General features: G+C 44.7%; 1 protein-coding gene and 1 pseudogene across 1 annotated transcript; one reads left to right on the top strand and one right to left on the bottom strand.

The window, feature by feature from the left end:
- Nucleotides 1-36530: 36530 nt before the first annotated feature.
- LOC100654570 (phospholipid phosphatase 2-like) lies at nt 36531-41757 on the bottom strand (annotated as a pseudogene).
- Nucleotides 41758-44723: 2966 nt separating this feature from the next.
- SYCE1 (synaptonemal complex central element protein 1) lies at nt 44724-58337 on the top strand. Its single transcript, XM_023542594.2, has 13 exons — nt 44724-44850; nt 53205-53267; nt 53982-54041; nt 54374-54448; nt 55104-55151; nt 55391-55445; nt 56323-56412; nt 56618-56681; nt 57371-57437; nt 57525-57648; nt 57717-57827; nt 57933-58017; nt 58194-58337. Exons 1-13 carry the CDS (start codon nt 44781-44783, stop codon nt 58269-58271), a joined length of 990 nt encoding a protein of 329 aa, XP_023398362.1. The 5' UTR covers nt 44724-44780; the 3' UTR covers nt 58272-58337.
- The last annotated feature ends 13752 nt before the right edge of the window (nt 58338-72089 follow it).

Here is a 72089-nt window from a genome sequence, read left to right as displayed (position 1 = left end):
CAGCCCTCAGTTCCCCGTGTAGGTCAATGAGGGCTCTGTTTAATAGGTAGAGATATCAGACCTGGGAAACTTGTCTTTCCAGTAATTCGCTAAAACATTTACAGTTACATCCCTATCAGAATTGCCTTTGCAGTATAATAGCCACCTTGTTCCCTGTAGGGATGAAAGCCTGAGACTGTGGATCTCAAATGTTTGGCTGGAGCTGGTTCTGTATTTTTAGTCCAATTTCGGAAAGTCAGGGAAGGATTCTTGGTCCCTGGGTTTTTTGTAACTGCTTCTCTCAGGCAAGGAGAATGGGTTAGGAAAACCTCAGAGCGCTTCACTCTCTGGCCCAGGAAATTCCAATGTTAATGAAGCTGCCTGGGAAGGGTAGGGGAGGGATCAGATAGATAGGAGATAACCCTAAACCAAACCCTAACACTAAGCATCCTAACACTATCCCTAACCATAACCAACCTAACCCAAACACTAATCCTAACCACCCTAACCCTAATCCTAACCTTAACCCCAGCCCTAGACCTAGCCCTGACCCTATCCCTAACGTGACCCAAACCACTAAGCTTAACCATACTAAAACACAAACCTTAAGCCTTAGCCTAACTGTAAACCTAACCTTAATAACGCCTAACTCCTAACCCGGAGCCTAACTCTTACCTAAAGCCTTAACCTAACTCTAACCCTAACGCCAACCCTAACCTTACCCGAAACTCAAATCCCAAAGCCTAACCATAACCTGAAACCGTGACCCTAAATATTAAACACTAACCCTAAACCCCAACCCTAAACATAACCTTAATCCTAACCCAACTGGATACCCAACCACAAACACAACCCCACACCCATCCCCAACCCTAACCCCTAACCATACCCTAAACCCTAATCCTAAAGCTAACCTTAAACACTAAACCCTAAACATAAATCCCCAACCCAACCCTGAACCCTAAACCCTAAACACTAAATCCAAACCCCAACCCTAAATCCTAACCCTAACACAACACTAACCCTAACTGTAAAACCTAAACCCTAACCCTAACCCTGAACGCTGAAGCCTAAACCCTAACACTAATCCTAACACTAACCCTAACCCTAAACATTAAACCTCACCCAAACCCTAACACTAACCCTAACTCTACCCTAACCCTAATCCCTAACCCCTAACCCTAATCCCCAATCCTTAATCCCTAACCTAACCCCAAACCATAACCACACTAACCTTAACCCTAAATCTAAGCATAACTTAATCCTAACACTGATGCAAACACCTAACCATAACGCTAACCCTAACAATAACCCTAACCCTAATCCGACACTAACCCTAACTCTAAGCCTAACCCTAACCCCAACCGTAACCCCTAACCCTAACCCTAAACACTAACTCTGAAACCTAACCCTAAAACAAACCCTAACCCTAACGACCCTAACCATAACAACCCTAACACTAACAACCGTAAACCTAACAACCCTAACCATGACCCTGACCCTTACCCTGACCCTGAACCTGTCCATGAACATGACCCTGACCCTAAGCCTAACCCTACCCCTAAGCCTAACCATAAGCCTAAGCCTAACCCTAAACCAAAACTAACCAAACCCCAACCCTGACCCGACTACGTCCCAGACCCCGATCCCAACCCTAACCCTAACTGCAACACCAACCCCAACCCCATCCCTAAACTTAAACCCTAAACCTAACCCTAGCCTTAAACAATAACCCTAAACATAACAATAACTGTAACCCTAACCCTAAACCTAACACTAACTCTAACCCTAATGCTAATCCCTAATCACTAACCCAATCCCTAATGCTTAACACTAACCTTACAACCTAACGCCAAACCGTAACCCTAACCCTGACCAACCTAACCCTCACCCTAACTCTAACACCCCTAACCAAAACCCTAATCATAACCACCCTATCCTTAGCCCTAACCCTAACCCCCAACCATAACCCTAATCCGAACCACCCTATCCCTAACACAAACCTAATGACCCTAGCCCTAACCCTAACCCTAACCCTAACCACACTAACCCTAACCCTAACCTTAAACCTAGCCCTAGTCCTAACCCTAACCCACACCAAAACCCCAAACCCTAACCTTTAAACAAAACCCTAACCCTAATCCTAACCCTCACCCTCACCCTCACCTAACACTAACACCCGAACCCAAACGCTAACCTTAACCGTAATCCTAACCCTCTAAACCCTAACCCTAAAACAAACCCTAACCCTAACAACCCTAACCCTAAAAAACCTAACTAATCATAACCCTGTCCTGGACACTGACCCTGATCCTGAACCAATCCCTGACCCTGACATGAACCCTGACCCAAAGCATAAACCTACCCGTAAGTCTAACCCTAACCATAAGCCTAAGACTAACCCTAACCCAACACTAACCAGGCCCCAACCCTGACCCGACCAGGCCCCGGACCCCGATCCCAAAACAAACCCCAACCCTAACCCTAACCCAACCTAACCTCAACCCCAACACCAACCTCAACCCCACCCCTAAACCTAAACCCTAACCCTGACCCTAGCCCTAAACACTAACCCTATCCCTAAACACTAACCCTAACCCTAACAATAACTGTAACCCCTGACCAGTAACCCTAACCCTAACACTAACCATAACCCCTAGCCCTAGTCCTAGCCCTAACCATAACACTAAGCCTAAGCCTAACCCTAACGCAACCCTAAAACCTAACCCTAACCCTAACGCTAAAACAATACCTTATACATAACGCAAATCATAACCCAAACACTAAATACTAAACCGGAATCCCCAACCCCAACCCTAAACCCTAAACACTAACCCTAACCCCAAACCCTAAACATAACCCTAACCCTAACCAAACCACAAACCCAACACCATCCCCAACCCTAACCCCTAACCATAACCCTAAACCTAACACTAACCCTAACTGTAAACCCTAACCCTAATGTTAACACTGAACACTGAACACTGAAGCCTAAACCCTGACCCTAACCCTAACCACTAAGCCCTAGCCCTAACCCTAAAACTAAGCCTACCACCCTAACCCTAAATGTAAACGTAACCTTAAACTGAACCCTAAACACCCTAAGCCTAACCATCCTAACCACCCTAGCCTTAACCCTAACCCTAACTCCTAACCCTAAACCCGAACTCCTAATCCTAAATGTAACACTAACTCCAAAGCTAGGAATAAACCTTAAACCTTAAACACAAACCGAAATCCTAACCCTAAATCTAACCTTAACCCTAACATTAACCTATTCCTAACCCTAAAACCCAACCCTAAAACCCTAACCCTAACCCTAAAACACTAACCCTGAAAACCTAATCCTAACCATAACCCTAACAACCCTAACCCTAACCACCCTAACCCTGTCCCTAATCCTATCCCTAACTCTAACCACCCTAACCCAAACACTAATCTTAACCACCCTAACCCTAATCCTAACCTTAACCCGAGCCCTAGACCTAGCCCTAACCCTATCTCTAAAGTGACCCAAACCACTAACCCGAAGCCTACTAAAACACAAACCCTAAACCTAAGCCTAACCATAAACCGAACCCTAATAACACCTAACTCCTAATGCCTAACCCTGACCCTATTACACTAAAGCCTAAACCTAACCCTAATGCCAACCCTAAAATTAATCCCTAACCTCGAATCCCAAAGCCAAACCCTAATGCTAACCCTAACCCTAAAACCTAACCCGAAACCGTAACCCAAAATACTAAACACTAAACCTAAACCCCAAACCAAAACCTAACATTAACCATAACCTTAACACTAACCCAACCCTAAACCCAACCCCAACCACAACCCCAAACCCATCACCAACTCTAATCCTAACCATAAACCTAAACCTAACCCTAAACACAACAGTAACCTTAACCCAACCCTAAACCCAACCCCAACCACAACCCCAAACCCATCCCCAACCCCTAACCATAACCCTAACCCTAATCCTAACCCTAACCTTAAACCCTAAACCCTAAATGCAAATCCCCAACCCAACCCTGAACCCTAAACCCTAAACACTAAATCCAAATCCCAACCCTAAATCCTAACCCTAAACTTAACCCTAACGCTAACACTAACCCTAACTGTAAACCCTAAACCCTGAACCCTAACCCTAATCATGAACACTGAAGCCTAAACCCTAACCCAAATCCTCACCCAAACTCTACCCTAAACCTAGTCCCTAAACCTAATCCCCAATCCTTAATCCCTAACCTGACCCCAAACCCTAACCACCCTAACCTTAACCCTAAACCTAACCATACCCCTAAACCTAACCTAATCCTAACAATGATGCAAACACCTAACCCTAACCCTAACCCTAATCCAACACTAGCCCTAACCCTAACCCCAACCATAACCCCTAACTCTAACACTAAACCCAAACTTTAAAACAAACACTAACCCTAACGACCCTAACATAACAACCATAACACTAACAACCGTGACCCTAACAACCCTAACCCTGACCCTAAACCTGAACCTGTCCCTGACAATGACCCTGAGCCTAAACCTAACCCTACCCCTAACCCTACCCCGAAGCCGAACCCTAAGCCTAAACCTAAGCCTAACCGTAAGCCTAAGACTAACCCTAAACCAAAACGAACCAGACCCTGACCTGGACCCGAATGCGTCCCGGACCCCGATCCAAACCTAACCCCGACCCTAACCCTAACCCAACCCTAAACACAACACCAACCCCAACCTCATCCCTAAACCTAAATCCTAACCCTAACCCTAGCCCTAAACGCTAAGCCTAACCCTAACAATAACCGTAACCCTAAACCTAAACCTAACCTTAACTCTAACCCTAATGATAACCATTAACTCTAATCCCTAATGCTTAACACTAACCTCACAACCTAACGCCAAACCCTAACCCTAACCCTGACCAACCTAACCCTCACCTTAACCCTAACATCCCTAACCACAACCCTAACCCTAACCACCCTAACACTATCCCTGACCCTATCCCTAACCCTAACCCAAATCCTAACCACCCTATCCCTAGCCCTAACCCTAACACCCTAACCCTAATCCTAACCACCCTATCCCTATACCTAGCCTTAACCACCTAACCCTAACCCTAATCCTAACCACCCTATCCCTAACCCAAAACCTAATGACCCTAGCCCTAACCCTAACCACACTAACCCTAACCCTAAACTAAAAGCTAGCCCTAGCCCTAACCCTAACCCTGACCCAAGCCCCAAACCCTAACCCGTAACCACAACCCTAACCCTAATCATAACCCTAACCCTAATCCTAACCCTCACCCTCACCCTAACACTAACACCCTAACCCGAACTCGAACACTAACCTTAACCATAAACCTAACCCTCTAAACCCTAACCGTAAGACAAACCCTAACCCTAACACCCCAACCCTAGGAACCCAAACTAACCATAACCCTAACCCTGACCCTGACCCTGAACCTGGCCCTGACCCTGACATGAACCCTGACACAAAGCCTAAACCTACCCGTAAGCCTAACTCTAACCCTAACCGTAAGCCTAAGCCTAACCCAACCCTAACCAGAACTAAATGACCCGAACTTACCCCGGACACCGATTGCAAACCTAACCACAATGCTAACCCTAACCAACCCTAACCTCAACCCCAACACCAACCTCAACCCCACCCCTAAACCTAACGCCTAACCCTAACCCTAGCCCCAAACACTAACCCTACCCCTACCCCTAAACACTAACCCTAACCATAACAATAACCATAACCCCTGACCCATAACCCTAACCCTAACACTAACCATAATCCCTAACCCTACTTCTAGCCCTAACCATAACACTAACCCTAAGCCCAACCCTAAGCCTAACTCTAACCCAACACTAAAACCTAACCCCAACCCTAAACCCTAAACACTGCAACCCTGACCTGCAACCCTAACCCTAACCCTAAACCACCACAACCCCAACCCCATCCCCAACCCTAACCCCTAACCATAACCCTAACCCTAATCCTAACCCTAACCAGAAACTGTAAACCATAAACACAAATCACCAACCCCAACTCTGAACAATAAACCCTAAAAACTAAATCCAAACCCCAACCCTAAACATAACCCTAACGCTAACACTAACCCTAACTGTAAACCCTAAACCCTAACCCTAAACCTGAACACTGAAGCCTAAAACCTAAACCTAACCCAAACCCTAACACTAATCTTAACTCTACCCTAACTCTAATCCCTAATGGCTAATCCTAATCCCCACTCCTTAATCCCTAACCTAGCCCCCAAAACCAAACCCTAACCACCCTAACCCTAACCCTAAACCTAACCGTAGCCCTAACCCTAACATAATCCTAACACTGACACAAACACCTAACCCTAATGCTAACCCTAACCCTAATCCAACACTAACTCTAATCCTAAAGCTAACCCTAACCCCAACCATAACCGCTGACCCTAACCCCTAACTCTAAAACCTAACCCTAACCCTGACCCTGACCCTGACCCTAACCCTGAACCTGAACCTGTTCCTGACACTGACATGAACCCTGACCCAAAGCCTAAAACTACCCGTAAGCCTAACACTAACCCTAACCGTAAGCCTAACCCTAACCCTAACCGTAAGCCTAAGCCTAACCCTAACCCAACCCTAACCAGACCCCAACACCAACCTCAATCCCATAACCCTAACACTAACCATAACCCCTAACCCTAGCCCTAGCCCTAACCATAACACTAACCCTAAGCCTAACCCAACCCTAAAACATAACCCTAACCCTAAACCCTAAAAAAATACCCTATACCTAGCACAAATCATAACACAAACCCTAAACCCTAAATCCAAATCCCCAAACCCAACCGTAACCCGAAAACCTAAACCCTAAACCCAAACCCAACCCTAAACCCTAACCCTAAACTTAGCACTAATGCTAGCCCTCACCCTAACCTTAAACACTGAACCCTAAACGCTAAATCCGAACCCAAACCCTAACCCTAAACACTAAACCCTAACCCTAAACCCTAAGTCAAAAGCTAACCCTAACCCTAATGCTAATCCCTAATCCCTAACCCCTAATCCCTAAATCCAAATCCTAACCACTCTAAACCTAACCCTAACCACCCTAACCAACCCCTAACCATAACCACCCTAACCCTAACCCTAGCCTTAACCCTAGCCCTAACCCTAACCACACTTCCGTAACCCTAACACTAATACTAATCCTAAACCTAACACTAACCCTAAACTTAACCAAGCCCTAGCCCTAGACCTAACACTAACCCTAACTCTGACACTAACCCCTAACCCTAACCCTAACCTCTGAATCCTAACCAGTAACCCTTACCATAAAGCCTAACCCTAACCTGAAACCCTAACCATGACACTACCCCTAACCCTAAACCCTAACCCGAAATCATAACCCTAAACCTTAAATCCTGAACACAAACTCTGAATCCTAAACACTAACCCTAAACCCTTACACTAACCCTAAACATAACCCTAAACCTAGTCCAACCCTAAACCCAACTCCAGCCCCAACCCCATCCCTAACTCTAATCCCTAATACCTAACCGCAAATCCTAACAACCCTAACCTAACCATCCTGACCCAACCTCTAACCCTAACCATAACCACCGTAACCCTAACACTAACCATTCTAAACCCTAAACATAACCCTGAACAGTGAAGCCTAAACCCTAACCCTAATCCTAACTGTAACCCTAACACTAACCCTAACCCTAACTCTAAAATAACCCTAATCCCTCATGGCTAACCCTAATCCCCAATCCTTAATCCCTAACCTAACCCCAAACACCAAACCCTAACCACCTTAACCCTAACCTTAAACCTAACTATAGCCCTAAATCTAACCTAATCCTAAAACTGACACAAACACCTAACCCTAACCCTAACCTGAATCCAACCCTAACCCTAACCCCAAGCCTAACCCTAACCCCAACCATAACCCCTAACCCTAAACCCTAACTCTAAAACCTAACCCTAAAACAAACCCTAACCTAACAACCCTAACACTAACAACTGTAACCCTAACAACTCTAACCCTGACACTGATACTGACCCTGAACCTGTCCCTGACCCTGACACTGACCCTAAGCCTAACCCTACCACTAAGCCTGACCCTAAGCCTAACTGCAAGCCTAAGCTTAACCATAAGCCTAAACCTAAACCAAAACTAACCAGACCCTGACCCTGACCCAACTGCATCCCGGACCCCGATCCCAACCCTGACCCTAACCCAACCCTAACCACAACACCAACCCCAAACCCATCCTTAAACCTAATCCCTAACCCTAACCCTAGCCCTAGACACTAACCCTAACCCTAATCCTAACAATAACCATAACCCCTAACCTGTATGGCCTCACACTAATGCTAACCCCTAACCCTAGCCTTAAACCTAATGCTAACCCCAACCAACCCAAACCCTAACACTAACCCCGAACCCTAACCCTAAAGATAAGCCTAACACAAATCCTAAACGTTAACCCTAGCCCTAACCCTAACCCTAACTCCAGCCCAAACACTAACTGTAACTCTAAATCTAACCCTAACCGCTAAACCCAAATCCCCAAACCCAAACTTAAACCCTAAATGCAAACCCCAACCCTAAACCTTAACACTAAATTTAACTCTAACTCTAACCCTAACCCTAACTTTAAACCTAACCATAACCGTAAATCCTAAAGCTTAAAGACTAAACCCTAACCCTAACCCTGAACATTGAACCCTAAATGCTAACCCTAACCATACACCTAAACCCTAAACCTGACCCTAACACTAACCCTAATCCTAACACTAAACACCCTTCCCTAACCCTACCCCTAACCCCTAACCACTAATCCTAACCCTAAATGCTAACCCTAACAATAACCCTAAAACAATCCTAACCCCAACACCAACCCCAACCCCATCACTAAACCTGCTAACCCTAACCCTAGCCCTAAACACTCACCCTAACCCTAACAATAACTGTAACCCCTAACCCAAACATTGACCCCTAACCCTAGCCCTAAACCTAATGCTAACACTAACAAACCCTAACCCTAACCCTAAAACTTCCCCCAAAACCTAACCCTAAACCAAACCCTAAATCTAACTCTAAAACTAACATTAAGTCCTAACCCTAAGCCCTAAGCCCTAACCCTAAACCCAAACCCTAACCACCTTAACACTGTTAGCCTAAACCCTAACACTAACCCAAACAACTAACCCCTATGCCTAACCCTAAACCCTAACACTGACCCTAAACCTATACCTAACCACTGACTCCAAACCCTGAACCAGAACACTAACCCTTAAACAAAAGCCTAAACCTAACACTAACCCTACCCTCTAGCCTCTAAATCTAACCATAAACACTAACCCATACAACAGACCAAACCCTAGCCCTAGCCTTAGCTCTAGGCTTAGCATTAGCCCTAGCCCTAGACCTAACGCTAAACATACACTAAACCCGAAACCCAAAAGCCAACCAAATCTCTAACCCTAAAACTAATCCTAACCCTAACACCTAAACCTAAACCTTACCCTAAAGCCTAACCCTAACCCAAACCCTAAGCTAACCCTAACCCTAATGGGAACCCCTAAGCCCTACCCCTTAACCCTAACCCATAAGCCCTAGCCATAGTCCTAACCCTAACCCTACCACCCTAACCCTAAGCCTAAACTTAACCCTAACCCTAAAGCTAACCCTAACCATCCTAACCCTAAGCCTAATCCTAACCCTAACTACCCTAACCTTAACCCTAACCCTAACCCTAACCACCCCAAGCCCAAGCCTAACCCTAACTCCTAACGCTAAACCTTAACTATAACCCTAACTCCTAATCCTAAACCTAAGCCTAAACCCCAACACTGAGACCAACCTTAAACCATAAACCCAAACCAAAATCCTGACCCTAAACCTAACCCTAACCTTAACCCTAACACTAACCCTATCCCTAACCTTAACCACCCTAACTCTAACCACCCTAACCCTAATCCTAACCTTAACCCTAGCCCTAGACCTAGCCCTAACCCTATCCCTAAAGTGACCCAAACCACTAACCCTAACCCTAATAAAACACAAACCCTAAGCCTAAGCCTAACCATAAACCTAAACCTAATAACGCTTAACTCCTAAACCCTAACCCTGAGCCTAACTCTTACCCTAAAGCCTAAACCTAACCATAACCCTAACGCCAACCCTAACCTTAATCCCTAACCCGTAATTCCAAACCCTAACCCGAAAACGAAACCATAATCCTAAACAAAACCCTAACCCCCAAACCTAACCCTAACCTGAAACCCAACCCCAACCCCAACCCCAAACCATCCCCAACCCTAACCACTAACCATAACCCTAACCCTAATCCTAACCCTAACCTTAACGCAAATCCCCAACCCAACCCTGAACCCTAAACCCTAAACACTAAATCCAAGCCCCAAACCCAAAGTTAACCCTAACACTAACCCTAACTGTAAACCCTAAACCCTAACCATAACTCTGAACACTGAAGCCTAAACCCTAACCTTATCCAAACCCTAACCCTAAACCCAAACCCTAACCACCCTAACTCTAACCCTAAACCTAACCATAGCCCTAACCCTAACCTAATCCTAACACTGACACAAACACATAACACTAACCCCAACCCTAACGCAAATCCAACACTAACCCTAGCCCTAAGCCTAAACCTAAACCCAACCATAACCCCTAAGACTAACCCTAAACCCTAACTCTAAAACAAACCCTAACCCTAACATCCCTAACCGTAACAACCATAACAATGACAACCGTAACCCTAACAACCCTAACCCTGACCCTGAACCTGTCCCTGACCATGACCCTAAGCCTAACCCTACCCGTGAGCCTAACCATAAGCCTAACAGTAAGCCTAAGCCTAACCCTAAACCAAAACTAACCAGACCCCGACCCTAACCCAATTGCATCCCGGACCCCGATCCCAACCCTAAACCCAACCCAAACCAAACCTTAACCCAACTCTAACCACAACAACAACCGCAACACTATCCCTAAACATAAACCCTAACCCTAACCCTAGCCCTAAACACTAACTCTAAAAATAACCATAACCCTAAATCTGAACCTAACCCAAACCCTAACCTTAAACATAACCCCAACGCTAATCCCTAATTACTAACACTAATCCCTGATGCTTAACACTAACCTCACAACCTAACACCAAACCCTAACCCTAACCCTGAGCAACATAACCCTCACCCTAACCCTAACACCCCTAACCACAACCCTAACCCTAAGCACCCTAACCCTATCCTTAACCCTAACCCTAATCCTAACCACCCCAACCCTAGCACTAACCCTAACACCCTAACCCTAATCCTAACCACCCTATCCCTATCCCAAACCCTAACCCCCAACACTAACTCTAATCCTAACCACCCTAACCCTAGCCCTAACCCTAACACCCTAACACTAACCCTAATCCTAACCACCCTAACCCTAGCCCTAACCCTAACACCCTAACCCTAACACCCTAACCCTAACCTTAACTCTAGCCCTAGCCCTAGCCCTAACCCCAACCTTGACCCAAACCCCAAACCTTAACCCGTAAACATAACCCTAAACCTAATCATAACCCTAACCCTAATCCTAACCTTCACCCTAAAACCCTAACTCGAACCAGAACACTAACCTTAACTGTAACCCTAACCCTAACCCTCTAAAGCCTAACCCTAACCGAAAACAAACCCTAACCCTGACAACCCTAACCAACCATAACCCTAACCCTGGCCCTGACCCTGACCCTGAACATGTCCCTGACCCTGACACCCAAAGCCTAACCCTAACCGTAAGTCTAAGACTACCCCAACCCAACACTAACCAGACCAAAACCCCAACCCGACCTTGTCCCGGACCCAGATCCAAAACCTAACCACAACCCTAACCCTAACCCAACCCGAACCTCGACCCCAACGTCAACCTCAACTTCATCCCTAAACCTAACCCTAAACACTAACACTAACCCTAGCCCTAAACACTAACCCTAACCCTAACAACCATAACCCCTGACCTGTAACCTAACCCAAACATTAACCATAACCCCTAACCCTAGCCCTAGCCCTAACCATAATGCTAACCCTAACCCTAATCCTAACCCAACCCTAAAACATAACCCTAACCCTAAAACAAACCTAGCCCAAACCATATCCCAAACCCTAAACCCAAATCCCCAAACCCAACCCTAAACCCTAAATCCTAAAATGTAAACCCAAACCCCAACCCTAGCCCCAAACTTAACACTAACACTAAACCTAACCGTAACCTTGAACCCTAAATGCTAAATCCGAAAACTAAACCTGACCACTGAACCTGAAACTCTAACCCTAACTGTAAACCTAAACACTAAACCCTAACCCTAACCCTTAACCCTAAACCCTAACCCATAACCCTAAACCCTAACCCAAAACATAACCCTAAGTCTAACCCTAATGCTAAACCCTAACCCCTAACCCCCAATCCCTAACCACCCTAAACTTAACCCTAACCACCCTAACTGACCCCTAACCCTAACCATAACCACCCTTACCCTAACACTAACCACCCTAACCCTAGCCCTAATCCTAACCACCCTTCCGTAACCCTACCCTGAAACCTAACCCTAACCCTAATACTAACCCTAAACCTAACACTAACCCTAACACTAAACTTAACCAAGCCCTAGCCCTAGCCCTAGCCCTAACACTAACCCTAACCCTGACACTAACCCCTAACCCTAACCTCTAAATCCTAACCCCTAATCCTTATCCTAAAGCCTAACCCTAACCTGAAACCCTATCCATAACTCTATCCCTAACCCTAAATCCTAACCAAAAATCGTAACCCTGAACCTTAAATCCTAAACACAAACCCTGAATCCTAAACACTAACCCTAAACATAACCCTAAACCTAGTCCAACCCTAAACCCAACTCCAGCACCAACCCCATTCCTAACTCTAATCCCTAATACCTAACCCTAAATCCTAACCACCCAAAGTCTAACCAACCGCCCTAACGCTACCCTTAACCCTAACCGTAACCACCCTAAAGCTAACACTAACCAGCCCCCTAACCCTAACCCTAACCAGCCTTCCGTAACCTAACCCTAATCCCTACCCTAATACTAACCCTAAACTTAACACTAACCCTAATCCTAAACTTAACCAAGCCCTAACACTAACCCCTAACCCTAACCCTAACCTTAACACCCTCACCCTAACACCTTAACCCGAACCCAAACCATAACCTTAACCCTAACCTAACCCTAAACCCTAACCCTAACCCTAACAAACCTACCCTAACCCTAACAACCCTAACCCTAACAACCCTAACCCTGACCCTGACCCTGAAATGAGCCCTGACCCTAAGCTTAACCCTAACCGTAAGCCTAGTCCTAAGCCTAACCGTAAGCCTAAACCTAACACTATGCCTAAGCCTATCCCTAAACCGAACCCTAATCCAACACTCAACAGACCCGGACACCGACCCCGTCCCTGACCCTGATCACAACCCTAACCCCAACCCTAACCCCAACCCTAACCCCAACACTGACCCCAACCCCAACCCCATCCCTAAACCTAACCCCTAACCCTAGCCCTAAACACTAACCCTAACAATAACCATAACCCCTAACCCTAACCCTAAACCCTAATACTAAACCTAACACTAACCCTAACCCTAACCTTCTAACCCTAACCCTCTAACCCTAACCTCCCTAACCGTCTAACCCTAACCCCCAACCCTAACCCCAGACCCCAAACCCCAAACACAACCCTAACCCTAAACACTAATCCTAACCTTAAACCCTAAACCTGAAACCCTAACCCTAACCCTACCCCTACCCTTAACCCCTACCTCCTAACCCTAACCCCTATGCCAACCCTAATTACTAACCCCCAACCCTAACCCTAACTCCTGTGGGAATCACATGAAGCTGGGCATGAGCGGGAGGCGCAAGTGGGGGACTTTGCTTCCACGGGTGAGGAACGCTGACCTGGCACCTCAGGTCCTTTACAACCCCCTTGGGTACCTACACACACGAGGACACTGAGGTTCAAGGGTTACACTCAGGGACCAGGGAGTTAGACGGCGGTGTCAGATTGGTGGATGGGGCGCAGGAGCATTCTCCTAGTACTTCCACCCCAAAGGCTTGCAAGGGCAGGGGCACTGCACCCCCCTGTGTCTGCCCAACGCACCTTTGTGGGGCCAGGCACATCCAGCCTAGGAGCAGTTCCCCCACTAGGGCCCCCTCGTCTCCTGCCTTTCAGGACACACAGCGTGTAGAGCAGCAGTAAGACCCACCTCTGCTCCACACATGGTTGGAGCCTGCAACAGGCACCAACGACCCTCAGCACATCCAGTGGCGTGTCAGGGCCCCGGGCAGAGTCACCAGCCCATTGCCTTGCCAACTGGCACAGTTGAGGGGGGGGGACGGCAAGAGGGGAGGAGAGCAAGGGGTTGGGGAGCCAGGAAAAGGACTCAGTGTAGGGAGTGAGGAGGTGGGAGGGGTCAGGAGAAGGCCCAGAAGTGTGGAGTTAAGGACCAGGTCGCTGTGTTCCAATGCACTCAAGGGCACTTAATGGCAATCAAAAAACAATGAAATGGAATACAATGCAATGGTAAGTAAAAAGAGTGAATACAAAAATAAAGACGTGGACTTAACTGTATTTCAAATGAATCTCATAATCACACAGGAGAATGAGCAAACAAAAAGAATCAATACAAGTAAAGTAAAATACAATACCTTGGTTGTATATTCTTAGGCTATAGTTTAAAACAGCTGCAAAGAATTTTTGCAGCTGTTTTAAACTATAGCCTAAGAATATACAACCACAGCCCAAGGCAACGACTGGCCCGCTTTCTACCTGTACGTTGTACTTTTCAGGACATTTTATGCAAACGAAGCTGTCTTAGAAGTACAGTGAGAATACTTCTTGGAAAAGAGGATGGCGAGACTTGTTTCCCGTACTTTGGACATGTTATCAGGAGGGACCAGTCCCTGGAGAAGGACATCATGGTTAGTAGAAGGCCAGCAAAAAAAGGAAGGCCCTCACTGAGATGGATTGGCGCTGTGGCTGCAATAATGGGCTCAAATATAGCAATGATTGTGAGGATGGCGCAGGACCGGGCAGTGGTTCTGCCCTACACGGGCTCACCATGAGAGAAACCAGCTCTACCACACCTAACGTTTATATAAATGGAACCATACCACGGGACTGATTGTGTGGCGCACGTGTCAGTAGTGTCCTCCTTTGGTGGCTGAGAAGCATCCGTTGAATACATGCACCTCATTGTTCTATCCACTCGCCAGGTGGGTGGTGTATTTTTGCTACCAGTTCTGGCTGTTCTGAATGATACCTGGAACCCCGCCTGTAACACAACGTCCTACCCCGCCCACCCTGGACTACTCAACACCTCCAACCCTGCTCACCTCAGCCTAGCATGACCTCAGGCCCTGCCCACCCCCCCCCCCGACACACCTCTGACCCCCACGGACCCCAGCATATGCACGACTTCTGACCCCGGTGGACCCACATCTATGTAAGACCTCAGACCATGCTGCCCCCGGGGCCAAGGGACTTTGGAGCCCACTGCTCCCCCCTTGACACACAGCCTCCCTGTGCAGATGCTCACAGAGCTGTGGAATTGATTCTGACTCACGGTAACCCTATAGGACAGACTAGAACTGCCCCACAGGCTTTCCAAGAAGCGGCTGGCGGATTCGAACTACCGACCGTTTGGTTAGCAGCCAAGCTCTTAGCCACTGAGCCACCAGGGCTCCACACTCGGTTATATAATAACCGAAAAAAACAAACAAACAAAAAATCCCATTGCCTTCTAGTAGATTCTGACTCACAGCGACCCAATAGGACAGAGTAGAACCGCCGCATAGGGTTTCTTCATGTAATCTTTAGGGAAGCAGACTGCTACATCTTTCTCCCATGGAGCGGCTCTTGGGTTCCAATCGTTGACCTTTTATTTAGCAGCTGAGCACTTAACCACTGTGCTACCAGGGCTCCTCAGTTACATAAAACACACAAAAATAGTTTCAGAGTTCCCACAGCCATACCTAAGTCAGCTACTAACCAAAAGGTCGGCCGTTTGAATCCACCAGCTGCTCCCTGGGACCATATGGGGCAGTTCTACTCTGTCCTATAGGGTAGCTATGAGTCGGAATCCAACAGGCCGCAACGGATAACAATGGGGTAATCCCAACCACTGAGTTTCTTGGCACCCTTTAAACATTTCCTCATTCACCCTTACCAGGCCCTGGTGGAGAGAGGGTGTGTGTGGCCCAAAGGTCAGGGTCCAAGCTACCCTCTCCAACTCCGGGTCCCCCTGCTTTCTGCTGTTTCCTCCCTCCAGACTGTTCTAACATTCAGTGACTTGAATATTGAGCTCCTGCATTACCTCCTGTCTCCACTGTCCCCATGGAGGCACGGAACTGTGTGCCCCACTTAAGTTTCAACATCCAAATCCATGGCTTAGACTCATGTAATGCTAAATTTCAGCGATTTTGTGGATGGCCGTGAAAAAGGCATGCACACCGCAGGTTCTGTGCACGCGCACCCCCACGCCCGGGGGTAGGAACCACCTGGTGCTTGGCCAGGACGGACCTCCTGCAGGACCCATCGCCCCAGGGAAGGAGCTTCTGGAGGGAGTTTGCAGTGAGGACAAAGCTTCCCCTTCAAGGCCCAGACTGCATAAGAGGGAGCTTGATCTGGCTTCTGCCAGACACCTTTCTCCAATAGCAAGCACAGAACTGTCCAGTTTCTAGACTGTTGCCATGTGTTGTGTTCTTTACTTTCTCGTATAATATTTTTGCAAGTCTTATGCATATGGTTTGCACTGGACTACCACCCTAATGGTTGGCGTTTGGAATCCACCCCCAGACACCAGGGAGGAAAGGCCTGGAGATCTGCTTCCATAAAGATTACAGCCAAGAAAACTCTCTGGAACACAGTTCTACTCTGTAAAACATGGGGTCACTATGTTACCAGAATAAGGTTCTTGCCTCTCACTGGTCAAGAAGGAGCAGGTAAGGCACGTAGTTTTCCACACAAGCAAAGCTTTACTGAAGAGGCTTGCAAGCGTAGACGAGGAGGGCCTGAGGAAGGCCTAAGGAGGGTCTAGAACCACACTTACCCTCATCTCAGAAAACAAAAGACAGCCCAGGTTTTTAAAAGTTCTTGGGCAGGGAAAGATTTATGTTTATTCATAGACACAGGCAGAGATATGTTAACTTTGGTGTGCGGCAGCTTTCCAAGATGGCTCCCGTCCCAGAGGCCTCTGGGATTCATAGCAGGGCTTACTACGGGGCGTTGCGCCTGTGCAGTCTCTCGTTCCCCGGGTTTGACTCCCTGGCTGGGGCTGCAGCCCCTCACTGCCCCTGGTGGAAGGTCACACAGCAGTCACAGGTGGATGTTCTGTGCATGTCCCTGGGCCTGGTTTTCTCCAGCTGTTTCTGAAAGGCAACTTTAAAGCCCTTTGTGGTCTATTTTTAGATACACTGCCCCATTGTTCTGGGGAATGGCTTTGTTTCTGTGCCCTGGCCCATTTCTTCTTATTTTGTTTGCATATTTGGGGGCCCCTCTGTTCTCTGTCTTACTAAGTCTCTAGGTTCCACACTCAACCCCCTACTGCCTTCCTGATAGTATAATCTATTTCTCTTTTACTTGCTTCTCCTCTAATCACAGTAGTCTCTTCGCTATTTCTCAAACAGGCACCTCTGGTCTCAGGGCCTTTGCTCCCTGTCTTAACCATAAGTCAGAATCCACTGGACTGCAACTGGTTTGGGTTTTTTGTTTTGTTTTTACAAAAGTATACATCCACTCGTTGATAGTTCTGGTGGGTTGAACTCAATAGCATGCACTAGTATTTTTTACGGATTCAGTGTTGTTGCTGAGGAGAAACTCCACAGATTCAGAGAAAAGAAAAGCACATACACAATCATAAAATGAGTGTACAGAATATTGGGACTTCCCAGTCAAGTCAGCTGGGTACACAGCCAGTGCCAGAGTGAGCCCTATCCAGAGACTCAAGGAGAAATTGAACATGTGTGTCCTTAGATACATGCTTTTGTTAAAATTTTCAATGATCATTTTTTTTCCTATAATATTAAAGTTGTTCAACAAAAATTGAAAACTTTAAAAGTAGATGTATTGGAGGCGAAGCCAAGATGGCAGAATAGACAGAAGTTTCCGGTGAGCCCTCTTTACAAAAAAGACCCGAAAAAACAAGTCAAACGAGTGTATTTATGACAAGCTAGGCGCCCTGAACATCAAAGGTAAGCTTGTAAAATGAACTGAGGGGCAGGGGGAGGAAAAGACGGTGCAGAAGCAGAGAAGAGCTACCAGAGCTGAATTGCGCGGAGCCCTCGGGCACCATTCCCAGGAGTGGCTGTGGCAGGCTGATACTAGCATCCAGCTGCAATTTCCTCAGGGAGAAGCAGCCAGCCACACAGCCTACTCACACCTCTGGAACCAAAGAAGAACAGTGCTCATGGCAAAAGCTAAGTACTTGTGTATATTTTACCGTGCCCCCCTCCCCTGCCCACAAGCCAGCATCAGTGGCTGTTCACTTCCCTGGGCCTGAGATAGGCCCTGTTGAGCACCTAGAGCCACCCTCCTGGCCTTGGAGAAGGAATAAATTTGCGATTTTAGGGAAAAGATAATTTGCCAGCTCCACTAACCGGGGGAACTCAGGACAAAAGTGGCTCATGTCCAGGCATAAACTGTCCGTGGACTTTGAGTACCTTTCCCCTCTGCACGGAGGGAAATAGGCCCTTGTTGGAAGACTCCAGCCACTTCAGCTGTGTGGTGGAGAGGTGGGTCTTTGATGTTGGACATTGCTTTGCCTATTAAACAGGGTCCTCATCTACCCACATCAGGGGTCTAAGGACTGGTAGCTCCACTCAGGTCACCCAGCCACCCATAACAGGGGTCCAAGGATAACTGGTATCTCCCAGTCCTTACAACCAAAATCATTGAGTGCCCATGGTCCATCTGCAGAACCCACCCACCTGTATGCTCTAGGGAACAGGGACACGCTTTCCTCAGAGACACGTCGGGGGTGATTCTCAGCCACCTGCCTGTTCAGAGTGTGATCCCCTGCTGCAACCAGATACCAATACCTATACCAACCACCCCTGCCCCTCTAAGACTGTAGGACAGAGCCTGTACAACACACCTGATGATCAGCTACCTGGACACCTGAGCTGAATTCATACAAGAAAACTGAATGGACTCCTAGACTGATATACCTGATAACAGTTCTAGCCATCTGGGGACAGGACATCAGAGCTCCAGATGAAAATAATCAAGCTAGGTCACTCAAGCAAACCATTTGGGCGTATGAAACAAAACAAAGCAAGAAGCTACGACACAGTAAGCAAACATAAAATAAACTAATACAATAATATAGATGGCTTGGAGACAACAGTTAATATCAAGTCACATAAAGAAACAGACCATGATCACCTCAACAAGCTCTCAGAACAAAGAATCCAGGGACCTTCTAGATGAAAGTGCCTTCCTGGAATTACCAGAGGCAGAATACAAAAGAATAATATACAGAACCCTTGGAGACATCTGGAAGGAAATGAGGCAATATGCAGAACAAGCCAAGGAACACACAGATAAAGCAGTTGAAGAAATTAAAAAAATTATTCAGGAACATAATGAAAAATTTAATAAGCTGGAAAAATCCACAGATGTAATCAGAAATTCAGAACATTAACAATAAAATTACAGAAGTAGACAACTCAATAGAAAGTCAGAGAAGCAGATTTGAGCAAGTGGAAGGCAGAATTTCTGAACTTGAAGATAAAGTACTTGGCGCCAATATAAAAAAAAAATTTTTGAAGAAAAATCAGATAAAAGCATTAAAAAAAACAAAGAAACCTTAAGAATCACGTGGGACTCTACCAAGAGAAATAACCTATGAGTAACTGGAGTACCAGAACAGGTGGGGATAACAGAAAATACAGACAGAATTGTTGAAGATTCCTTGGCAGAAAACTTCCTGATATCAAGAAAGATGAGAAGATATCTATCCAAGATGCTCATCGAACTCCACATAAGGTAGATATTAAAAGAAAGTCACCAAGACATATTATAATTAAACTTGCCAAAACCGAAGATAAAGACAAAATTTTAAGAGAGCTAGGGATAAACAAAAAGTCACCTACAAAGGAGAGCCACTAAGAATAAGCTCGGACTATGCTGCAGAAACCATGCAGGCAAGAAGGCAATGGGATGACTTATATAAAAAATTGAAGGAAAAAAATTGTCAGCCAAGAATCATATATCCAGCAAAGCTGTCTCTCAAATATGAAGGTGAAATTAGGACATTGCCAGATAAACAGAAGTTTAGGGAACTCATAAAAACCAAACCAAAACTATAAGAAATACTAAAGGGAGTTCTTTGGTTAGAAAATCAATAATATCAGGTATCAAACTAAGACTAGAACATTGGGCAGAGCAACCAGAAGTCAACCCAGACAGGGAAATCAAAAAAATAAATCAAGATTTAAAAAACGCTCAAAATAAGGTAACAGCAATGTTATTATGTAAAAAAGCAACATTAAAACAATAAAGAGGGACTAAGAAATGTAGTCATAGATCTTCCATATGGAGAGGAAGATAAGGCAATACAAAGAAATAAAAGTTAGGTTTAAATTTAGAAAAATAGGGGTAAATAATAAGGTAACCACAAAGGAGACAAACTATCCTACACATCAAAATAAAATACAAGGGAAAAATACAGACTCAGCAGAAACAAAATCAACAACAACAAATACGAGGAAAGGACAATATATAAAGAAAATCTACTCAGCACGTAAAATCAAGTGGGAAAAAGAAGTTGTCAACACACAAAAAAAGACATCAAAATGACAGCACTAAATTCATACCTATCCATAATTACCCTGAATGTAAATGGACTAAATGCACCAATAAAGACACAGAGAGTGGCAGAATGGATTAAAAAACAAGATCTGTCTATATGCTGCCCACAAGAGACACACCTTAGACTTAGAGACACAAACAAACTAAAACTCAAAGGATGGAAAAAAATGTATCAAGCAAACAACAATCAAAAAAGAGCAGGAGTGGCAATACTAATTTCTGACAAAATAGACTTTAAAGTTAAATCCATCAGAAAGGATAAGGAAGGACACTATATAATGATTAAAGAGACAATACACCAAGAAGATATAACCATATTAAATATTTATACACCCAATGACAGGGCTGCAAGATACATAAAACAAACTCTATCAGCATTGAAAAGTGAGATACACAGCTCCACAATAACAGTAGGAGACTTCAACACACCACTTTCGGTGAAGGACAGGACATCCAGAAAGAAACTCAATAAAGACACAGAAGTTCTAAATGCCACAATCAACCAACTTGACCTTGTAGACATATACAGAACACTCCACCCAACAGCAACCAAATATATTTTCTTTTCTAGTGCACATGGAACATTCTCTAGAATAGACCACATATTGGGTCATAAAGCAAGCCTTAGCAGAATCCAAACACTGAAATATTACAAAGCATCTTCTCTGACCATAAGGCCATAAAAGTGGAAATCAATAACAGAAAAAGCAGGGAAAAGAGATCAAACACTTGGAAACTGAATAATACCCTGCTCAAAAAAGACTGGATTGTACACAACATTAAGGATGGAATAAAGAAATTCATAAAATCCAACGAGAATGAAAACACTTCCTATCAGAACCTTTGGGACACAGCAAAAGCAGTGCTCAGAGGTCAATTTATATCAATAAATGCACACATACAAAAAGAAGAAAGGGGGAGGTGGGGCCAAGACGGCGGAATAGACAGACGCTTCTGGGGAGCCCTCCTTACAACAAAGACCTGAAAAAACAAGTCAAACCAGTATATTTGTGACAAGCTGGGAGCCCTGAGCATCAAAGGCAAGTGAAGAAAATGAACTGAAGGGCAGGGGGAGGAAGAAACCGTTCAGAAGCAGAGAGGAGTTACTGGACCTGAATCGTGGGGAGCAGCGGCGGGCTGGTACTAGCTTTCAGCCACAGTTTCCTCAGGGAGAAGCACCCAGCCACACGGCCTACTCACACCTCTGGAACCCAAGGAGAAGGGCAATCTCGGCAAAAGCTAAGTACTTGCGTATATTTTAACGTGCCCCCCACCCGCAAAACGGCTTCAGTGGCTGAATTCCCTGGGCCTGAGATAGGCACTGTTGAGCACCTAGAGCTATCCTCACGGCCTTGGGAAAAGAAGAAAGGGTCAAAAATCAAAGAATTATCCCTACCACTTGAACAAATAGAAAGAGAACAACAAAAGAAACCCACAGGCACCAGAAGAAAACAAATAATAAAAATTAGAGCTGAACTAAATGAAATAGAAAACAGAAAAACAACTGAAAGAATTAACAAGACCAAAAGCTGGTTTTTTGAAAAAAAATCAACAAAATTGATAAACCACCGGCCAAACTGACAAAAGAGAAACAGGAGAGGAAACAAATAAACCAAATAAGAAATGAGATGGGCGATATTACAACAGACCCAACTGAAATTAAAAGAATCATATCAGATTACTATGAAAAATTGTACTCTAACAAATTTGCAAACCTAGAAGAAATGGATGAATTCCTAGAAACACACTACCTACCTAAACTAACACAAACAGAGGTAGAACAACGAAATAGACCCATAACAAAAGAAGAGATTGAAAAAGTAATCAAAAAACTCCCAACAACAACAACAACAAAAAAACCCTGGTCCGGATGGCTTCACTGCAGAGTTCTACCAAACTTTCAGAGAAGAGTTAATACCACTACTACGAAAAGTATTTCAGAGCATAGAAAAGGACAGAATATGACCAAACTTATTCTATGAAGCCACAATATCCCTGACACCAAAACCAGGTAAAGACACCACGAAAAAAGAAAATTATAGTCCTATATCCTTCATGAATGTAAATGCAAAAATCCTCAGAAAAATTCTAGCCAATAGAATTCAACAACATTTCAAAAAATAATTCACCATGACCAAGTGGGATCCATACCAGGTATGCAGGGATGGCTCAACATTAGAAAAACAATTAATGTAATCCACCACATAAATAAAACAAAAGACAAGAACCACATGAATTTATCAATTGATACAGAAAAGGCATTTGACAAAGTTCAACATACATTCATGATAAAAACTCTCAGCAAAATAGGAATAGAAGGAAAATTTCTCAACATAATAAAGGGCATTTATACAAAGCCAACCGCCAACATCACCCTAAATGGAGAGAGCCTGAAAGCCCTCCCACTGAGACAGAGAACCAGACAAGGATGCCCTTTATCACCACTCTTATTCAACATTGGGCTGGAAGTCCTAGCCAGAGCAATTAGGCTAGAAAAAGAAATAAAGGGCATCCAGATTGGCAAGGAAGAGGTAAAAGTATCTCTATTTGTAGATGACATGATCTTATACACAGAAAACCTTAAGGAATCCTCCAGAAAACTACTGAAAGTAATAGAAGAGTTCAGCAGAGTATTCGGATACAAGATTGTTGTTGTTGTTAGGTGCAGTCGAGTCGGTTCCGACTCATAGCGACCCTATGTACAACAGAATGAAACACTGCCCGGTCCTGAGCCATCCTTAAAATTGTTATTATGCGCGAGCTCATTTTTGCAGCCACTGGGTCAATCCACCTCGTCGAGGGTCTTCCTCTTTTCCGCTGACTCCGTACTCTGCCAAGCGTGATATCCTTCTCCAGGGACTGATCGCTCCTGACAACACGTCCAAAGTATGTAAGATGCAGTCTCGCCATCCTTGCTTCTAAGGATCATTCTGGTTGTACTTCTTCTAAGACAGATTTGTTTGTTCTTTCGACAGTATCTTCAATATTCACCAACACCACAATTCGAAGGCATCAATTCTTCTTTGGTCTTCCTTATTCATTGTCCAGCTTTCACATGCATATGATGCGATTGAAAATACCAGGGCTTGGGTCAGGTGCATCTTAGTCTTCGAGGTGACATCTTTGCTCTTCAACACTTGAAAGAGTTCCTTTGCAGTAGATTTACCCAATGCAATGCGTATTTTGATTTCTTGACTACTGCTTCCATGGCTGTGGATTGTGGATCCAAGTAAAATGAAATCCTTGACAATGTCAATCTTTTCTCTGTTTATCATGATGTTGCTCATTGGTCCACTTGTGAGGATTTTTGTTTTCTTTATGTTGAAGTGCAATCCATACTGAAGGCTTGTGGTCTTTGATCTTCATTAGTAAGTGCTTCAAGTCCTCTTCACTTTCAGCAAGCAAGGTTGTGTCATCTGCATAACGCAGTTTGTTAATGAGTCTTCCTCCAATCCTGATGCCCCGTTCTTCACATAGTCCAGCATACACATTGAATAGGTATGGTGAAAGAATACAGTCCTGATGCACACCTCTCCTGACTTTAAACCAATCAGTATCTCCTTGTCTTGTCCGAACAACTGCCTCTTGGTCTATATAAAGTTTCCTCATGAGCACAATTAAGTGTTCCGTAATTCCCATTCTTCGCAATGTTATCCATAATTTGTTATGATCCACAAAGTCGAATGCCTTTGCATAGTCAATAAAACACAGGTAAACATCTTTCTGGTATTCTCTGCTTTCAGCCAGGATCCATCTGACATCAGCAGTGATATCTCTGGTTCCACGTCCTCTTCTGAAACTGACCTGAATTTCTGGCAGTTCCCTGTCTATATACTGCTGCAGCCATTTTTGAATGATCTTTAGCAAAATTTTGCTTGCACGTGATATTAATGATATTGTTCTATAATTTCCACATTCGGTTGGATCACCTTTCTTGGGAATAGGCATAAATATGGATCTCTTCCAGTCAGTTGGCCAGGAAACTGTCTTCCATATTTCTTGGCATAGACAAGTGAGTACCTCTAGCGCTGCATCCATTTGTTGAAAAATCTCAATTGATATTCCATCAGTTCCTGAAGCCTTATTTTCACCAATGCCTTCAGAGCAGCTTGGAATTCTTCCTTCAGTACCATCAATTCCTGATCATATGCCACCTCTTGAAATGAATGAGCATCGAGTAATTCTTTTTGGTATAATGACTCTGTGTATTCCTTCCATCGTCTTTTGATGCTTCCTGCATTGTTAAATATTTTCCCCATAGCATCCGTCAATATTGCAACTCGAGGCTTAAATTTTTTCTTCAGTTATTTCACCTTGAGAAACACCAAGCCTGTTATTCTCTTTTGGTTTTCCACCTCCAGCTCTTTGCACATGTCTTTATAATACTTTACTTTGTCTTCTAGAGCCGCCCTTTGAAATCTTCTGTTCAGTTTTTACTTCATCTATTTTTCCTTTTACTTTAGCTCCTCAACGTTCAAGAGCAAGTTTCAGAGTCTCCTCTTACGTCCATCTTGGCCTTTACTTTCTTTCCTGTCTTATCAACGACCTCTTGCTTTCTTCATGGATGACGTCCTTGATGTCATTCCACAACTCATCTGGTCTTTGGTCACTAGCCTTCAGTGCGTCAAATCTATTCTTCAGATGGTCTCTAAATTCAGGTGGGATATACTCAAGGTCATATTTTGTATGTTTAGAAGATGAACATACAAAAATCAGTTGTATTCCTCTACACCAACAAAAAGAACATCGAAGAGGAAATCACCAAATCAATACCATCTACTGTAGCCCCCAAGAAGATAAAATCCTTAGGAATAAATCTTACCAGAGATGTAAAAGACTTATACAAAGAAAACTACAAAACACTTCTGCAAGAAACCAAAAGAGAACTACATAAGTGGAAAAACATACCTTGCTCGTGGATAGGAAGACTTAACATTATAAAAATGTCTATTCTACCAAAAGCAATCTACAAATTGAATGCAATTCTGATCCAAATTCCAAAGACATTTGTTAATGAGATGGAGAAACAAATCACCAACTTCATATGGAAGGGAAAGAGGCCCCGGAAAAGTAAAGCATTACTGAAAAGGAAGAACGAAGTGGGAGGCCTTACTTGATCTGATTTTAGAACCTACTATACCGCCACGGTAGTCAAAACAGCCTAGTACTGGTACAACAACAGATACACAGACTAATGGAACAGAATTGAGAATCCAGACATAAATCCATCCACATATGAGCAGTTGATATTTGACAAAGACCCCAAAACAGTTAAATGGGGAAAAGACAGTCTTTTCACCAAATGGGGCTGGCATAACTGGATATCCACCTGCAAAAAAAATGAAACAAGACCCATACCTCACTCCATGTACAAAAACAAGCTCAAAATGGATCAAAGACCTAAATATAAAATCTAAAACGATAAAGATTATGGAAGAAAAATTAGGGACAGTGTTAGGAGCCCTAATACATGGCATAAACAGTGTACAAAACATTACTAAAAATGCAGAAAAAAAAACTAGGTAACTGAGAGCTCCTAAATATCAAACACCTATGCTCATCCAATCCAAAGACTTCACCAAAAGAGTGAAAAGATTACCTACAGACTGGGAAAAAGTTTTTAGCTATGTCATTTCTGGTCAGCGTCTGATCTCTAAAATCTACACGATACTGCAAAAACTCAACTACAAAAAGACAAATAACTGAATTAAAAAATGGGCAAAAGATATGAACAGACACTTCACTAAAGAAGACATTCATGTAGCTAACAGACACATGAGGAAATGCTCATGATCATTAGCCATTAGAGAAATGCAGATCAAAACTACAATGAGATTTCATCTCACTCCAACAAGGCTGGCATTAATCCAAAAAACACAAAATAATAAATGTTGGAAAGGCTGTGGAGAGACTGGAACATTTATACACTGCTGGTTGAATGTAAAACGGTACAACCACTTTGGAAATCGATTTGGGGCTTCCTTAAAAAGCTAGAAAAAGAACTACCATACGATCCAGCAATCCCACTCCTTGGAATATATCCTAGAGAAATAAGAGCTTTTAGATGAACAGATATATGCACACCCATGTTTATTGCACCACTACTTACAATAGTAAAAACATGGAAGCAACCAAGGCGCCCATCAACAGATGAATGGATAAATAAATTATGGTATATTCACACAATGGAATACTATGCATCGATAAAGACCATTGATGAACCTATGAAATATTTCATAACATGGAGGAATCTGGAAGGCATTATGGTGAGTGAAATTAGTCATTTGCAAAAGGACAAATATCGTATAAGACCACTGTTATAAGAACTCGAGAAATACTTTAAATAGAGAAGAAAAGATTTTTTGATGGTTATGAGAAGGGGGAAGGAGGGAGGGTGGGAGAGGGGTATTTGCTAATTAGATAGTAGATTAGAACTACTTTAAGTGACAGGAAAGACAAAACACCATACAGGCGAGGTCAGCACAACTGGACTAAAGCTAAAGCAAAGAAGTTTCCTGAATAAACTAAAGGATTTGAAGGCCAGCATGGGGGTTTGGGGACCATGGTTTCAGGGACATCTAAGTCAATTGACGTAATAAAATCTGTTAAGAAAACATTCTGCATCCCACTTTGGGGAATGGCGTCTGGGGTCTTAAATGCTAGCAAGCGGCCATTTAAGATGCATCAATTGGTCTCAACCCACCTGGACCAAAGGAGAATGAAGAACACCAAGGACACAAGGTATTTATGAACCCGACAGACAGAAAGGGCCACATGAACCAGAGATTACATCAGCCTGAGACCAGAAGAACTAGATGGTGCCCGGCTACAACCAATGGCTGCCCTGACAGGGAGCACAACAGAGAACCCCTGAGGGAGCAGGAGAGCAATGGGATGCAGACCCCAAATTCTCATAAAAAGACCAGACTTAATGGTCTGACTGAGACTGGAAGGACCCCGGTGGTCATGGCCCCCAGACCTTCTGTTGGCCCAGGACAGGGACCATGCACAAAGCCAACTCTTCAGACAGGGGTTAGACTGGACAAGGGGCTGGAAAGGGATGCTGGTGAGGAGTGAGCTTCTTCGACCAGGTGGACACTTGAGACTATGTTGGCATCTCCTGCCTGGAGGGTAGATGAGAGGGTACAGTGTTTAGAAGCTGGTGAAATGGACACAAAAAGGAGAGAGTGGAGGGAGGGAACGGGCTGTTTCATTAGGGAGAGAGCAACTGGGAGTATGTAGCAAGGTGTATATAAGTTTTTGTGTGAGAGACTGACTTGATCTGTAAACTTTCATTTAAAGCACAATAAAAAATAAAAAAGTAGATGTATTAAAAGTGACATTATTTTAAATTTATAAAGAAAAAAATTAAAATTATGTTCATCAAAAATCCTTGTTTTATTCCAGAATCATCACTTACTATAATTTTACTTCCCTGGCTTTCTGGCTGTTGTTAGTTGCCATTGAGTCAATTTCTACTCATCCCAGCCCCATGTATGCAGAGCAGACCGATTCATGGAGTTTTCCAGATCTCCAGGCCTGTCTTCCCAAGAGCCTGAGTCATTTTAAACCACTAACCTTTCACCTAGTAGTCGAGAACTGTCTGCACTACCCAGGGTTTCGTAGGAAGCTAATTGATCAATAATATTTTACCAGTACGCTTCTTAGCTTATTTCATTTGCAATAACAGTATTACTATATTTGATATTTTCTCATGACACAGTAATGATCTTAAATAATTTTTAAATCACTTCAGCTTACTGAAATGTGTTTTACATGAAACCACTGTGACTGGTGCTGCTAAAATAAATAAATAATAAGCAAATACATAAATAAATATTACTTCCAAACATTTTATGAGATTCTACTGAGAAGAATAATGGCGATTTTTAAAATAACGTCTATAACTGCCTAAAACCATTAAAGATGAAATATCTACTGGTCTTAAATTGTCAGAATATTTAAAAGCCAAGAGTCAAGAAAGTGGCTGCTTTTGTAAATCAGATGCATTAATTGAAAATAATTTTTCTCCTGCTAAAAGTTCCGAAAGTACTTAGTTTACTTTTGTATATCTTCATTTCAAAGGAGAACTTAGGATGTTTCTAACATCCTCTTTTGGCATGTTATATGCCTTTACCTATGATGACGGATACTTTCATCCAGCAATTCAAATATTTTACATTTCTTTACTTTTCTGTTTCTTTTTAAATTAAGAAAGTGTACTCATATGTCTTGTTAAAGTTTCATATTTATCTAACATACTTTCAAAATACTTTGTCATTCATTGTAAGAAAGGGGATAGGCCTTCTAGTAAGTGTGCAGCTTTATTTATTTTCAGGATTTTTCCCTTGGGAGATTCATTACTTATTCTCACTTGGTTTAAAATGTCATTACACAATGATAGATTACATAAAAACTGGTAACCTATTTGCAACAAGTGTTGTTAATTTGTGAGCGCCTTGATTCCATTCAATCCAATTCACAGATGGGAACAAAAGGGAAAATCTCTGCATATTGTAATCCCCAAGCACTTCTACGCCTGGAAATTCCCTGACCCTGGCACTGGTCATGTCTCTGACGATGAACCTGACCCTGGCCATGGTCCAGACCCTGACTTTGGCCCTAAATGTGGCCCAGGTCGTGCTCTCTGGTGCTCTGGGAGGCTTGGTAATGTTCTGTTTCCTGTGGGTGCTGGCTACCAGGTGTGTTCCCTTTGGATGATTCATCAAGCTGTACACTTATACCATTTCTACACTTTTGTGTATATATGCTGTGCTTCAGTACACAAATCCTATCGGTTGATTATAACTTTTTAGGGTTAGTCCCAAGGCCAGATAACATAGTGGTTATCTGGAATTACAGGGTCTAGATTCAAATCCTGTCTCTAATCACCTTCTGTTTCAGAAACCTTGGCTAACTAACCAAGTCTCTGAGCTTCAGTTTCTTCATCTTAAAAAAAAAAAAAAAAATTTTTTTTTTTTTTTTATATAAGATAGGGTTAATTATGTTCCCTCTCTCATAGTTACTGAGGGAATGAAGTCCTTGCTGGCACACAGCAAGAACTCAGTACGTCATAGCTCCCGTGGCTGTTTTTGTTGTTCTCATTCTATGGTCTAGGGAGATAGCAGACACTGGCCTGTGGCAGAGGGAGGAGAAGGATAAGGATCAAGTCAAGAGAAATTTTCAAGGTGAGGGGTGAGGGGAAAAGGTCAGAAACGATGCTGAGGTACCAGACAAAAGGTCCAAAGGCCTGACTTTCCTGCCTCCACTCCCTGTCTCAGCCTCCTGCCCATCTGTAAACATGGGAGGTGGACTGACCAGGTGATCTCTAGCTGCTTGGTCCTTCCAGCTATGACACTGTAGTGTCAGGGGGAAGGGGGACAATGGAAATGCCACTCAAAAGCCAAACACGTTTCCCAGTTTGATCCAAACTCAACACTAAGGCCTAAAAATGTGGGAGTAGGGGAGAAAATTCTCCATGGAGAGATTATGAATCATTTGTATACTTTTCATTGCACTTTTTTCAGTTTTCTAATTCTCCACAATAATGTGGCAACACTCAGAATAAAATACCATAATGCTATATCCATTCCTGTATATCTATATAATTACAAAACAGAAACTAAAACCAAAAACCCGTTGCCATTGAGTAGATTCCAACTCATATCAGCCCTATAGGACAGAGTAGAACTGCCCCATAGGGCTTCCAAGGAGCAGTGGTGGATTCGAACTGCCGACCTTTTGGTTAGCAGCCGAGCTCTTAATCACTGCACTACCAGGGCTCCATAAAAGAGAAAAGAAACCCTAAGATTACAGTGTGTCAGCAACAACACAGAAAGCATCTTGGAAGAGAAAACACTATTTCTTACCTACAAGGACCAACCCAGCAAGGTACCCTGGGAGGGTCTGGGGGTGTTTCTCTCACAGAGGATATTGGTGACTGCAAATAATTGTTGGACATTTGCTTTTTGATTGTAATTTGAATGCCTCTGTAATTCTTTATATGCACCTCTATGGAGACTGGGCCATGGGGGACCCTGCTTGTATTAGGGATACATAGAGAATGAACTTAGCGCAGTATCTCCACAATCGAGAATGAATCCATTGCTGACCTACCTCACCCACAGATGAAATCTCATCTTCCTTCTCCTCCTCCTCCTCTTCTTGAACCATCACATTCTCCTGGGTGGGGATGGTTTTAAGGAGCTTTCTCTTCAAATCTGCATCTCCTCCTGTGCATTTCCTCTAGATCTTGGAAATGACTTCCGCCTACGAGGGAACAAATACAGGACAGTGGTACCTTTACACAGAGGGCCACTTTAAGGGTCTCTCTTTTCTCTTAAGTAGAAGGACCCACTCCTCTTCTTGTATTATTTTTTAATGGGATAAAACCTCTTCCTGATACATTTTTGGCAGTGTTCTGAGGCAAAGAACAAGAAAATATGAACAGTAATATCCAAACAAAGGACTAGACATAACAAGCATGAATTACGTGATCCTAGGAGCCTCCTCGTTCACCCTATAAATTCCCTAGAGTCACAGGCTCTAGGTGAAGTCCTGGATGTGCTGTGTGATGGATCACAGAATGGGCATTGGAGTCTGCAGGTCTCCTTATGTACGAGCTGGGCGATCTGGGGCAGTTCCAGCAAGCTCTATGGGGTCAGTATTCTCCTCTGTGAAATGGGGATAAAATAGTGCCTCTACCTTTATTCTGAGGACCAGAATGATCTCAAAGGGCAGATAATGAGCTCCCTTCTCACACTCGTATAGCTCCAGCCCGCACCTCAACCCAGAAAGTATCATAGGAAGCTTTGATTAGGCATCAGAACAGGGGTCCCTGCTGAGTGGAGGAAGTCCCTGAGAAGCCCTCTACAGGGGAAACCTGTGGCCAGTTGGGGCCAAGCACAAGCATTTTCAGCTCTCTGTCCATGCCACATTCTGGCTGGGTCTGTGGGAAAAAATAAACACTTGGAGAGTCGAGCTGCTCCATGGGAGCAGAGACAAGACCCAGGGCCCTGGACGGCAATGGCTACTTGGGCTGGCAGCCCTGGGCTCACCGTAGCCTCCTAGACATTCCTGAGTCCAACTGTCTGGAGGCATCAGAAGCCCCACGGCATCCCAGAGACCAATAACGAGGACCAGACATTCTCCCCGACACCTGGGAAGCCTCCTAACCCTCCTACTTCTTTACTTATGCCTTCTACTTCCCCTACCTACATACCTCAGTAACTTCTGGGTGCTTCGCACCTCCTCTTTGGCCACACCTGAGCATTCACTGAATGCCCTCCCGTCTACTTCTGCTCACACCTGTGCCTTCTTGTGGTCTGTCCTTCCTTCTCACTCCCTACACCGTCCTCACTTACCATGACTGGGCTGCCTTCTGGCCCCTCCCATCTCATCATTTCCCACATCTGATGGTGGTGTTCTGGCCCCTCTCATCTTCTCGGTTCTTCTACAAGGTCTGACCATTTATTCCTCCCACCTCCTCAGTCACAAGTGCTGCCTCCTGACCCTTCCTGTCTCCTTTTTACCCAGATCTGGAAGTTTTCCAGGCCTCCCCCATGTCCTCATCTCCCATAATTTACCTGTCTCTTGATCTCTCCAAACTCTCACTCCCCACACCTGGGCTGTCTCCTCACCTCCCCTCCTCCTCTTTGCCCACCCCTGGTATTTACCGTGAAGTCAGGCACTCAAGCAGATACTTGTACGAGGATGCTCACAACGACACTACTCACATTAGCCAAAAGGTGGAAACGGCCCAAATGTCCATTAGCGAATAAATGGATTAAAAAAAATGTGGTAAATCCATACAATGGAGTAACATTCAGCAGTAACAAGGAATTAGATACTGAGACATGGCATGCCTTGGATGAACCTTGAAAACATTGAGAACAAAAGGCCAAGTATTGCATGATTCCATTTAGATGCAAAGTCTAGAATAGGTAAATCCATAGAAACAGAAAGCAAATTTGTGAATGCCAGGAGCTACAGGGAGAGGGTACCTAAGAGCGACTGCTTCGTGGCTACAGGGTTCATGTTTGAGGTGATGAAAATGCTCTGGAACTAGATATCGGTTGAACAGCATTGTGAAAGCATATAAAGCCACTGAATTACACACTTAAAAATGATCAAAATGTGAAACTTCACTTGTCAAACATAAAATTTAAAATGAGTAAATATGAGCACAATTAAGTAAGTGCTCTGGAATTCCCATTCTTCAAAATGTTATCCATAATTCGTTATGATCCACACAGTTGAATGCCTTTGCATAGTCAATAAAGCACAGGTAAACATCTTCCCGGTATTCTCTGCTTTCAGCCAGGATCCACCTGACTTTAACAATGATAACCCTCGTTCCACGTCCTCTTCTGAAACCATCTTGAATTTCTGGTAGTTCCCTGTCGATGTACTGCTACAACTGCTTTTAAACTACCTTCAGCAAACTTTTGTGTGTGTTATTGATGATGCTGTCCGATAATTTCTGCATTCTCTTGGATCAGCTTTCTTTGGAACGGGCACATATATCGACCTCTTCTAGTCAGTTGGTCAGGTAGCTGTCTTCCAAATTTCTTGGCACAGACAAGTGGCCAGTTCCAGCATTGCATTTGTTTGTTGAAACATCTCAATTAGTATTCTGTCAATTCCTGGAGGCTTGTTTTTCAACAATGCCTTCAGTGCAGCTTGGATTTCTTCCTTAAATACCATCAGATCTTGATCATATGCTACCTCAACCAATTCTTTTTGGTACAGTGAATCTATGTATTCCTTCCATCTCCTTTTGATGCTTCCTGTGTCATTCAATATTTTGCCCATAGATACAGGGAACACAACATAGAATCCCTGATGAAGCAGAACAGTAGGATGCAGTCCTCAAATTCTCATAAAAAGACCAGACTTAATGGTCTGACTGAGACTAGAAGGACCCCGGAGGTCATGGTCCCCAGACCTTCTGTTAGCCCAAGACTGGAACCATTCCCAAAGCCAACTTTTCAGACAGGGATTGGACTGGACTATAAGACCGAAAATGATACTGGGAGGAGTGAGCTTCTTGGCTCAAGGAGACACATGAGACTATGTGGGGAGATCCTGTCTGGAGGGGAGATAAGAAGGCAGAGGGGGTCAGAAGCTGGCTGAATGGACACAGGGAATACAGGATGGAGAGGAGGAGTGTGCTCTCTCATTAGGAGGAGAGCAACTAGGAGTACATAGCAAGGTGTATATAAATTCTTGTACGAGAGACTAACTTGATTTCTAAACTTTCACTTAAAGCACAATATATATATACATATATATTTTTTTCCCATGTTGTTGTTTGTTAGGTGCCATCGAGTTGGTTCCAACTCATAGTGACCCTATGCGCAACAGAACGAAACACTGCCTGGTCCTGCACCGTCCTTACAATCATTGTTATGCTTGAGCTCATTGTTGTAGCCACCGGGTCAATCCACCTCACTGAGGGTCTTCCTCTTTTCCGCTGACCCTGTACTCTGCCAAGCATGATGTCCTTCTCCAGGAACTGATCCCTCCTGACAACATGTCCAAAGTATGTAAGATGCAGTCTCGCCATCCTTGCTTCTAAGGAGCATTCTATGTACTTCTTCCAAGACAGATTTGTTCGTTCTTCTGGCAGTCCATGGTATATTCAATATTCTTCACCAACACCACAATTCAAAGGCATCAATTCTTCTTTGGTCTTCCTTATTCATTGTCCAGCTTTCACATGCATATGATGCAATTGAAAATACCATGGCTTGGGTCAGGTGCATCTTATAGTCTTCGAGGTGACATCTTTGCTCTTCAACACTTTAAAGAGGTTCTTTGCAGCAGGTTTACCCAATGCAATGCATCTTTTGATTTCTTGACTGCTGCTTCCATGGCTGTTGATTGTGGATCCAAGTAAAATGAAATCCTTGACAACTTCAATCTTTTCTCCATTTATCATGTTGCTCATTGGTCCAGTTGTGAGGATTTTTGTTTCCTTTATGTTGAGGTGCAATCCAAACTGAAGGCTGTGGTCTTTGATATTCATTAGTAAGTGCTTCAAGTGCTCTTCACTATTAGCAAGCAAGGTTGTGTCATCTACGTAACGCAGGCTGTTAATGAGTCTTCCTCCAATCCTGATGCCCCGTTCTTCTTCACATAGTGCAGCTTCTCAGATTATTTGCTCAGCATACAGATTGAATAGGGATGGTGAAAGAATACAACCCTGACACACACCTTTCCTACTTTAAACCAATCAGTATCTGTCTGAACAACTGCCTCTTGATCTATGTAACAGTTCCTCATGAGCACAATTAAGCATTCTGGAATTCCCATTCTTCGCAATGTTATCCATAATTTGTTATGATCCACACAGTCGAATGCCTTTGCATAGTCAATAAAACACAGGTAAACATCCTTCTGCTATTCTCTGCTTTCAGCCAGGATCCATCTGACATCAGCAATGATATCCCTGGTTCCATGTCCTCTTCTGAAACTGACTTGAATTTCTGGCAGTTCCCTGTCTATATACTGCTGCAGCCATTTTTGAATGATCTTCAGCAAAATTTTGCTTGCATGTGATATTAATGATATTATTCTATAATTTCCACATGTGGCTGGATCACTTTTCTTGAGAATAGGCATAAATATGGATCTCTTCCAGTCAGTTGGCCAGGAAACTGTATTCCATTTTTCTTGGCAAGGACAAGTGAGCACCTCCAGCGCTGCATCCATTTGTTGAAACATCTCAATTGACAGTCCATCAATTCCTGGAGCCTTGTTTTCGCCAATGCCTTCAGAGCAGTTTGGACTTCTTCCTTCAGTACCATTGGTTCCTGATCATATGCTACCTCCTGAAATGGTTAAACATTGACTATTTCTTTTTGGTGTAATGACTCTGTATTCCTTCCATCTTCTTTTGATGCTTCCTGCGTCATTTAATATTTTCTCCATAGAATCCTTCAATATTGCAACTCGAGGCTTGAATTTCTTCTTCAGTTCTTTCAGCTTGAGAAATGGCAAGCGTGTTCTTCCCTTTCATTTTTCTAACTCCAGTCTTTGCACATTTCATCATTAATACTTTGTCTTCTCAAGCCACCCTTTGAAATCTTCTGTTCAGCTCTTTTACTTCATCATTTCTTCCATTTGCTTTAGCTACTCTACATTCAAAACCAAGTTTCAGAGTTTCTTCGGACATATTACTTTAAATATACTTAAATATTAAATATCATTTAAAGTACAATAAAATAAAATAAATGATATAAAATTAAATAACAAAAGTATAATTAAAACATTTAAAATGAAGTAAAATATAAAATTTAATTTAAAAATAAAAATTTAATTTAATACACAAAACGTTACAAAAAAAGTATCCATTCTTGATCCTCTTGATCCTCTTCCCCAGCCCCTACAAAAGAAAAGGGGGTTCCTCAGGGTGAAATGAGGAAAGTGTCTGCCCAAATGCTCTAGGCACTCCTGAGTCCCAGCCCTATGCCCACAAGTGGGGAGGGACCCACTCGCTGCTCCTGCAGTCCAGGGCCATCCTCGCCGAACTAGGGCTCATGGGGCCCTCCCAGGTGAGGCCTGCCAGGACCCCAATGCAGTCAGGCCAGGGGAGGGTCCTGCCAAGACCCCCAACATGGCCAGCCCACGGGAGGGTTCTACCTGGGCACCAGACTCAGGGGGACACCCGGTATCCAAAGTGGTTGTGGTCAGCCTCGCCCAGGGTCAGTGTCAGCAACAGGCTAGGGTTCTGCACCAGCTCCTTCTCCTCCAGGCAGTGTTGCGGGGCTGATCTTTGAAGAAGTCAGAGATGTAAGGGACCTGGGAGGGGGCAGAAGGGTGACAGCCGGGTGGGTGGAAGCAGGAGGAGGCAGGGGCCCCAAAGGGATGCGGAATGGGATATTGGGAAAGGAGTTGGTAAGGGGTACCTTAGGGGAGGGGTACTGTGGGGGCAATGAGATGAACGAAGGGGTAGGAGTGGGAACCCATAGGGGAGAGGGGTACGGAGTACTAGAGTCTGGAGCAGGGAGGAGGCAGGGATGAGGGAGTCCGGTGAAGGAGAAATAGGGTTCCAAGTGGGGTCTCTAGGGAAGGCACATGCAGGGTCTTGGCTCACACTGAGGCTGATCACCAGTGCCCCTGCAGGAGTCCAACAAGGATACTGCTTTAGTGGCGTTTCTGGTCAGACACGTGGGTATAGCCAATGTAGAGGGCAAAGGCCACAAGGAAGAGCTGCACTGTGGGCTGAAGCAGCCATACCCACTTCCACACAGAGCTGGGGGCAAGAGGGCGGAAGAGAGGCTGTCAGGCTGGGAGCCCACCGGACACACCTTGAGCCCACTGCATAGATAGGAGCACTGAGGCTAGAGGGAAGCAGTTAAACCCAGGGCTCCAGTTCTTATGGACAAAATGGTTAGTCCCACCCGCCACCTCCACTCACCCCATTTACAGATGGGGAACCTAAGGCCCAGGGAAAGCAACTTAGCCATGTTTGCCCAACAAACAAGCCACAGAGAAACAGACTCACCACCAAGAACACCATGAAGTACATGCCAAACGAGGAGTGTCCCTAGTAGAAAGATAATCTACGGACAGAGAGAGTAGCAGGGTCAAGGAGGGGCACCCAGAGTACACTAAGACCCCGGGCAAGAGAGAATCTTATGTGGGAACACAGTTGGCATCAGACACCATCAGATCCCAGTGGAAATATGTTTTTACAGTATCCCTTTCTGTTCCCTGACAAGAAACAGAAAGTCTTAGATTGAGGCTTGCTAGTCTTTAATGCCTTACCAACAAACACACTGCAGGCCCCGAACTCAGAACCCAGACAGACAACTGTACCTTGCAGGCAGTTAATATTGCAGCTTCATGCCCCCTGTGTTTCTATTCAGCAATATCTTCCATCCAGGTAAAATGATGCAAGTTTCACCCTTTCTTTTTCAATAAATCAAAGAGTAAAAAACAAACAAAAAAAGGATGTTAAGGGATGCCAGAGAAAGTAAGCAGAGTCAGGAACTCAAAGCACTTCCTCAATAAAAGCAACAAAAAGTCTGGCAAAACTGTCAGAATCAATATTGGCAGGGCTCCCCACACCCACCTGACCTTGGTGATGTTGGCTGGGGCCCCCACAACCACCTGACCTCCATGACATTCACCAGGCTCCCCTCACACCTACCTAGCATGGGTGATGTTGGCTGTCCCCCCTCCCCCTGTACACACCTAGCCTTGGTGACGTTGGCCAGGCTCCCCCTGCACGCCTTCTCCAGCTGCATATAGACTGAGAAGTTGACATGGCTCCAGTAAGGGTCACAGATGGCCAGGAAGATGGGCTGCAAGTGGCCGATCATGTACTTGGCCAGGTCTGTCAGAGACTGGCTCACCGAGGCCCCAAATAGGAAGATCCCCAGTACCTTGAACATGGTGGCCATGTAGTTGTTGAGGTTAGATCAGGAGTACAGGTGGTCAGTGTATACCAGGTATGCCTCCCCAGCCTAGGTCTGCAAAGGGGGCAGTGAAGGGCCTGGCCAGGAGCTGCCAGGGCTCAGGTCTCCTCGATGAAAGGAGTTTGGGGTTCCTGACCTCCCTGAGACTGCTAAAGAGTAGGCAACTCCCAGGTAGGCCCTATTCTAACAAGTACCCTCCAGAGCAAGGCCAAGCCTCCTCCTTCAGATCCAGGGAGGGCTGTGCCTCCTCCAATTTAGGGCCACATCTCTCGCAGGGCAGGGCAGGGCGGGGCGGGGCGGGGCGGGGCGGGGTGGGGCGGGGCGGGGCGGGGCAGGGCAGGGCAGGGCAGGGCCTCCTCCCCCTCAGGACCCTAGGACAGGGCTGTACCTCCCCTTCAGACTTTCAGGGCAGGATCATCCCTCCCACACCACCTAATCCCCTCCTGCCTTAAAAGAACAGCAGTGGTTGTGATAGTAACCCCAGCCACAAACCCCTGGGTAATGGTATCTGAGTGGTATGGATACCAGATGGTGTCATCTCCACTGTAAAATCCTCGCTTGTAAGAGGCATTCACCAGCATCAGGATGGCAATGGGCAAAGAGGTTAGGGGAGGGAAGCTGGGTAGCCCCCCAGTTCTCCCCCAGCTGAAGGCCCATCAGACCTGCCAGAGAAGTTGTGGAATGACATCAAGGATATCATACATGAAGAAAGCAAGAGGTCATTAAAAAGACAGGAAAGAAAAAAAGACCTAAATGGACGTCAGAAGAGACTCTGAAACTTGCTGTTGAACGTCAAGTAGCTAAAGCGAAAGGAAGAAATGATGAAGTAAAAGAGCTGAACAGAAGATTTCAAAGAAGGATCAAGAAGACAAAGTAAAGTATTACAATGAAATGTGTAAATACCTGGAGTTAGAAAGCCAAAGAGGAAGAACAAGCTCAGCATTTCTCAAGTTGAAAAAAATGAAGAAAAAATTCAAGCCTCAAGTTGCAATACTGAAGGATTCTACAGGGAAACTATTAAACTATTAAGCATCAGAAGAAGATGGAAGGAATACACAGAGTCACTACACCTAAAAGAACTGTTTGATGTTCAACCATTTCAGGATGTAGCATATGATCAAAAACCATGGGAATCACCTAGGACCAAGTGGGGCTGGAGAGGGAGATGTAAGCTGCTGAGTCCTCCTGGTGCTCTCACTTGCAGGGGTGAGAGCGCTGCACCTCCCCAATCCCACTCTACACACCTACATGGGGCTAGGTACATCCAACCTGGATGCAGGTACCCTCACCTAGGTCCCCATTGCATACATTCCAGAAAGCACAACACTTGGGTCAACGTGAACACTCACCTTGATCCATGCCGCACCGTGCCCAAAACCTGGTATGTAAATCTGGTGTGTGCCTTGGTATGCAAAGAATTCTTCAGGCTACCTAATTTTGTAGTAGAGAAGAAACAGCTACAAACATCCATTAATAATCAGAACATAGAATGTATGAAGTATGAGTCCAGGAAAATTGGAAATCATCAAAACTGAAATGGAATGCATAAACATGGATATCCTGGGCATTAGTGAGCTGAAATGGACTAGTATTGGCCATTATGAATTGAACAATCATATGGTCTATTATGCCAGCAACGACAACTTGAAGAGGAATGGTGTTGCATTCATTGTCAAAAAGACGTATTTCAAGATCTATCCCAAAGCACAACACTGTCAGTGATAGGATAATATCCATACACCTACAAGGAAGACCAGTTAATACAACTATTATTCAAATTTAGGCACCAACCACTAAGGCCAAAGGTAAAGAAATTGAAGATTTTTACCAACTTCTGCAGTCTGAAATTGATCAAACATGCAATCAGGATGCACTGATAAATACTGGTGATTTGGAATGAGAAATCTGGAAAGAAGGATCGGTAGTTGGAAAATATGGCCTTGGTGATAAAAAACAGTGCCGGAGATCGCATAATAGAATTTTGCAAAACTAATGACTTCTTCACTGCAAATACCTTTTTTCACCAACATAAATGGTGACGCTTCACGTGGACCTCACCAGATGGAATACACAGGAGTCAAGTCGACTACATCTGTGGAAAGAAACAATGGAAAAGCTCAACATCATCAGGCAGAACAAGGCAGGGGCCAACTGCGGAACAGACCACCAATTGCTCATATGCAAGTTAAAGTTGAAACTGAAGAAAATTAGAACAAGTCCACGAGAGCGAAAGTACCACCTTGCATATATCCCACCTGAATTTAGAGACCATGTCATTAATAGACTTGATGCATTGAGCCCTAATGACCTAAAAGCAGACACAGGAAGCATCAAAAGAAAATGGGAGGAATACAGAGAGTCACTATGCCAAAAAGAATTGGTCAGTGTTCAACCATTTCAGGATATAGCATATGATCAAGAACCGGTACTGAGATGCACTGAAGGCACTGGAGAAAAACAAGGCTCCAGGAATTGACAGAATGCCATTTGAGATGCTTCAACAAACTGATGCCATGCTGGAAGCGCTAACTCATCTATGCCAAGAAATGTGGAAGATATCTACATTTGTACCCATTTCAAACAAAGGAAATCCAATAGAATGTAGAAATTATCCAACAATATCATCAATATCACACAAGTAAAATTTTGCTAAATATCATTCGAAAGCAGCTGCAGCAGTATATCGACAGGATCTGCCAGAAATTCAAGCCAGATTCAGAAGAGGATGTGGAACAAGGGTTATCACTGCTGATGTCAGATGTATCCTGGCTGAAAGCAGAGAATACCAGAAAGATGTTTACCTGTTTTATTGATTATGCTAAGGCATTCCACTGTGTGGATCATGATAAATTATGGATAACATTGGGAAGAAGGGGAATTCCAGAACATTTAATTGTGCTCATGAGGAATCTATGCTTAGATGAAGAGGCAATTGTTTGAACAGAACAAGGGAATACTGCGTGGTTTAAAGTCAGGAAAGGTGTGCATCAGGGTTGTATCTTTTCACCATACTTTTCAATCTATATCCTGAGCAAACAATCCCAGAAGCAGGGCTATATGAAGAACGGGGCATCAGGACTGGAAGAAAAGTCATTAGCAATTTGCGTTACGCAGATAACACAACAGTGCTTGCTGAAAGTGAAGAGAATTTGAAACACTTATTGGTGAAGATCAAAGACCACAGCCTTCAGTATAGATTTGTAAAAATGGTGTGGGGGCAGTGTCTGACCTTCTCCAACCCAAGGGGGAAGGAGAATCAAGATCAACAGCACAAGGCTGACTCCCATGAGGCAGAGGCCAGACAAGCTTCCTCTCTTTGCCATCTGTACTAATTCTGACATCAACTGTCCCTCACATAGCACTCTTTACTTCTCTGCTGGGCTCGATATTTCACTGCAATGACCACAGAGAACTCAAAGACCATATTTAGGGTTTATTATAAGGGAAGTAACTGTTATACTTCTGGCTCACGAACACTCAGGATACAGTTCTTTCATCAGGACAGCCTCTTCCCAACCCTGCTCACAGGCACACCTCTCCCTAGCCCTAGGCCTCTCCCCAAAGATAGTCAGCTTTCTCTGTGGGCCAGGAAGCCCAATCCACCTTCTCCTGCTGCCAGGCCTCTCCTGCAACCACTTCTCACCCTCTTTAGGGTTATAGCTTGCTCTCTCACTCCTTTGGTCTCCTGCTTCCAGGAGCTTCTCAGCACTGGGATCCTGGGTCCAAAGGACACGTGCTCCACTCCTGGCTGTTCTTCGTTGGTGGTGGTAGGATCCTCCTTTCTGCTCTGGAATTGGCTCTCTTTTAAGTCAAAAATGACCAAGTCCCTTGGAGGGCCACAATTATCTTATCACACAGTCCCACCCAATCACCTGAGTGGGAGTTACAAGACCATGGCTAGAAAGACCACACAGAAAAGTAATTAATCATACGGCAGGATTACACCTCAACATAAAGGAAAAAAAAAAAATCCTTGCAACTGGACCAATAAGCAACATTATGTTAAATGGAGAAAAGACTGAAGTTGTCAAGAATTTCATTTTACCCAGATTCACAATCAACGCCAGTGGAAGCAGCAGTCAGGAAATCAAACGACACATTTGGGCAAATCTGCTGGAAAAGATCTCTTTAAAGTGTTAAAAAGCAAAGATGTCACTTTAAGGACTAAGGTGTGCCTGACCCAAGCAGTGTTGTTTTTAATCATCTCATATGCATGCGAAAGCTGGAAGATAAGTCAGAAGACCAAAGAAGAATTGACGCCTTTAAGTTATGGCAGATACCACGGACTGCCAAAAGAACAAATAAATGTCTTGGTAAAAGTATAGCCAAAACGGTCATTAAAAGGAAAGATGATGGGACTTCGTCTTACCTACTTTGGACATGTTATCAGGAGGCACCAGTTCACTGAGGAGAACATCATGCTTGTTTAAGTAGAGGGTCAGCAAAAAAGAAGACCCGCAATGAGATGGACTGACACAGTCGAAGTAACAATGGGATCAAACATAGCAACGATTGTGAGGACGGCGCAGGATCCCGTAGTGTTTCATTCTATTGTATGTAGGGTTGACAATATCTAACAACAGATGGTTTTGGAGCCCTGGTGATGCAGTGGTTAAGAACTGTGGCTAACCAAAAGGTTGGTAGTTTGAATCCACCAGCCGCTCCTTGAAAATCTTGAGACAGTTCTATTCTGTCCTATAGGATTGCTATGAGTCAGAATCCACTCCATGGCAACGAGATTGGGTTTATTTGGCTAGCTATTGTTTTATGTTTGACTGTTCAATTGATTGATGGATCCATTCTCAGTCACAGGGAACGATCCCAATCAAGCGCTTGATGGAGGTGGGCGCAAGGGAGAGCTTCTTGATGTGAGGGACCGGCGGGCATGAGGCCCTCTCCCCGGGGCCCTCTAGGTGGTGGTCGGGTTCTGTGGCTCTGCGTGGGCGGGGCAGACTTGCACCTGCAACGTGGCCACCTCATGATCCACTGCAGGCTGCCTTCCTCTTGGTCCCTGCAGGGTGCTGCAGGCCAACCCCCAGTCCTGGTCCTCTTGCCTCAGCTTCCACGTCAGCTTGCTCAACCAGAGGGCAGCAACAGCGGGTCACGCCAGCCTGGCCAGCAGGGCTAAGGGGTGCAGGGATGCCGGCCGGGGTCCTCTGGATGCACTCTCGCCAGGCCTGCCCTCGGGGCCAGGTTGACGTACGGGCCTGTGGAGCAGAAGGAGCAGCCCTGATGTCAGGAACATACTCAAATACTGCCTCCAGGACAGTGGCTAGAATTGTATCCCCCGCCCCGGCCCCCAGGGAACTCGGGACCCATCTTCTCTTCCCAGAGATAAAGCTCTGGCACAGCAGACAGTCCGCATCTGCTCCCCTGCCCCTGACCCTATAGCCGGCGGGGGGTGTGGGGGAGAAGGGGGCCTGCCGGTCGTGATGCGCTGAAGTAGAACGTGCCCATCGACTCCACCGATTGGGCGTCGGCAAGGGGTCCAGAGGCCCCAGGAAGAGGTGGAGACTTGGGCCTGCTGAGGGAACCAGACCAGGACCTGCGGGAGCACCCAGGACGCCGTGGCACAAAACGCAGGCTCCTCAGGGCAGGATCCAGAACGAATGCGCAGGCGTCCGAGCGTGGTTCCGAGGCCCCGCCCGCATTGGTGGGGGCGGGGCCCGCAGGCCGCTGAACACCGCCGTTGGTAGCCGGTTCTGAGTATCTCCCCGTGTGTCTCCGTGTTCTTTTTCATGGAATGTTTCTCTGTACGTCCCTTTTTGTCTCTGGAGGTCTCTACTAAGAAATGGCTGCGACCCCAAGTTCCTGCCTTGGAGCCATCGGTGAAATGAGGACATCTGGCATCAGGTGTTCCCTGTTGTTGTTAGGTGCCGTGGAGTCAGTTCCGACTCACAGCAACCTTATGTACTACAGAAGGAAACACTGCCCGGTGCTGCAGCATTCTCACTGTCACTGCTATGCTTGAGCCCATTGTTCACTAAGGAGTATTAGCAGAGCAGGAACGCCAGCTCTTGGCGCCATGGCACAACACATGCGCACTTACTCCAGCCTCTGTGGGCGGGGCTAGAGGCCCACGCCTGCGCAGCACCAAAGATGCTAAAGGAGCGCGCCCCGCCCGTGTCGTTACACATGCGCAGGACACTGGCTCCTCAACTGACGAATAGCAAGGCCGCAGGCTGCCCCGCCTTTCTCTAAACTGGATTTGCGGACCTGCAAGTTTTACGCATGCGTACTAGCTGCCCGGCAGGGCGCCCGACTTCTTGAGGGCTCAGGCCGGGAACCGTTACACGCCTGTTTCTCTCTTCTTTCCCTCCTCGCGAAGTAACTGCAGGGCGGAAGTGCATTGCGCAGGCGTGTTGCAGGGGGTCGCGCCCCTGGCAAGGTTTGGTCCAATCATCGGCCCAAGCGCCGAAGACGCCAGCACCTCCGAGCTGAGAGGAAATGGCGGGAAGGTCGGGGCTTTCGAATGCGGAGCTCGCAGGAGCCATGGACCGGTCTGAAAAAGGCGGAGGTAGTGGCGGGAGGCCGACGAGGGCCTTCTTGGTAACTGGGTTGGAAAAGACTCGGGGTGCGGGGTCCGAGCGCGCTCCAGCTGGGCGGGTGCGCGGACGCTGGGCCGTTCCATCTTTGGGATGAAAGTGACTGAAAACCATTCTAAGTTTTTTTATTGTAAAAAAACGTTGATCGTTCTTCAAAGAGGAGGGAATAGTTTATTTGACTCATTTAACTTGCATTGTATTTTGCTCCTTTGAGTTTTTGCTGAGGCAATTTAAGTAGTTTTCGTGAGAATTTCCGTATGAGTATCTACAAACAAAAAAAATAAAAGGGCTTTTCCCTTGAAGTGCACACCTAAGGGAATCCTCATCTTAACGGCCAGTCCACAGCCAGAGTTCCCTGTTGCCCCAGATGTCCCTACTGTGCCTGGTTTGCTTGGAGACCAGACTGTCTTTCCTTCGGGCAACCAGGGAAAGGAGGGACACGCAGCTTGTTCACATTGTACTAAAATTGAGGAATTGCAGCCCAGCAAGGAGATGAAAAACAGAAAAATCTCCCCAGTGTGTTCTTTGGGAATTTTGAACCGTAGAATGCTGTAGTCAACGCGCTTGTTGATCACTGTCTCGATACTTACCTGCGCCAGTGCCTGCTTGACACATGCGGGTGCTTGGTAGTGTTTTTACAAAATAAATGTTTGAATAATGAAATAAGTTTAGCACAGATAGCTCTCTTAGAGTAGGACTTGACACCCAGTGACAGGCCTAAGGACAAAGAGAAAAATAAACTGGACAGATCTATGTATATCCCATTTTTTAAAGCACCTGCTGTGGTCTCCACTCACCATGCCGTAGAAGTCTCTTAGTGTCACGGTATCAAGTTACTCAAATAAGCTAATATATTTAAATAAAGGTTTTTTCAACTTCAACAGCAAAGGAAGAAATTTAAATTTTCAGTCCATCGGATTATTTCAGAAAGGGAAGCAGGGTGATGTCTGATGTCAGTGACCCTGTGGGGACACATGCCTCCCCATACTGAGCTGGTAGGAATACCAGTGGGTAAAGGTTTTGCAGTAACACATCTGGCAGGATTTTTAACATTTAAATTGATTTTTCCTTTTTCAGTCACCTTCCTAGCGGATCACACAAAACACACAGATTCTGCCCCACTGGTGGTAGCAGAAAATGGGAAAGGAATGGATAAATCAAAGTATACTCATGCACACTGTGAAATACCTGGTGGTGGATTTCTAAAATAAGAAATTTAATTAAAATTAAGTTAAATATTAATTAAAGTTAATTTTTACATTATTGGATATATTTATACTCACAGATGATTGTCAGAGGACATATTTTTATGAAAGAAAAGTAATTGGAAAAATTATGTTTATAAGAGTGCTGTGTGTTGCACAGAAAAATGTTTGGAGGCTGCGTTCTTAATTTATGATTCTGGGGAGTGGATTTTGATTTAGAGGGTGGTGCGGAGGTGAAGGGTCATTTTGAATCATATGGTTTGATTTTTTTATTAAGAAAATGTAGGTAGTACTTGTAGTTTAAAGTCAGGAAAGGTGTGCATCAGGGTCGTATCCTTTCATCATACCTATTCAATCTGTATGCTGAGCAGATAATCTGAGAAGCTGGATTATATGAAGAAGAACGGGGCATCCGGATTGGAGGAAGATCCATTAACAATCTACGTTATGCAGATGACAACCTTGCTTGCTGAAAGTGAAGAGGACTTGAAGCACTTACTGCTGAAGATCAAAGACTACAGCCTTCAGTATGGATTACACCTCAACATAAAACCAAAAACCAAAAAAACCAAACCTGTTGCTGTCGAGTCAATTCTGACTCATAGCGACCCTGTAGGACAGAGTAGGACTGCCCCATAGAGTTTCCAAGGAGCACCTGGTGGATTTGAATTGTCAACCTTTTGATTAGCAGACATAGCACTTAACCACTATGCCACCAGGGTTTCCCCTCAACATAAAACAAAAATTCTCACAACTGGGCCAATAAGCGGCATCATGATAAATTGAGAAAAGATTGGAGTTGTCAAGAATTTTATTTTTCTTGGATCCACAGTCGACACCCATGGAAGCAGCAGTGAAGAAATCAAAAGACACATTGCATTTGGCAAATCTGCTAAGAAAGACCTTTTTAAAGTCTTAAAAACAAAGATGTCTTCTTGAAGTCTAAGGTATTCCTGACCCAAACCATGGTGTTTTCAGTTGCCTTATAGGCATATGAAAGCTGGACAACTAATAAAAAAGACTGAAGAAGAATTGACACCTTTCAATTATGGTGTTAATGAAGAATGTTGAACATACCATGGTATGCCAAGAGAATAAACAAATCTGTCTTGGAAGAAGTACAGCCAGAATGCTCCTTAGAAACAGGAATGGCAAGACTACATCTCGCATACTTTGGACATGTTATCAGGAGGGATCAGTCCCTAGAGAAGGATTTTAAGCTTGGTAAAGGGTCAGCGAAAAAGAGAAAGACCCTCGATGAGATGGATTGACACAGTGGTTGCAACAATAGGCTTAAACGTGACAATGATTGTGGGGATGGTGCAGGAACAGCCAGTGTTTTGTTCTCTTGTACATAGGGTCACTGTGAGTCAGAACCAACTTGACAGCACCTAACACCAACAATAACTTGTGGAATATTAAAATGTAAAGGAGAAGGGGGGAATTTTTGAATGCCATTTGAGGAGCAGATGTTAATATTTATCACTGTTAATACCTTCGTTTCAATTGTTGTACCATTGGTTACCACATAGAGAGTACTTCAAAACATCACACTGGAATATTAAGGGGTAGTGGGGCATTACACCTGTAACTTATTCTCAAGGCTCAAAAATGTTAGCAAAAATGTTAACTCGGAATATAAGTGAAGGGCGTATAGGAGCTGTGTGTCCTATTTCTGCAACTTTTACGTAAATTTGAAGTTATTTTAAAATAAAAAGTTAAAAGGAGGTGGTTCATACTACACAGGCTGTTTTTTACCCTGAATTTTTATTCTTAACAAGATACTGGTTGGTCCATTTAGCAGATAGTTACAGATCTCCTACTCTGTTCTTTACCTTGTGACTACTAGAAATGCAATGGAGAATAAAAACAGTGGTGAGATCACTTTCTAGTCTATTCGTAATAATACATGGATAAATGGTTGCCCAAACCAACTGTAAAAGTCACTTTGAAAACCACCAGGGATTTGAATATGTTCTGGGTGCTAAATGATTTTATGGCATTATTGTTCATTTTGATGTGATTTGGGGATTAGGGTTCGTAAGAAATTGTCCTTAATTTTTAAAGATGCATCCTGAAGTATTTGGGGATCAAGTGTCAAGAAGCCTTGGGCTTATTTGAAAAGACTTCAGCAAAGGGAAAAAATAACCCGACACAAATATGGCATATCTAGGTGATGATTGAGCTGAGTTTATTACAGTATAGTTTCTACTTGTATCTGTGTAAAATTTTTTATTATACGAGTTCTGATCATTAAAGTTGTCAACTCAGCTGGGCCATGATTCTCAGTGGTTTGGTAGTTATGATGTAGTTTGGCAGTCATATAATGAAGTAATAACTTCCAGGGTGAGATCTGATAATAATGTGATCATCTGATATAATGGTATCTGCTGTGAGTAGCCAGTAGTTGAAAGGGAGCTTCCTTGGGGGTGTGGCCTGCATCCAATATAGGTGGACTTTCTGGCAAGGGTTGAGGCCTTTTGCTGGCTCTGGATCCTGCATTTTGCTCCTGTTTGCCTGACCTCCAGCTCCTGGGACTTGAGCTAGCAGCTTACTTGCTGATCTTGGAGTTTGTCAGCCTCCACAGCCTGTGAGCCAGAGGCCTGTTGTCTGACCTGCTGATTTGGGTTCATCAGCCCCTACAGCTGTGCAAGTCAGGAGAAGCCTCCAGCCTGACCCACGGACTTGGGACTTACCAGCCTCTACAACTGCATGAGCTATTTCCTTGATATAAATCTCTTTCTATAGCTATTTATCTGTATACAGGTATATATGATATGTATACATGCTTCACTGGTGTTCCTTCTCTAGAGAACTCAACCTGAGACATTTGGTACCAGGAGTTGGTTGTCTTAAGATATTCCTTCTAAAGTGAAGGATAAGTTATTGCATCTGGTGCCTCCAGCAGCTAAATAGGAGGCACAACACCTAGTGGGCCTCTTTGGATTTTGGAGGCAACATACCCCTCATTTGGGTATGCTACTCTGGCCTATTATCAAGTGGCTGGAAAAGCTGCTAATTTTGAGTGGGGCCCAGACCAAGAAAAGGCTCTACAATAGATTCAAGTTGCCACACAAGTGGATGTGCCACTTAGGCCATATGATCCGGCTGATCCAGTGGTGCTTGAAGTGTCAGTGGAAGATAGAGATGCTGTTTGGAGTCTTTGGCATGCCCCTATTGGTGAATCGCAGCACAGACCATTTGGATTTTCAAGCAAAGCCCTGCCATCCTCTGCAGATAACTACTCTCCTTTTGAGAAACAGTTTTTGGCTTGTCACTGGGCCTTAGTAGAAACTGAACACTTAACCATGGGCCACCAAGTCACCATGTGGCCTGAGCTGCCCATCATAAACTGAGTGTTGTCTGACCCACAGAGTCGTAAAGTTGGATGTGCACAGCAGCACGCCATCATTTAATGGAAGTGGTATATACGAAATCGAGCTCGAGCAGACCTGAAGGTACAAGTAAGTTGCATGAGAAAGTGGCCCAGGTGCCCGTGGTCTCCACTCCTGTCACATTACCTTCTATCTCAGTCTTCACCTATGGCCTAATGGGGAGTTCCTTATGATCGGTTGACTGAGGAAGAGAAAACTAGGGCCTGGTTTACAGATGGTTCTGCAAGATATGCAGGCACCACTCGAAAATGGATGGTGGCAGCACTATAGCCCTTTTCTGGAACCTCCCTGAAGGACAGTGGTAAAGAGAAATCCTCCCAATGGACAGAACTTAGAGCAGTGTACCTGGTTGTTCACTTCGCTTGGAAGTAGAACTGGCCGGATGTGCAACTGTATACTCATTCATGGGCTATGGCCAATGGTTTGGCTGGATGGTCAGGGACTTGGAAGGAACGTGATTGGAAAATTGGAGACAGGCAGGTATGGGGAAGAAGAATATGGATAGGCCTCTCTAAATGGGCCAAAGAAGTGAAGATATTTGTGTCTCGTGTGATTGCTCACTAAAGGGTGACCTCAGCAGATAAGGATTTTCACAGTCAAGTGGATAGGATGACGCATTCTGTGGAAATCAGTCATCCTCTTTCCCTAGCCACTCCCATCATTGTCCAATGGGCTCATGAACAAAGTGGACATGGTGGCAAAGATGGAGGTTATACATGGGATCAGCACCATGGACTTACACTCCCCAAGGCCGACTTGGCTACAGCTCCTGCTGAGTGCCAAATCTGCCAGCAGCAGAGACCAACACTGTTTCAGATATGGCACCATTCCTCAAGGTGATCAGCCAGCAACCTTGTGGCAGGTTGATTAGAATGGACGGCATTCATCATGGAAAGGGCAGGATTTTGTTCTTCCTGGAATAGACACTCCAGATAATGATTTGCCTTCCCTGAATACAGTGCATCTGCCAAAACTACCATCTGTGGCCTTACACAATGCGTTGTACACCTCATGATGTCCCACACAACATTACCTTGGATCAAGGGACTCACTTCACAGCAAGTGAAGTGCAGCAATGTGCCCACGCTCATGGAATTCACTGGTTTCACCATGTTCCCCATCATCCTGAAGCAGATGGCTTGATAGAATGATGGAATGGCCTTCTAAAGACACACTTATGGTGCCAGCTAGGTGTCGGTTCCTTGCAGGGTTGGGGTGATGTTGTCCAGGAGGCTGTATATGCTCTTAACCAGCATCCAGTATATGGTGCTGTTTCTCCCATAGCCAGGATTCATGGATCCAGGAATCAAGGGATAGAAATGGGAGTGGCATCACTCACTATTACCCTTAGTGACCCACTCATAAAATTTTTGCCTCCTGTCCCCATGACCCTATGTTCTGCAGGTCTAGAGGTCTTAGTTCCAAAGGGAGGAATGCTCCCACCTGGAGACAACTGATTCCATTGTACTGAATGTTAAGAATGCCACCTGGCCACTTTGGGCTCCTTATGCCTCTGGACCAACCAGTAAAGAAAGGAGTTACCATACTGGCTGGTGTGAATGATCCCGATTACCAAGAAGAAATCGGATTGATAGTATATAATAGAGGTAAAGAAGAGTATGTCTGGAATACAGCAAATCACTTACGGTGTCTCTTAGTACTATCAAGCCCTGTGATTAAAGTCAGTGAAAACTGCAGCAGCTCAATTCTGACATGGCTACTAATGGCTTCAGGAATGAAGGTCTCAGTAACGCCACGAGGCAAAGGACTGAAACCAGCTGAGGTGCTTGCTGAGGGCAAAGGGAATACAGAATGGGTGGTGGAGGAAGGTAGGTCTAAATACCTGTTACGACCACGTGTGACCAGTTGCAGAAATGAGGACTATAATTGGTATGAGTATTTCTTCCTTGTATGCATGCATCAAATGTTTTTGTTTTCTTCATTAGTAAAATATAAGATATAAACATGGGTAGTGTATTTTTGGTTGTACATGTTAGGTGCATGTCTTTATTCAGAGATTATGTGTGGTTTAAGGAGATGTATACAGGTGCCAGGTTGACAAGGGGTGGACTGTGATCGTTAAGGTTGTCTGGCAACTTGGCTGGGCCATGATTCTCAGTAGTTTGGCAGTCGTATTATGACCTAATAACCTCCATGATGAGATCTGATATAATGTGATCACCTGCATGATGGGATCTACTGTGAGTAGCCAGTCAGTTGAAAGGGAGTTTCCTTGGTGGTGTGGCCTGCACCCAATATAGGTGGACTTTTTGGCAAAGCTTGAGGACTTTTGCTGGCTCTGGATCCTGCAGCTGGCTCCTGTTCATCTGACCTCCAGTTCTTAGGACTTGAGCTACCAGCTTACTTGCTGATCTTGGGATTCATCAGCCTCTGCAATCTGTGAGCCAGCATCCTGCCAGCTTACCTCCCAATTTTGTTGGCCTCCACAGCCTTTGAGCCAGAGGCCTGTTGTCTGACCTGCCAGTCTTGGGTTCGCCAGCCCCTGCAGCTACGTGAGTCAGGAGAAGCCTCCAATCTGACCCACAGACCCACAGACTTGGGACTTTCCAGCCTCTACAACTGCATTAGCCATTTCCTTGATATAAATCTCTCTCTCTCTCTAATATATATGTATAACATGTATATACATACATGCATAGAAGCTAGTTTTGTTTCTCTAGAGAACCCAGCCTAAGACACAAAAAGAAAAAAGTCAAATACGCCTTCCTTTGTCATTATTTGAGTAGATTTACTTTTTAAAGAAATACACATTTCACATATATTTCTAACAGATCAGTAATCTTTAAAACAAAAACAAAATAACCCATTGCTGTCAAGTTGATTCCGACTCATAGCAACCTTACAGAACAGAGTAGAACTTCCCCATAGGTTTTCCAAGGAGCAGCTGGTGGATTTGAACTGCCGACCTTTTGCTTAGCAGCAGAGCTCTTAACTTCTCTATCACAAGGGCTCCCTTTAAAAAAAAGTACAATACTATTATCACATCTAATTAATGGCAACAGTTCCTTTATTTTATCAAATATCTAATCATTTTTCAAATTCCACTGATAATCTCATAAATATTTTTTATGATGCATTTGCGTTAATCATGATCCAGATATGGTCCATTCATGTGATAGGCTGATATGTGTTTCAGGTCCCTTTTAATCTGTAAGGGTATTCCTTTCTCTTTTTTTCCCTTGAAATTTGTTAAATAAATTGGGTTGTTTGCCACTTGGAATTTCCCATGGCTACACAGTGCTAATTGTACCCTCACATGTCATTTAACATGTTTCTCTGTCTCTGTATTTCCTCTGAATTGGTATTTAGGTAACAGAGGTTTAAATACAGGTTTCATTTTTTTGTCAAGAATTTTTAAAGGGTAATAATGTGTTTTTTTTTTTATGTCTCCTATTATTCCCTTGCATTATTTCATTGGCAAGGTTTGACAAAAGATTGAACAGTGGTGAGGGAGTGCCTTTCTTCTGCCATTGAGTTTTATTAAGGGGGATATCTGTGGTATTACTTTATCCTTTATGGAAAAGCTAACCAGTAAAGGGCCCCAATTCATTTCTTGTGACCTCTCCACCTCAGGACAAGGAGGGAGACAGCACTCTTGGCTGGAGACCTGCCGTCGGTTTGCCTCACCCCCAGCCAGGGCTGTCCAACCCATCCTCAGTCCTTTCACACTTTCTGGTACTGAAAGTTTTGGTTTTGTTTCCACAGGGCAGGCCAAGTCCTCAAAGAAAATTGATGACTTGATGGAAATGGTGAAAAAGCTCCAGAAAGGTCATGCATCTCCTCCGTGTCTGATGTCCACCCTGGGGTTTGGGGCCAGGCAGACGTCGGTTCAATTCCCAGCCCCACAATTCACAACCTAGGAAGTTATCCCATTCACTTTCTAATAAAATTTAATTCTTTAAACTAACAATGTGGCCTTAATGGTTCAAAATTATAAAGGAATAGAAGGCAAAAAGTTTCCAGCAGTCCCTTGCTGGCTACCCATTTGGCTCCCACTATACTTAGAATTAAATCCAGAAGCTTTTCTCTTCACAGCCCGCCCCCACCCTTTCCCTCCACCTCACCTATTCTCTGTTGCTCACCAGACTCTTTCCAACAACACTCCCACTTACTAGTCTTCCCACTGCTCACACCTGCAGAGCCTGCTCTCCTCACTTGATTTGGGACCCCTCAGGAGGCCTTCCCATAACCGACGAAGCACCTCCCACTCCTTCACTTTTTAACTCTTTGCCCCACTTTATTTCTCTTGACGACAATTAACCACTGCCTGACTCAGTGTTCCTATATATTTGTCCCCTGTTTTCCCCACCCAGAACGTAAATCCCTTGAGAGCCCAACACAGTACCTGTTAACAGTAGGGGTTCAGTAAATTCATGGTAAATAAAAACAACAAAGACAGGGTTGGTGCCCACCTCACCTCTGCTTGTTCTGGACAGCCAGTCGTGTCATCTCTGGCTCAAATGCTATTTTTTTTCTCTGCAGCAGGAAGCCTGGAGCCTCAGGTTGAGGTCCTGATCAACCGGATTAATGAGGTTCAACAAGGTGAGCTCAAAGACCTCAACTTTAACTGCCAACCAATAGCTACATGATTTGCAGCGCCCAGTGGAAAATGAAAATGTGGACCCCTTGTTAAAAAAATTACTAAGATTTTCGGATTTGACAGCAGAGCATTAAACCCAGCACTGGGACCTATGAGACTGCCTGGTCACACTGTTGTGACAGCTGCCCTGCTGCCAGCTAAGCCCAGCAAGAAGGGCCTGGGCCCTGGAAGGCCCTCTCCTCCCCTGCAGCGTCTGGGCCCCTCTAGGTTTGCAAGGGAGAGCGGGGCTGGCAGCTGCACTCACATAGCATCTGTCCTTCTGTCTTTGGCTTAGCCAAAAAGAAGGCCAGTGAGGAGCTAGGAGAGGCCCGGGCCCTCTGGGAAGCCTTGCAGAAGGAATTGGACTCAAGTAAGTATGCCAGGGGACATCCAGGGCTCCCCACAATGTCTCCTGATCCCTGAACTCAATCTTCCAGATACCCAGAGTCCTTACCATGGCCCACAAGACCTAGAGGAGTCCCCTGCCCCCGCTTCAGCCTTACTTCCAACAAGCTCCCACTTTGCTGGTTGAAGTGTTCCTGAGACCTCCTCCAAACAGCTCCTGCCTCAGGCCCTTTGCCAGGCTGTTTTCTCCCTGTGTCTGGAACACTCTTCCCCAGAGACTCCAGACAGCTTCCTGTTACCTCACATTACCATTCAGGTCTAATGTCCTTTCTCAGAGAGGCCTTACCTGGTCATCCCATCTGAAGATGACACCCTGCTCCCACCTAAGTCACGTGCCCCCACACTGCTGGGTAGTTTCCTCACAGTCCTTATCCCCATCTCATGTAATGTGTTTATTTCTTTCTCTTCCCTCCATGTAATAGCACGTACTTTCCACAGGATCCTTCCACCACCATCTGTAAATGTCAGGGCCCTTTGGTGCTTACAGGGAAGGTGGGCACAAGGGGGAGGGGGCTTGCTTCCTGGTGTCCACATTCAGGGTTATGGGCAGGGCTGTGACAAACTTGTGTGGCTGTGGGCACACCTGGTCCCTGATGCCTGAGTGTGTCACTGTTTTCCAGTGAATGGAGAGAAGGTGCACTTGGAGGAGATCTTGAACAAAAAGCAAGGTATTTGCAGCTGCTCAGTCTCTGTGCTTTTGCCTTTACTGCCCCCCAGAAGCCCACTTCATGCCACAGCAGTGGGAATCTTCTGAACCTGCAGTTGAGGTTACATCCCTCCTATGACCTCCATCAGATTTGTAGTAAACAATAACATCCAGTCCATTGCCCGAAAGACCTGACATGATCTGCTCAAACCCAGTGCCCTTGACAAGCTTTCATGGGCCTCCTGATTCCTCCCCCTGCAGATACACTGAGGATTCTGCGGCTGCACTGCCAAGAGAAAGACAATGAGGCACAGAGGTAAGAGGCACTGCCCAAGTCTTCCCCTGCACCCCCTCCACATTCTGGCAGAGCAGAGAAAGCAAGGGCAGTAAATCCCAGACACCCAGTCCTCACAATCTTCCATGAAATGGAGAGGCCAGACAAGCGCCTTCCCTGCTCAGTTCTCACATCAGATGGTCGTGTAAAGGGCAACTCTCACTCAGGACTATAATCATTCATTTGCCATTAAATTCCTTCAGCTGGATTTTATTCTGTGTCTTTGATTCTTCATTGTCCAGTTCTTCAGCTGCCTATTCACTCATCTGCCCATTTAGGCATCCAACCATTGACTTGTCACCCACCCACCCAACCGTCTGTCTCCATGTATCCACCATCCTTCCATCCATCCAACTTTATGTTCATCTTTCCATCTCCTGAATGCTTATTTATTTCATTTTTGTGACCAGAGGCCCCAAACCCTGACACCCTGAGGTTGGAACTATTGGGGAAAATCTGATAATTAATGTGTGTGTTTGTGCATGTGGACTCAGCCATGCCCACAGTGATCTCCCTAATCCTCACAATGATACTTCTAGGAGACAGGTACTCATATCACACCCCCCAACCACCACCACCACTTCCTAGCACCATGTTTCAGAGAAGGGAGCTGGGAGGAGAAGCACTGGGACTCAGATACAATGAGATGCAGAGCCAGGGCTCAAAGCCAGACCTGCAGTGCTTGTTATACCAAACCACTAGATCCACACATAGGCTGATGGCAGATAGGACCAGTGGGTGATGGTCTCCACAGAGCGCTCAACAGCAGAAAGCAGAAGCGTTCCATGTCAGGCGCCGCCCAGTCTTGTCCTAGGAGTCATTCAGGGAGCTTGGCTGAGGGCTCTCTGTCCCTTCCCAGGAAGCACACCACGTTGCAGGACTGCAGAGATCGGATTTCTGCCCTGAACTCCCAGATCGAGGAAGAGAAGAACAAACAGAGGCAGCTGAGGTAACCTAGGGGCTGGGATAGGGGTTATGTCAGGGATGGGAAGCTGGAAAGGAGCGGTGAGTTGAGCCTTGAAAGATCAAGCTGGGAAGGTGGGAGCATGGGCAAGGACCTCCAGGGTCTGTGCAGGGAGATTCCAGCCCCGCCAGGCATATGTATAGGGGGGTCTCGGCCCATGGCCTCTCATTCCTGTATGGCTGGCCCCCAGGTTGGATTTTGAGGACCAGCTGGAGGATCTGATGGGCCAGCACAAGGATCTCTGGGAGTTTCACGTGAGTCCCTGCCTCAGCCCTCTCAAAGCCACTCCTACCTTACACATCTTCCTTGGTGGTACCTGGTCAGACCTGCTGCCCAGGCCCAAGCCGGGGGTCATCCTCCATGCCTCCTTCCTCTGGCCTGCCACACCCAGTTCCTGAGTAGGTACTGGTGGCTGCAAAGTCAGAATCACTGTGAATCTGGTCTGTCCTGCCTCCAGTGTCGTCCTCAGAGCCAAGGTTGGGCATTCATTCATGGGCATCCATGGGTATGCCCAGCACCATCACAGGCACAGAGAAGATAGTGTTTGCCACTCTGGGCCTTGGCAGGGGGCAGAGGGGCAGGTACTGGATGCCAGACAAGAAAACAGAGGACATAGTGTTGGGAATAAGGAGCCTGCAGTGCTGTGTTGGTGTAAATCCTCCCACTGGGCCAGTTCCCACACTTGCAACAGTCCTGACCATCACAACACACCAGATATGGGTCCCTTGGGTGAGAGTTCATGGCAGAGAGAAGGGCCAGTGCAAAGGCTGTGAGGCAGGCACGCCCGAAGCTGCAGGAACCGAGATGGGGAGAGTGGTGGGAAGGGGGGCACCTGAGTGGATAAATACTGGAATAAATGAATGACTGGACCTAGGTAGGGCTTCCCTGAGGTGTGGGAAGGGGATGCTGGGAGGTGTAGACCTGCTTCATTTCTGCCCCTCAGAGACCAGAGCGGCTGGCACGGGAGATAGGCACCCTGGACAGCAGCAAGGAACAGCTGCTCAAGGAAGGTGAGGCTAGGGTTGGGGGGTGGGGTAGGCAGCCCTCACTTGCCTGACTGCCCTTTCCTGTCCATTGCCTGCCCCTTCCCACCACAGAGAAGCTGGTCCAGGTGAAGCTGGAAGACGTGAAGCATCGGCTGCGCTCCCTGTGTGGGGTTGAGGGTCCCTCGACCATCAGTGAGGGACTCTTCCTGCGCAGCAAGGAAGCTGTGGCTGCTGTGTAAGAATAGGGGGAGGTGGGTGGAGGAGAGAGAGGCAGCTGGTACTGACACCCCGCTCCGCCCCCAGGCAGCTTTTCGAGGAGGAGAACGGCAAGGCTGAGGAGCTCCTGGAGGCTGCTTCCCAGCGCCAGCAGCAGCTGCAGGAGAAGTGCCAGCAGCTGCAGGAGAAGCGCCAGAGGTGGGGATGGAGACCCCAGCCTTGGGGTGGGTGTGTCTGTGCATCTCCTTGTCCTCAGGGCTTCACGCCCTCTTGTCCTTCCGTCCTACCCCACTTCCTGTCCAGGCTGAAAGAGGAGCTGGAGAAGCATGGGGTGCAGGTTCCTGCCCAAACCTACAACACCCGAGAGGAAGGGGCCCTCCCTGGAGAGGTGGGGAGCCCAGGGAATAGGGAGGTGGGGAGGGGGCTGGAAAGCAGAAAGGCAGCTGCTGGGAAGAGGGGCCACAGCCAGGGCAAAGGTGGTGGTGAGCAAAGGGGTGGGCTAGAGGGGGTGGGTGCAGGTGCCTGTTGATTCCCACTCCCACCATGACCCCTTTCCCCTCCCAGGTACAGTGCCTGCCTCAGGCCAGCCTCAAGCCCCTCAGGGCCCACGAGGAGAAAGACTCAGAGCCATCCACTGAGTAGGGCCCAGCACCAGTCTAGTTCAGAGGACACCCCCCTATGGATCCTTGCACCCCCCTCCTCCCTGTTCCTTATTCCATGGGGCCACAGGAAATAAAGGTGCTGTTTTCATACTACCCACCTCAGCTGAGTCAGTGCTGGGGAAGGATGGGGGTGGGGCCCAAGGACCCCCTCAGCCACTGAGCCTAGGTGAAGCCTTGTCTGGGCCCTGCTCATTGGCCTCAGCTGGAGGTGCACAGCAGGTACTCAGTAAGTGCTTGAGAGCAAACTATAAAGCATACATAGTCTCAAAGCTGCCTTACCCCAAACTTCTCTCCAGCCCTCTACTGACAAAGTTAAAAAAAGTTAACATCATGTCAGCTGGCAAAGGGAAAATACTAAAGGGCCCAGACACATTTTCAGAGCTGGCAAGACATTTGAATTTGGAGCTGAGAGGCAGTAAATCGGTAACCGGTACCCCTGATAACAGATAAATTTCAAAAATCTACAGTAAACATATTTATAGGTGACATGTAGAAAAGTCAGTTCAATAAAAATTTATAGATTTTGTGCTATCCTACCACATTCCAAATAGTTTTTTACAAAGGGAATTGACAAGCTCTTTCTAAAATCTATTTGGAAATGTAAAGGTGCAAGAATAGCCATGAGGATCACCAAGTAGATCTATTTGGTGAGAGGATTTTCTCTACCAAATATCAGTACATACATAAAGATACAGTAAGCAAGACATTGGCCGATAAGATGGATAAACAGACCAGGGGACTAAAGAAACAGCCCTGAGCAAGACCCTTGCCTTTTTAGACATTTAATATATGACAGAGATTACACTTCAAAGAAGGCAAACTTACCAAAGAAAGCTGCTGAGACAACTGTGTATATGGAACACATTGATCTTATACCATTTTCCCACACCGTGCACTCACATTATAGCCACCCTGCTATAGTGAACTGCCCCATAGGGTTTCCAAGGAGTGCCTGGTAGATTCAAACTGCCCACCTTTTGATTAGTAGCTAAACTCTTAACCACTACATTATGTCCAGGAGCAGTAAATAGCCAAATACAAAAGCAAATTATAAAACAATCAGAAGTTATTATGGGGAAAAGGAATTATCTCTTCAAAGTTACATAATGGACCACAAAGCTGCTATGCACGTGGAGGTTAGGGTGGCAGCTGAGGAATTTAAGACTACAGGCCCAGCGAGTTTCGAGCAGTCAGCAAAGATTCCAGCACGCAGTAGACAGCACCCCCTCCCCAAGTGGCAGCCACTGGCAGTCCACTGTGGTGGCTGGAACCTACTTGGCTGCCTAGGTGACCAGCTACAGGAACTGCTCGGCATCAGGAGATGCCAGCCTTGCTTCTGCCACAGGGCAAGAATGTGCAAGCTCTCCACCTTTTCACTTCAGAGATGCGGATCCACTGCCTGGGGCCCCTGGGAATGAGACCACAAAGTGACCTCCCTCCTCAGTAAACCTGGGTTCTGGCTGCACACATCCTGCATCCAGGCCCTCCCCTTCCCACCTTTAGGGCCTAGATCCCTGCCAACCCATGGAGTGCTCAGCAAACAGGGAAGGGGGTCACTACATATGGCACCTGGATCACTACTGGCCTTCATGGGACTTCTATGGGGAGGGGGCTCCCATGGTTGAATGGACCGTAGTTTTTCTCCTGGGACAAGAGCCTGTGCTCTGACTAGCTCCCCACCTGTCTCCCCAGATGGCAATCCAGCTTCTCGGGTGCTTTGGGGCTTTACTGGTGGTTGGCATTTTCCTGGCTTGGTGTAAAGCATCAATAAAAACCAATACTCAGGGCGTTCTGCTAAGAATGCTGCTAAGCTGATGGCTGCTTCTGTGCCCATTTATTGCTGTCTATCTGGAGTCGCTAGTTTCTCACCTTGATGTAAACTTCACTCACTTGCTAAACCCAGTGGGGAAAGGGGGCTGCTGTCTCCCTTGAGGATGTGGATCTGAACTCCTTGAAGTGGACTGGACTTTATATGCGCTGAGGTTGCGGTATTAGGGGCACAAACATTTAGAATTGTAACATCACCCTAGTTGAGTGACTTTGTTATCATTAGAAATTTTACTCTGCCTCCAAAAATGCTTTCTGCCTTAGTATCAGCTCTGCCTGGAGTAAGCATAGCTATTTAGGCTTGTGTTTCCATAACATATCCATACCCGTTTCATTCACCAAATCTTCATCTTCTGTTGAAGGTCTGACTTGTAATCGGCACGTGGGGGTGTGGCCAGGGTGGTAGAGCCAGGGGTGACTGCAGGCCTGTTGCCAGCTCGGGCAGGAGCAGCTGCAACCTGAGCCCTGTCACTAGGTTTGCGGCCTGGTCTCCTGGGATGGCCCAGGGCACTTAGAAGTGTTCTACCCTGGATGGGTACCTTGCAGAAATCTAAATTTAATAAAAATCCAATCGGAATTCTAGAAGGGCTTTTGGATGGGGAAAGGAAATGGACTCTGAATAAAATATCATTACTAAGAGTCAATGTAAAGGGGAGACTTACTCTGCAATATATTAAAAACACTGTAAAGCCACTGTGGTTTAAACATTATCATGTTTATGCACCAAAACCCCAAACCCACTGCTGTTGAGTCTATTCTGACTCATGGTGACCCTATGAGTATCTGCAAATAGTTTAAAAGGGGGGAAAAAAAAGTTCACCACCCAGGTAAATACCAGTCAGGACTCGCATTACAAACGGTGACCCTATTCAACTGAGTTTAAGCAAAAAACAGCCATTGACACAATGGCAATCGCAGGGGAAGGCAGGTGGTGTGGAACTCAGGTGTCAGGACTTTTAGACCATCAGGACACACTGCTCCCTTCCTCTCTCCACCCCTGGAAACACAGATTTCTCAGGGTCACAAACACACAAAAACAGGCCTGAGATCACCACCGGTTAGGCAAGTCACAGGATACCACAGCTCAAGGCTGCGATATGCAACCAGATGACGTGTGAATAAATATCAGTGTCCAGCAGAATAACCACCTTTTCCTGTCTCTTTTTGAGAATACTTTTCCAAGACATGCCACAAAATCATTCTCCTAATGCTTCACTTCCCCATGCATCTGTCAGTTTGCTGTATGTGGGAGGTTTCGCATTGCTGTGATGCTGGAAGCTATGCCACCAGTACTCAAATACTGGCAGGGCCACCCATGGTGGAGAGATTTCAGCTGGGCTCCAGACAAAGACCAGGAAGAAGGACGGGGCAGTCTACTTCTGAAAAAAAAAAAAAAAAAAGCCAATGAAAACCTTATGACTAGCAGCAGAATGTTGTCTGATATACTGCAGGAGGATGAGCCCCTCAGGTTGGAAGGCACTCAGAAGATGAGTGCAGTTCATTGACAGGGAAATCCCGGAAATTCAGGCCGGATTCAGAAGAGGACATGGAACAAGAGATCATTGCTGATGTCAGATGGATCCTGGCTGAGCATAGAGAGTATCAAAAAGATATTAACGTGTGTTTTATTGACTATGTAAAGGCATTCAACTGTGTGGATCATAACAAATTATGGATAACACGGCAAAGAATGGAAATCCCAGAACACTTAATTGTGCTCATGATGAACTTGAACATAGATGAATGACTTGTATATAGTCATTTGAACAGAACAAGAGGATACTGTGTGGTTTAGTCAGGAAAGGTGTGTGTCAAGGTTGTATCCTTTCACCATACTTATTCAATCTGTATGCTGAGCAAATAATCCATGAAACTGGATGATATGAAGAAAAATGCATCAGTATTGGAGGAAGACTCATTAACAACTTGTGATATGCAGATGACACAACCTTGCTTGCTGAAAGTGAAGAGGACTTGAAGCACTTACTGATGAAGATCAAAGACTACAGTCTTTAGTATGAATTGCACCTCAACATAAAGAAAACAAAAATCTTCACAACTGGATCAATAAGCAACATCGTGATAAACTGAGAAAATACGCTGTCAAGAATTTCATTTTACTTGGATCCACAACATTCATGCAACCAACAGTCAAGAAATCAAACAACATATTGCATTGGGCAAATCTGCTGCAAAAGACCTCTTTAAAGTGTTAAGAACTTTATGACACGTTAAGGACTAAGGTGTGCCTGACCCAAACCAAGGTGTTTTCAGTCGCCTCATAGGCATGTGTCCCCAGGAACGTGCAATCCTCATGATGACAGATATTCTTGCCAACCAGGAAGCCCCAAACCTACTTCCATGTTCAGCACCTTTTACTTAACTGTATAGTCTTCATCGGGGCCTCGTTGCACAGTCATGCTCAGTAGAATCACTGAATACACATGCTTGACTAAATCAGGTCCTCCTCCCTTCCCAAGGTTAGCTGACTAGGTATGGTCTTTGTGGCTCCCATTCACTTGCACAAAATTTCAAGCATTGGCTGGCTGTTTTAGATAACTAAGACACCTCGATTGCTAGGGAAATTCCAAGGGTTACCTTCAGGATCCAAATACCAAGGCCAAATAGAGTTGTCTGACAGGAGGTATGCAAAACAAAAACCACACCAAGCCTCTTAAGCAGCCAAGTGCTTTAACCACTGCACCATCTGGGTTCCTTGAGGAAAGGAACAAAGGAGAACTTTTCCTTCCAGAGACTATTTTTCATTGAGTAGAGTGGAATAGCACTATTGTTCACAGGCGCTTACGTTAACTCAGGTTTAAGCTGTTAGTAATTAAGAGTCTCATTTTTGCATTTTTATGTGAACATTCAGCCCCACTGCCTGGCTGTGTTAGCTGCAAACTTTACTTAAAAGTTTGGTAATAATAGTCATAAAAGTGTACATATACTAGGAAAGAGTAGGAGAAAATATATGTAGAACAGCACTTTAAACTTAATAAATTTAACAAGCCATCAAGAGATAATAGTGGCATGCAATGTGGGAAATCTTAATGTAAATCACAATCTAATCTCTATTAAAAGTACATGGTATGCTGTGCTCAGTAAAGTTACTCTGAGCTCCATTTAACAAAATTGCTGTTAACAAAGGATACTTATATGCATGAACCCTACAAACCTCATACATTTGCTGTCCTGAGTTGAATTTTTTGTGCTTAAAAATAATAGCAATAATATTCACAGGGAAGATGTTAATCTCTAATTTCCCCCAGAAGAAAACCACTGGTCTATAGTCAACTATTTTGTCATATTTCCAATGAAAAAATTAACATTTCGATTTGAAAATTTTCATCTGCTTTACCTAAATTGACAGTTTTCCCTTCATTACAAATGTTCTGAGATATATAATAAAGTCCGAAGTCTTGTTGAAAACTTTGCTGCATTAAAAACATCTATACAGTTTCAATTCATTCTCAGTTACCTAATGCTCAATGGCATGTCCCTATCTGGTAAATTTTCCTGGATGTGTTGCTTTGTTTCTCCCCACAAGTTTTTTGACTTTTACATTAATTGACTTGGGAATGAAAGATGGTACAACAGGTTTCTTTCCTGTGTGAATTTTCTGATATACAAGGAGTAGTAACTTCTCACAGAAGTATATTAGCTACAGTAGGCTGGTTCTGTTGCAGTGCGAACAGATCAAAAGATCAAAATATGGAATGTCTCAACAGGGTACTTATTTCTCATTCAAGTGAAGTACAAATGGGGTCTTTGAGATAGAGGTAACAAGACTCTGCCATTCCTCATCAATTCCTCTGTCTTAAGTGACGGTTGCTATCTTCAGCCTACACCTCCCAAGGTCACCTTGGAGGTTGTCTCCAGTCTCACAGGGGATGAGAGATAAGGAAGAACTGCATGGAATATTTTTGTGAGGTAGCCCTAGAAGTGATGTACATCACTTGTGCTCATATTTCATAGCAAGAACTGTTACATGGTCCCACCCACGGTAAAGGGAGACTGAGAAATGTAGGCTGTGTGTCCAAAAGGAAAAGAAAGTGAGTCTTAGTGAACACACAGCCTCTCTCTGCCACAAAGGATTTCTCCTCCACGTGAGTTCTCTGATGTTTGTTGAGGTGCGACTTCTGGCAAAAGGTTTTCCCACATTCCTTACCTTCATTGGACTTCTCCCCTGTGTGAGTTCTCTGATGTTTGCTGAGGGTTAACTTCTCACAGAACGTTTTCCCACACTCTATACACTCAAAGGGCTTCTCCCCTGTGTGAGTTCTCTGATGTACAGTGAGTTTTGACTTCTGGTAGAAGGTTTTTCCACATTCATTACACTCATAGGGTTTTTTCCCCAGTATGAGTTCTCAGATGGACAGTGAGTTTTGGCTTCACACAGAAGGATTTCCCACACTCATTACATTTATAAGGTTTTTCTCTTATCTGTGTTCTCCGATGTACAGTTAGGGAAGGCCTGTGACTGAAGGATTTCCCACATTCCTCACATTTGTAGAGTTTCTCTCCCGTGTGCGTTCTCTGATGTGCAGTGAGGACCGACTTCTCGTGGAAGGTTTTACCACACTCAACACATCCATGAGGTTTCTCCCCATTATGAGTTCTCTGATGTACAGTGAATGTTGACTTCTTGCAGAATGTTTTTCCACACATACTACACTCACAGGGTTTCTCCCCAGTGCGGATTTTCTGATTCACTGTTAAGTCTGACTTATGGCAGAAGGATTTTTCACATTCATTATATGCATCTGTGTGTTCATTATTTCCTCTTTGTGTTCTCTGATGTGTTATAAGGGTTGTTTTGCTAATGATGGTTCTTTCACATTCGCTACATTTATAGGGTTTCTCCCCAGTGTGTGTTTTCTGATGTTTAGTGAGGTTAGACTTTTTACAGAAAGTTTTCCCACAGATATTACATTCAAAAGTTTTCTCTCTTAAGTGACTCTGAAGCTGAGTAAGGTATAATTTCTTAATGAAATCATCCTCACTTGAATTACATTTGTGGTGTTTCTCCTCCAAGCGAGGTCTATGAGGATGAAAGAGTGCTGGCTGCTCACAAAAGGTTTTCTCACATTCATCACATTTACATTGATTCTCACCTAGGTGAGTTTTCTCTTGGACATCACAGGCTTTTGCATATTCATCGTTATGTACAGGATTTCTCTTCTGCATGAGCCCTCCTGTGTGTAAAGAATGCTGCCTCCTTATCAAAGGCCTTCCCTCGTCTACTATGTTCAAAAGGCTGCTGCAGAGTTTGAGTCTTCTGTTGATGAATAAGGCACTAGCTATACCTGAAGCATTTCCCAATTAAATCATGGTTGTAAGGTTTCTCTCTAGCACACAGTGCATCAGGGTCAACAAGGAGGAGTAAGGCCTTACAAACATTAAACCCCTCCAGCCTTATTCCTGAATAGCTTCCATTACTTATAACCAATTGATAAATATGGTTTGAACTCTTTCCACAAGTTACTTTTCTTAAAGAAAAAGGGTTTGTGCTCAAATTAAATGTTTTTCCTAATTCAACTCTCTCCTTAGTTGATGCTTTCTTGTTGATGGTCACAACTTGCCACATATCTTTGCCTTGACTTTCCCAGGTCCTCTCAATCAGGCCATCCATTTCCTGAACACCTAAAATAAGAAAAAAAAATTCTATGAGCCATCTCTAAGCATTCTGTGGAAGGGATTTAGGTGCTGGTGCTTGGTATGTGAGGTTGGCTTCTTCGTGTCAGTTCCAGTGTCCCAGTGTGAAAATCATCCTCAGTGTATTTTTTGGTTGTTGTGTTTTAAATTCCTTAGGTTCAGACTAAGCAGAAACAGAAAAAGGATAAACTGTAAATGTGTGCACACACATTTCTGGACACATTACAGCTAAGGCCTTCAAAACTGCTTAGATGTGGGAAAGTAAGCTCATGAAACAGATGAAGATATCTCATTTATGAAAAACTGTTTCAGGGACAGGAAGCACACAAAGAACAGGTGAGTCAAACGAGAATGATAAATGGCACATAGTGTGAAAGGACATTAGTACACAGGGGTGTTGGGGGAAGTGTAAGGGGAAACAGTGGGATTCAGATGAGCAGAACAGAATCTACATCCACCTCACATCTGTACAGCTGCAGCAGAATCTTCACTAGTCAACTTGTTTCCAGGGCCTTTTCTATTTTATTCTGCAATGCCAATTAAATTTGTGAAAGGAATAATTTTCTTTTTCTAAAAGGAAAATCTTACAACCCAATGCTCTAAATCTAGCTATGAATCAAAAGCATACAAACATCTCACAACAAGTGGACTACCATCAGGGGACAATCGGCCTGTCATGAATGGAAGTGTGTCGTCCCAAAATACATGTTGGAATTCTAACCTCTGCGCCTGCAGATTCAATCTCATTTGGGAATAGGGGTTTCTTTGTTACGTTAATGAGCCATATCAGGGTAGGCTGTGTCCTAAACCTAATCACTGATGAGTTATAAGCAGCAGCATAGACAGAGACAAGTAAGCACAGATGGGAGAAAGATAGATGCTACACCATGTGAAGCTCACGAAGGACCCAAGTATCGCTGGCTACAAGAAACCAACATTGACTAAGAAGGACCTCCCTCTACAGCCATACTCTGAATTCAAACTTCTACCTTTCTAAAGTGTAAGAAAACCAAATTTCTGTTCTTGAAAGCCGCCCACTAGTGTCATTTCTGCTACAGCCACACCAGGGAACTATACATTGTCCCTGCTGTGTGGTCAGACCTGTGCTCTCTCCTGGGTTGGCACTTTTCCTGACTGTCCCAGAGTTCATCAAAAGCCTGTGTTCACTACCATACCCACCTCCCCTGCCCAGTGCCCCCTGCTGACCTGGGAATCTTTCTAATATCCACAGCTCTTCTCCTTGCTCCAATTTGAAGATCACCTCAGGTTTGGTAATGCAATGCCCTGTTAATGGGAGATAATGCAGGACTTTTCCAAAACTGCTTAAATTTCAAGACCTATTTGAGGAATAACAAGAGAGCCAACTCGACCCTTTCATTAGAGAGGGGAATCACAGGCATTCTTTCTTGCCTGGACTCTCAAACCTAAATAGCATTAACCTTTATAAATTGTATGTGTATTTACCAATGAAGAAAAAACTCCTTGTCCTGGAAGTTACTGGTGGGAAGTTTGCTCACCTAGTGACACCAGGCTGGTATAGTTCTCCAGCACCACATCCTTGTACAGGGTCCTCTGCACAGTGTCCAGGTGCCACCACTCCTCCCAGATGAAGCCCACTGCCACATCCTCAAATGACACTGAACCCTGTTGTCATGAACTGAATAGTGTTCCCAAAAAATGTGTCAACCTGGCTATGCCATGATTCCCAGTATTGTGTTACTGTCCTCCATTTTGTGACCTGATGTGATTACTCTTGATTTTATGTGTTGTAGATTCTGATCTGTGTTAATGAGGCAGGATTAGATTATGTTAATGAGGATTAGGTTGTTTGTTATGTTCATGAGGCAGGATTAAGGTGGGACAAAAAAAAAAAAAACACCCTTATTCAAGTCACCACCCTTACCCATATCACCATCCTTGTTTGAATCACACCATTTATCTTACAGAAGAAAAGGAGAGAAAAGCGAGCAGAGAGGGGCCTCGATATCACCAGGAAAGAAGAGGTGGGAGCAGAGAGTGTCATTTGGGCCCAGGGTCCCTGTGCTGAGAACCTCCTAGACTCAAGGGAAGATTGATGCCTACATACATGGAGATCTCCAAGGAAATCTGGGTCCACAGATGTAGAAAGGATTCAAAGACTTTCCTCCAGAGCCAACTGAGAGAGGAAGCCTTCCCTTAGAGCTGGAACACTGAATCTGGATTTCTAGTCTCCTAAACTGTGAGATAGTAAGTTTCTGTTTGTTAAAGCCACCCGCTTGTGATATTTGTTATAGCAGTACCAGATAACTAAGACATCTTTAATAGCAGATCATCCTCAAGTCATCAGTCCTGGATCACAAGAAGATGTCTGGGAGCCCATACTACATCTGTGTGTGAGTACATTCTGTGTGTTTGTGCTATGTGTGTGTATATAAGTAAATCTATCTTATATAAGGTCTTATATAAGATACTATATACTTTGTTTTGTACTTCTTTATATCGTGGGAGAAAGAGAAGCCACAGTAGAAACATGCTGGCTTTGTATTAATTTATTAATTCCTAAAATATTGAGTTTTCCTTATGTATCTGGAACTGTCCTCATTGTTAGGGACAACAGGATGAATGAAGTTCTGCTCCTACAAGCTCATAACCTGGTATGGAGAAATCAGCACAACCTGCAACAGCATGTTAGAGGAGCTGAGTTAGAAACTGGATTACAAAGGCAGAGAAACACTGGTTCTATTACGTATTGTCAGGGTATGCTTCACTGAAGAGCCAAAGGTGCTTAGATCTCCAACATGAACACCACTGGAGGCAACAGCATAAGTTGCAAAGGCAGGAAAAGTATGCACTACATCATTGGCAAAGTCAACAGTGCAGTTTCTGTTGGCTGTGATGGAGGTGAAGGGCATGAGGAGTTCTCGGAACCAATCATGGAGTAATTCTGCATTTATATATTTGACAATAAATTATTCCAGTGCTAACCGTCTTTTTTAATTTTTATAAATTAAATTTAAACACAAAGATATCTTCGTATTTCCTTCCCATATTCCAAAGGGCTGCTTGTGCCCACACCGGGGAGAACACCTCCACTTCAGAAGCCACAGATGTGAATAATGGGGCACATTAAGAATGCAAGCTACATGACGAGAACTGTGTGCTAACAGTCATCCGCTAGAAGGAGAAAGCAAATGGCTAAGGAAGAGGCAGAGGAGAAGAAATGAGGGAGAGAGATTACTGCCAACATTAAGGCAACAGAACAATGAGATTGCAGAATAGGGAACTAACACATTAAAAAAAAAAAAAAGGCACCGACAGAATCTGTTACTAATTTCTTGGACGGGGGTGAAAGTAAGTTTTATTTCTAAGCTGTCTGCACAGTCAGCTATGTAGATACTGGTGTTGTAAGCCAAAATTGGGAGAAAGGGCACAGAATATGACAGGTGGAAGTGGGAAAGACCCTGGACACATCCTATCAGAAACATCTGTGGTCAAATGTATTGTTGTTGTTAGATGCCCCTGAGTCAGCTCTGACTCACAGTGACCCCATGTACAAGAGAACAAACAATGCCTGGTCATGCGCCATTCTCACAATCTTTGATATGTTTCAGCCCGTTGTTGAAGCCACTGTGTCAATCCATCTTGTTGACAGCCTTCCTCTTTTTCACTGACCCTCTACTTTACCAATCACGTTATCCTTCTATAAGGACTAGTCTCTCCTGATAACATGTCCAAAACATGTGAAATGCAGTCTCACCATTCTCATTTCTAGGGAGCATTCTGGCTGCACTTCTTCAAAAAGAGATTTATTCATTTTTCTGATAGTCTGTGGTATATTCATTTCACCAACACCAAAAATTAAGGACATAAATTCTTCTTAGGCCTTCCTTATTCATTATCCAGCTTTCAAATGCATATGAGACAAATGAAAATACCACGGCTTGGGTCAACTGCACCCTAGTCCTCAAAGGACATCTCTGCTTTTGGAAAGGTCTTTTATAGTAGATTTTCCCAATGCAATACATTGTTTAATTTCTTAACTATCACTCCCATGGATGTTGATTGTAAAGCCAAGTAAAATGAAATCCTTGACAACTTCAATCTTTTCTCTGTTTATCATGCTGTTGCCTATTGGTTCAGTTGTGCGGATTTTTGTTTTATGTTGAGGTGTAATCTATACTGAAGGCTGTGGTCTTTGATCTTCACTGGTAGGTGCTTCAAGTCCTCTTCACGTCCAGCAAGCAAGGTGGTGTCATCTGCATATCACAGGTTGTTAATGAGTCTTCCTCTAAAACTGTAGACATACTCTTCATAAAGCTCAGCTTCGGGGATTATTTGATCAGCATACAGACTGAACAAGTATGGTGAAAGGATACAATCTTGACACATACCTTTTCTGATTTTAAACCACACAGTACCCCCTTGTTCTCTTCCAACAACTGCCTCTTGGTCTATGTACAGGTTCCACATGAACAAAATTAAGTGTTCTGGAATTCCCATTCTCTGAAATGTTACCCATAATTTGTTATGATCCACAGTTGAATGCCTTTGCATAGCCAATAAAACACATGTAAACATTCCTTTCTGTTATTCTCTGCTTGCAGCCAAGATTGATCTGACTTCAGCGATGATATCCCTTTTACTGCGTCCTCTTCTGAATCTGGCTTGAAATTCTGGCAGTTCCCTGTGGATGTACTGCTGGAACTGTTATTGAATGATCTTCAGCAAAATTTCACTTGCATATGATAATGATATTGTTTGATAATTTCCACATTCAGTTGGATCATATTTCTTTTAAAATGGGCACGGATATGGATCTCTTCCAGTGAGTTGGCCAAGTAGCTGTCTTCCAAATTTCTTGGCATAGAAGACTGAGCACTTCCAGTGTTGCAACCCTTTGTTAAAAAATCTCAATTGATATTCTGTAGATTCCTGAAGCCTTGTTTTTCACCAATGCCTTCAGTACAGCCTGGACTTCTTCCTTCAGTACCATCAGTTCTTGATCATATGCTACCTCCTGAAATGGCTGAATGTCAGCCAATTCTTTCTGGTGCAGTGACTCTGTGTATAACTTCCATCTTCTCTGGATGCTTTCTGTGTCACTCAATTTTTTGCATATTGAATATAGCAAGGACTGCCAGAAGAACAAACAAATCTGTCTTGGAAGTAGTACCGCCAGAATGCTCCTTGGAAGTGAGGATGGTGAGACTTCGTCTCATGTACTTTGGATACATTATGAGGAGGGACCAGTCCCTGGAGAAAGACATCATACTTGGTAAAGTGGAGGGTGAGCAAAAAAGAGGAAGATCCTCAATGAGATGGACTGATACAGTGGCCTTAACGATGGGCTCAAGCATGACAACAATTGTGAAAATGGCGAAGGACTGAGCAGTGTTTCATTCTTTGTACATTGGGTCCCTATGAGTCGGAACTGACTCAATGGCACCTAGCAAATATATATTTACATTTGAATGCAGTCATATGTGTCTATCTTTTCCTTTATGGCTTCTGGGTTTTCTGTCTGGCTTAGGAGAGATTTGTTTAAATAATCTCTTAGATTTTCTTCATAGGCAGATATATGTACATGTGTATGTATTTTATTTTATTTGGCTTTAGACACAGCTGCTCCCACACGAGCTACCATCTTGTGGAGGAATCACAGCGAGCCCAGCTCCTTGCTGCACTGGGGCTGGCTCTGGGCCAATAGCTATGGTAGCTGATGCTCAGGCAGAGACGAAGCACAGCGATAGTAGGAGTGTCCTTATCCCCTCTTATTTACTTGTTTTGCAATCATTTGATACTACCTAAGGGAGTGAGCTGGGTGAGTGCACCCTAGTTTTCTTATCCAGAGGTGATGTGTTTGATTCCAGACTGAATTAGAAGTGGTTTAAACTGACTGCTAGTGTCCATGACTTGCAGAAGGTGGGCTGTACTGGCTCCTGTGCCAAGAGCAAAAGGCACATACCAGTGGCTCTAAAGTCACCTCTGAGCAAATTGTAATGTTTACTCCCATCTTGTGAAAAACTGTCCATCTTTGGAGTCCCAAGTTATAACAAAATGTGAAAAATTTTCAAGATAATGAAGGTGTCTCTGATGGGGTGGTGCTCTCACACAAGGCACTTTAGCTCCACAGATCATGTGTCTTCAAAACAAAGACCTGTCCATTACCTTTGAGACATGCTATCCCATCTGTTCTGATTTGCAGATAACAAGTCCATATGATGAGTGCCCATATTATACTTATTTTCTAGTGTATGAAAAAAATTATTGTTGCTCCCAAGCTGGGCTTTGTCTGAGTGCTAAACTGAGCTTATATTTCAGCTGAAGCAGGCATCTG

Source organism: Loxodonta africana, chromosome 16 (assembly GCF_030014295.1).
Source record: "Loxodonta africana isolate mLoxAfr1 chromosome 16, mLoxAfr1.hap2, whole genome shotgun sequence".
In the NCBI taxonomy this organism is placed as follows: domain Eukaryota; kingdom Metazoa; phylum Chordata; class Mammalia; order Proboscidea; family Elephantidae; genus Loxodonta; species Loxodonta africana.
Note: the sequence above shows the minus strand (reverse complement) of the source record. Positions and strands in the feature narration are given on the sequence as shown.

Coding starts and splice junctions, on each gene's coding strand:
- SYCE1 (XM_023542594.2), top strand. CDS start 44,781: ATGGCGGGAAGGTCGGGGCTTTCGAATGCGGAGCTCGCAGGAGCCATG. Junction 55,446..56,322: donor AAAGACAATGAGGCACAGAG/GTAAGAGGCACT, acceptor GTCCCTTCCCAG/GAAGCACACCACGTTGCAGG. Junction 57,438..57,524: donor GGAACAGCTGCTCAAGGAAG/GTGAGGCTAGGG, acceptor TTCCCACCACAG/AGAAGCTGGTCCAGGTGAAG.